The sequence below is a fragment of the Nyctereutes procyonoides genome, unplaced genomic scaffold (genome assembly GCF_905146905.1).
Source record: "Nyctereutes procyonoides isolate TBG_1078 unplaced genomic scaffold, NYPRO_anot_genome, whole genome shotgun sequence".
Taxonomy (NCBI): domain Eukaryota; kingdom Metazoa; phylum Chordata; class Mammalia; order Carnivora; family Canidae; genus Nyctereutes; species Nyctereutes procyonoides.
In genome coordinates this window covers 16,938,787-17,010,875 of record NW_026575036.1, presented here as the reverse complement: position 1 = coordinate 17,010,875, position 72,089 = coordinate 16,938,787, and the positions used below count along the sequence as shown (strand labels likewise).

Below are 72,089 nucleotides of genomic sequence, written 5' to 3'. Positions count from 1 at the left end.
CCAGGATCAGGCCCTGGGCTGAAGGCGGCCCTAAGCCTCTGAGCCACCTGGGCTTCCCTGTTTTTTCTTTTATTTTAAAAAATATTTTATGTATTTATTTGAGAGAGAGAGAGGGAGAGAAAGGATGAGAGCTATCACGAACAAGGGGGAAGGACAGAGGGAGAAGCAGACTCCCAGCTGAGTAGGGAGCCCAATGTGGGGCTCAATCCCAGGACCCTGGATCATGACCTGAGCTGAAGGCAGATGCTTAACACACTGAGCCACCCAGGTACACGTTTTTTCTTTTTTAGGTGATATACCCTAATGCCTTGCTGGTGACATTAAGAAAGATCACCGATTTGATAGTATCAACTACAAAGTTATCAATCTTTTTATGTAAATGAAATATAAAATTTTAAACACAGAATTTCATAAACTGGATTCATTTTAAAATATAAATCATTTTCCCCTTTGCTTTGAAAATAGCACATATGCATTATAAAAATTCAGATAAAAGATAAGAACCACCCATACTGTATGTATCTTTCAGATTTTTAATGGATCTTCTTGTACATAAAATCTTAAAGCCACTCTGTATTCTGTTCTGTACCCTTGTTTATCACTTAATATATCACGAATCTCCTTCCTTTTCAAAACACATAGTTCTATGACATCTTTAATGGGCATGTTGAAAGTCATTTAAATAACCATTATTTTTGAACACTTAGTTTACTTTCTTTTCTTTCCTATTGTAAATAGCATTGTGGTAATTATCTTTGCAATTGAATATTTGGGCACATACATGATGATTTCTGAGAAATGAACTTGCTGAATGAAAAGGAGAACATGTTTCAGGTCATATTTCATAGGCATTGCTATATTGTCAGTTGTTGTTTAAGAATACAATACTGCCAGATGCTATTTTTATTAGCATCTACAGCTGCATATTTTTGTATATGTTAAAGTTTTTTTTTAAGATTTTATTTATTTATTCATAAAAGACAGAGAGAGAGAGAGAGAGAGAGAGGGAGAGGCAGAGACACAGGCAGTGGGAGAAGCAGGCTCCATGCAGGGAGCCTGACGTGGGACTCAATCCCAGGTCTCCAGGATCAGGCCCTGGGCTGCAGGTGGCACTAAACCACTGCACCACTGGGCCTACCTATGTAAAGGTTTTTAATCTAAGTATTCTGATCACAGCCATGGCATTCTTCACCTGCACTGCAGTGTGGGTTGTTTTATGAACCTCTGCCTCTTTAGTTGGAAAGAATGAAATTTACTTAAAATATTACTCTCTGGGTAGAGCAAAGACCTGTTAACACTAGATGCCACAATCCAGAAAAAAATGTGCTTTTAAACACTTCATAACAATTTGTGTGGGCAAAGCTTGTACAATTCAGAGTTCAGATCATGTTCTTCATCCTTCTAAGTTCTTTAGACTCTGGAGGCGCAGGAGCTTTATGTTCTCCTGGTCATTCTAAATCTAAGTCCCCACCTGCCTGAGTCTTTCCATCTCACTCATGTGTTTCTTTTAGGGCATTCTGCTTTCTCTCTTCCACAAAGATCCAAATGTGGAACTCACCTCAGTTTTCATCTATTTAAATATTGAATCACTTATATTTCTTGAATGTGTAGCATGTGAAAACATCAGTTCTAGGGAACTAGGGATATGGCCATCCCCCCGCCTAAAGAAACCTCTGCTCCACTGGAGCTTGCATACTAGTGGAGAAAGACAGGCAATATAACAGAAAAGAAGTGAAACACATCATGAAGCAGCTGCTGATAAAGACCATGTATTAATTTTCTAGGGCTGTCATTACACATTACTATCAACTTGGTGTCTTAAAACAAAATTGTATTCTCTCATGGTTCTGGAGGCTAGAGTCCAAAATCAAGGCTCCTTCACAAGGCTTGGAGGGGATAATCCTGTGTGCTTCTTCCCAGTTTCTGTTGGCACCAGGCATTCCTTAGCTGGTGGCAGCATAGCTCCAGTGTCTGTTTCCCTATTCTCATGGCATCCTCTCCTGGCTCAGTGCCTCAATTCTCCTTTTGCCTTTCTTTCATAAGAACAACTGGTATTGGATTTAGACTCACCCTAAATACAGGATGATTTCCTCTCAACGTCCTTGATTACATCTGCAAAGTCCTTTTTTCCAAATAAGATCAAAATTCACAGGTGTTGGGGGCCCCTGAGTGGCTCAATCAGTTAAGCATCTGTCTTTTTTTTTTTTTTTTTTTTTTAGCATCTGTCTCTTGATTTCAACTCAGGTCATGATCTCAGAGTTGTGAGGTGAGTAGCTAGGCATGGAGCCTCCTTATGATTCTCTCTCCTCCTCTCTCTCTGCCCCTCCCCCCTCCTAAAAAGAAAAGAAAAGAAAATTTACAGGTTCTGGACAGACATAGCTTTTGGAGGGCCACCCTTTAATTCACTACAGGAGGGCAAAAGAGTTGTGTGTATCTGAAAGAATTAATTAAAAAAAATTAATTCCAGTACAGTTAATACCTTGTTACATTAGTTTCAGGTGTACAATGTAGTGATTCAACAGTTCTATATGTTACTCGGCGCTCAGGATAAGTGCCGTCTTAATCCTCTACACCTATTTGACCTACCTCCCCTCTGGTAACCATCAGTTTGTTCTCTATAGTTGGGTCTGGTTTGTGTTTGTTTTTCGTTTGTCTTTTTTCCCCCCTGTATGTTTCTTAAATTTATGGAGGAATCAATTTTAAATAAAGTGACAGAGGCCTCAACGAGAAGATAACGTTTGTTTAGAGATCAGAAGGAGATAAAATGCAAGTCATAGTGGGTGGATATCTTTGCATTCCTCACAGCAAAGACAACAAGAGCAAATACCCAGAAGCTAAAGTGTTTCCGGTAGGTTGAAAAGACAGAAAGCCTGTGTAATTGTATCTTCTCTCTATTGTGGACTCCCAGACATTGAGATAATGATGATGCTAACAAATACATATATACTGTTCCCCTTTTAATTGGCAGTACACTCCAATTTTCCTTACCTTTCACCTCAGAATTATCAGCATCTTCATTTGCATGCCCGGAGACTAAACAATACAGTACTTTCTCTAGATCTTACCTTTTCTCCCCAACCAGTTTTTTTCAAACAGAAGAGTACTAGAGATTTGTTTCTCGGCTGTGAGTTACGGTCTTAAAGGTCTTAAACAGCAATAATTTGGCTTTAAATAAAATTTTTCCCTTTACATATAAATATTTTAAAATATTAAGAATTATAAAAATTTATTTTTTGAGCTTCATTGTCTCTGTATTGTCATGATCCATTTCTGTATTTGCCTCCTCAGCTGCCTCAAACAGTATTGTTCTTTAAGACATGCTTTCTTGATTCCGGATCTTTTGATTCCCTTGACTGACTTTGCCTAAAGTCCAGGATGACATCGAGCCTCTGCCATCACCACTCTTTACTCCATCCTACTTATTTCTCCCCTCTTCTAATTGGTAGTCATTTGAGTCCCATTGTCACCTCACAGGTGCTCTCTAATCACTCTTGATTATAAACTTCATTCACATTTTGTTTCCCATCTTATGGGGCCATATTACTTCCATGGTGTTGTAGGACTTTAGAAGAAAACAGTATTGTTTGGTTTCTCTCCTGAAATCTCTTTAGGCTGAGCCTGTTTCCCTCCTTTCCCAAGGTCAAGTCATATTCCTAGGCTAGGAGATATATATAAACAGTAGGTCATGGCTAATCATTGAGTACTCCACTTGTAGTTCACCTATCTTTGACCATGGTATCGAGATGCCTTTGGTGAATTTGGTTCTTTTCCTGTATCCCAAATTCATAGTAACTGAAATTTTGCTTAATTTCTCTTGCTCCCACTAACAATATTTCTGCCTGCTATCTCAATTCTGCCTATCTCAACTCAACTAGCCTCGTTCTCATCCCTGACCACTTATCTCTCTGCTGTAACTCTCCGCTAATGATAAACCAGCTGCCTAGAGTAACCTCTGCTGGTTTCCTATCACCTAGACTTCCTATCCTACTTGGCCTAGACAGCTTGATTTTCATCTCAGTTCAGTCCTTCTGTATTATTATTCCCTCGAGATTTTTATGGTTTCCTTAGATTCATCCCTAGGATAACAAAACCCTATCCTTGCTGAAATTTCAGAAGAGCCCTCTCTTTGATTCTCTGGTCTGTCTTATCAGTACTCAGTCCTTGGTGCAGAAATCTATTATATTACTATATTCCATCTTTAAATTTCTTTAATATTTCTTAAATGACAACACAAATACTCCATTCTTATGACTATTAAAAGTCTATTTTTCTAAAAGTCATTTTTGTTTTTGTTTCCCTTTGAATAGTGAATCATGAACATTCCTTCCTATTCACTGACTAATCTAGCTAGACAAGTCACTTTATTATTGTCTACGAATTTCAACTGATTATTCAGGGTAATGGTATTTTTTGACTTAAATGAATAAAATGTTAACTTCAAAAGCTTTTAGGAACATTTATTTATTGTTATTTAAAAGACTGCAAGCTTGGGCTGTAAATATGCTTATAGTTTAGACGGTTATCTTTAGGGTAGTTAATTTTGTTTTACCTTGGAATATTCTTGTGACTGCAGTTAAACTGAAAGCAGTATTGTGTAATACACATCTCTCTTTTTTTTTTTGTAAACTGAGATGATAGCTCTTAATTTTACTAAATACAGCATATTATGGAAGCCACAATATTCTTTTAATTTATTTGCATTGATAGGAAAATAATTGGTGTGTAAAGGAGATATCTAGGTTTTTCATACAACTGCTATCTTTCTAAGCCCATAAATAAATGAATAGCAAGAAGTATAAGATATGATTTATGTGTCCAGTTATAAAAATTCAGTTGGATTTAATAGTCTTTAGTGATAATATCATAAAAACCCATAAGATGGTATTTTATTTAGGGTTGGATGCATGTAACAGAAACCCAAAATGACAGTGGCTCAGACACAATGAAAGGTTGTTTCTCTTTCTCATTAAAATCTGCATTTTAGATAATTCAAGGCTATTATGGTGGCATTAACAGTATCTGTGTATACAGACTACTCCCAAACTTCCTTGGTGGTATGGCCTTCATTGTAAAGTCTCAAAATGGAGACATCTCCAAAAATCATATCCTTGTTCCAAGCCCCAGCCATTTTAGAACTTGGGTTGTCAGGGACACACCCCCTCCTGTGAAGGACATAGTCCAGATACATTATATGCCACTTCTAGCTGCATTCTGTTAGTGACAAATTAGTCATGTGACTACACCTATTTGCAAAGTCTTTATCCTGGCTAGCCATGTACCTGTGAGTGACCATCAATCTATGACATAGTTGAAATATTTTTATTCATATGATCTACATGGATATAATTTTTATTGGGATAAACTAAGACAGTGGTACCCAAACCTTTATTCCAACCAAATGTGAAACCCAGCTTGTAATTAGAGAAAGCTGAGCTGTCTGATTAAAAGGGAGGGCACAGGAGGGTCACCCATGTTGCTCACATGCCCCTGCCCCCCCTCCCAAAAGACTCTCACGAAAGAGCCTGGCTCTTAGGGCTTCGTAGAAGCAGGATGTAAAGCACTATTTTAAACTTTTAAATGGGTATCAATGTGAAATAAAGAGTATACTTTTGAATGTTGTTAAAAAAAAAATCAGCAGGTATCGCTAAGAAAAGGGATGTATTGAGGGCAAGAAACAACTTTAAATAAGATTGCTTCGACTTTTGGTTGAATATTTTATTTTCCAAAAAGTATCCATGTTACAATCACCTCCTTGGAGAGTTGAGCAACATTTTTTTAAATGAGTAAAGGGCCACAATATTATTGATGAAGTTTTGGAATATAGGTGAGGTACAGAGCCGATGACCAAGAAAGACTTCTTGAGACGTCTTTGGTGCAAAATGGTGATTTTATTAAAGCACGGGGACAGGATCCACCGGAAGGTGGAGATGCTGCCCTGGGCTTGTGAGGAGTGGCTGATTATATAACCAGGAGTTGGGGGAGGTAAGCAAAAGGGAGATTTCAAAAGGATTTTCATATGCTAAGGATGATCTACAAGATACTGGAGGCCTTGCCTGTTGTCAAGTTAAAGATTGTTTCTCCCTCTAGCAAGGAATTAACATTAAGACAACTGGAAGCTTCCTGAGAAATACCACACATATTCCAACCCAGGCTGGGGTTGTTTGTGATATATCAGCTGTGCTTTGTCCTCAGCTAGCCTGGCTCCCCCATCACTATCTCTGAATTGTGAAGCAATTATTACTTCTCATTCATCAAATTCCTATTCTGAGGAATTATTTTTTGTAACTTATTTTTGAAGTAAAAAGATTTTGCAATTAAATACATGACCAGGCATTTAATTAAGGGTTCTCCCGTGCCAGTTATTGTGCCCAACTTTAGGAAATATTTCCTATTTTCTCCTTAAAACAAATCTGCAAGCATGCCAGGTAAATGAAGTGCTACTGAGCCTAACTTCGAATCTACAAATGCAGTAAAGAAAGTCTTGCTTTTCTGATTTTATAATCAATTTTATTGTAGGAAAGCAGACTGATTCTGTACATTAGCTTTGATCTACATCAACAAAGAATCATAATTATTGAATTACTTGTTTGTAAGGGACCTATGGGTCAAGTCCAATGACCCATCCAATGTTTACATATACTCTGATGCAGTCCGAACCATTAATAAATTCTTCCGTGAATGGAACTTGATTCAAAGAAAAAATACACGGGGCACCTGGGTGGCTCAGTGGTTGAGCATCTGCCTTAGCTCAGGGTATGAACTTGGGGTTCAGGGATTGAGTCCTGCATCAGGCTCCCCCAGCAAGGGGCCTGCTTCTCCCTCTGCCTGTGACTCTGCCTCTCTCTCTGTGTCTCTCATGGATAAATAAATGAAAATATTTAAAAATTAAAAAAAAAAAAGAACAAATACATTACCACTGATGATGTGATTTTTCTTTTTGTGTTTCTTCATTATTTTGTTTTTTGGAAGACCAAAATTATTATTGCTGTTTCTTTAAAAAGAGACAGGGTAAGACTCGAAGACAAAGAAAATGTTAAATTACCAAACTTGCTCGTATTTGATTATGAAGAAAGCACTGCCAACTATTCCATGATCTTAATCCTGGATGGCCTGGGGGAAGATTACTTGGGGATAAATTTAATTGTGGCTTGAAGTAGGCACAGGGAAGGTGGCCTAGTACTTGGATATTTATAGATCACTAAGAATGTCTCCAGAAAACTTAGAAAAAAAGCTTTACAAACTCATTATGCCCATTTTAGTCATGGGGCTCCTTTTTTGTCAGTCTACTAGAACATTTTCTAGCAAAAGAATCATATGAACACCCTAGCAGTGAGCGACTAGGGTGACTAGTGTCTAGGGTGGTAAAATACGGAGTTGAATTTTTGACATTAGATAAAGTTTGTGTTAGTTTTCTATTGTTGTTGTAACAAATTGTGACAAACTTGGTGCCTTAAAATAACTCACATTATTTTTCTTATAGTTCCAGAGGTCAGGAGTCTGAAATCAGTTTCTCTGGGCTAAAGCCAAGGACACAGCAGGGTTGTACTCCCTCTGGAAGTTCTAGAGGAAAATTCATTTCTAGAGACCACTCAACATTCTTTGGCTCATGGCTTCCTTCTCCCAACTTCAAAGTCAGAAGCGGGTTGAATTTTTATTATATCACATTATATTTTCACTTCCTCCCTTATCCACATGTAAGACCCTGTATTTGCATTGTGATCACAGGGATAATTCAAGGAAACCTCCCTGTCTTAAATCCATCTGATCAGCATACTTAATTACATCTGCAACTTTAATTACCTTTGAAATTTGCCATGCAATTTTATATATTCATAGATTAGGATGAGGATTAGGGTGTGGATCAGGATGTGACCTCTTTTGGAGGCCATTTTTTGGCCTCTCACAAAGGTTTTTAGGCAATATATTAGTTTGCCAGGACTGCAATATGAAAGTACAACATATTGGTGGCCTAAGCAATAGAAATGCATTGTCCCACAGTTCTAGAGGCCAGCAGTCCAAATGAAAGGGTCAGCAGGGGTGGTTCTTCTTGAGGGCTGTGAGGGAAGGGTATGTTCCAGGCCTCTGCCCTTGGCCTAGAGATGGCTGTCTTCTTTGTAAGTCATTTTATATTGTCTTTCTACACATGTCTCTGTGTTCAAATTTCCCCCTTTTCAAAAAGACATCAGTCATATTGAATTAGGATCCATCCTATTGACCTCATTTTAACTAAATTCTCTTCATAAAGACTCTTTCTCAAAATAAGGTCACACCCTGAGATAGTGAAGGTATCAACATATGAATTCTGAGGGGACATAATTCAACTTCTAACAGGCAGATCTCTAAAACCTTACCCAAGATTGATACAAAGTTCTTAATCACATTATATGTAGGAACTGAGGTTTTAAGGAAGAAATGTATTATTTTCTGATCAGATTTACTTAAATAGGGAGGGAGAAAAAGAATTGTTTTATTTTCAATACTTTTCCTTGGCCCAACATAAAACATGTTTTCTACTCACCTATCCCTCTAACTTAATAAAAAAGAACAGCAACGTGAAGCCATAAAGTCAAATTCAGATCCCACTGTGCTAGAGTATTTGCAAGGAATTGGCAATAAAAATCGAAGTGGCAAATTTACAATTACTTAAAATATATGAATTCTAAAATTTAGTAGAAATGTTGTCTACATAGTTAAATGCCTGCAGTCAGTTCTGAAATGTTAATCGCTCTCATTAGCAATGTTCTTGTTTCCCTGGAAAAATGGTAGTGTTTACGCCCTCACATAATACATTAGCATCTGTTTTCTTTTCTTTTCTTTTTCAGCCCTCAAGGAAAAGAGAGCTGTGTTAAAACTCTTTCCCCCTCTCTGAGAATCTATCAGTTGTCAACGGAGGAGGGCCTGTGCTATGCACAGTCAAGGACTATGTTTCATGAGCATGAAAATACTGTAAGATAGCAATGAAACATGTTGCTTGCCCTGGAAAATCAGTTAAAGGAGTACAGTAAGTTGGAAAAATTGAAAGGAATATAGGATCCTTCTCACCATCACAATATAGAACAGGAAAAGAAAAAGAGGCTATATGCAATATGGCACACAGATGTATAAATCCAACCTCATTGGTATATCTACTATTCCCTTATTAGATGATGTCTCCTCCATCATGCTTTTGGGAGAAGATACTGTGGATAATACCTATAATCTAGGTTTTTATTATTGTGTGAACATCTAACACATGACCTGACATGTTTTAATTAAAACAAAATTAAAATTCCTAATTAGCTAGTACAAATGAACCTTAGTCCAGTGGTATGAAAGCCAAACTTTTAAGGAGAGTTGTGCAGCCAATTTCCAAAGGTTAGGTCAACAGCTATTAATTGTAAAGACAGCTGAACATAATTAATTATAAATTAAAATTGTTCAAGTTTAGTTTTAATATCCTGAAATAGGGCATCATGAGTGAGAATCAGTAGAAATAAATGCCTGGGGTCAGAGTCCTGCTCAACTTCCACATAACATGAATTCCAACTCTTCTCACAGTAGGAGTGTAGGATTCCTCTGTATGGTACGCACATACTGACATACTTCAGCACGGAACAGACAGTATATCCTCTGTTATAGGATAATACTATTGGCTAATTATGGCTCTAAGGAAGGAATTTTACTAAAATGGGCTTACATTTTCAAGGGAGAAATAACTTGTTTTCCTGCCCTTGACTTGGCACCATCAGTACAATTCTATTTTTCTCTTTTTTCAGAAAGGATTCTTTGATCCTGGACATTGGTATTTTGTCTGCCACTTTTACCAGGCACTTAACAATTATATTTATAAACTTGACAAGAGATTTTAGAAACTGGCTGAGAGCCTATGATGGGGAAATTTACTTCATTCTTCTTGCTTCTGTTTTCTTTTCATAAGAAGACACTCGTTCCTTATAAACATCTTCCTTAACTGTGGTATAGCCCTAGGGAGTCTGTGTAGTCACTGTGACCTAGCTAGCCCGCCCTCGTGTCAGGCAATATTCAGACCAGCCAGGGCCTCGCTGTCACCTCCATTCACTGTGTCTTGCCATGCCTAGAAAACAAAGGGCAACAGTAATTACTTCTCAAAAGGTAGGCACCTGGGAAGGCATTATTTGCTGATAGTGAAAAGAAATTAAATTAATAAAGATACACCTAGAGAAAAACAGAATAGAATTGGAAAGGCCAAAAGAAAGTTTATTTTAAAGGAAATAATACCTCTGGGGAACCAAGGGTTGCAGAAGGGGGAGGTGAGGGGGAGGAAGGGATAACTAGGTGATGGGCATTAAGGAGCACACATTATGAGATGAGCACTGGGTGTTATGCTATATGTTGGCAAATTGACTTTAAAAAAATATATATATAAAAAAGAGATAATACCTCTTTTTCTTTCTTTCTTTTTTTTTTTTTTTTGAGCCTGATAAGATTTAACAGCTTTTTCTCCTGTTTTCTTAAGAGGAAACAAACTCTCACTCTTATAAAATACTGTCCCATCCGTAACTACACACATTCAGTGAGACATAAGTTATTGTAAGTACACTTGTGGCTACAACACATGATTTTCTGTAATTATTTGAGATATCATGATAGAAAGAAATACTTTCCCATTTGGGGTCATGATCATCATCTTAGGAAAATGCCTATGGATGGGTCAGACTTCTCCACCCTGGACTGGTTTCAGCCAAGAGCCTCTTCTGTTTATCAGTAAAGATTGTGCCAGTTCTCATAACTCATGTGCAACCACAAGGGCCCTCCTTGTAAGGGGTCAAGGACCCTGATCTGCCCTCCTTATTATCTGAGAGTTGAGCTCAAGGGGGAAAGAATATAATATAATTGTTCTTAATTGTGCTTGTAAAATATACAATTCTAAATGAATGCCAGGATTACAAAAGGTGTTTTTTCCCCCTAAAGATATTTATTTATTTATTTATTTATTTATTTATTTATTTATTTATGAGAGGGAATACAAGCAGGGGGGAGGAGAGAGAGAAGCAGGCTCCTTGCTCAGTAGGGCTCTTGATCTCAGGACTCTGGGATCATGACCTGTTTGACTGAGCCACCCAGGTGACCCCAAAAGGTTTTAAAAGATCCTGAGTGTACATAGCTAGCAGAACTGGCAAAATCAGGTCTGATTCTTTCCCCTGAAATAAAATGAAAGCATATTGTTTGCAACCTATAATGATAGTCACTTTTTGTTTCATTTTGTTCTTCAAACCACTCATAAGTACTGTGATAATATTATCTAAATATGGAGTTGGAAAATAGTACTCTACTGAATGCAAAACCACATCACAAATAAGTAAAATAGAGAGTCTAACCAGCTGTGTAATAAAGAAATCTTATTAGAAATATATATATTACCCTCGTGAATTGCTCATGAATATGCACATTAATTTTTTATAGGATAAATATTAACATCACCTAAATTTACATGTTTGTTTTATAGCTGCACCTGCAGTATTTATGATGTGTTGACATCTGTGAAGGCTTTAAACATGAGGTAAGCTGAAACTGTTATTAAACAAATATTCAAAATGTTAATTTGATTAATCAAAGGAAGAGGATCTAAGTAACTAAATATCATTACATTGCATCTCTCCAGCTTCAGGGGTATTTGGTCACTTGTAAGGAGTTTGCAGCCAAATCGTATGGTCTGTGGCACAGTGTTACTTGTCAGGCTATCCTTACCTTTTCTTAAATCTTGTAGTTGGACTAGTTTTCCTGGGGTGGGTAGATAGAGAGAAATGGATCTTTGAGTAGTCTTTGAAGTCACACATTTTCCTTGACCGAAGGGCTAACATCATGCCTCTGTGTGATTGCCGTACCTAATTCTGTGCCCTGATCAAAATTTTGTCAGCCATATTTTGTGATCAAATGATAGAGTTAAAAGAGCATGTTGCTCAGGCACTATGTAACCAGTCACCTTATATAATTTAGATTCTACTAGAAGATTTTATTTATATGCTTCTTTCTTTCTTTCTTCTTTCTTTCTTTCTTTCTTTCTTTCTTCTTTCTTCTTTTTCTTTTCTTTTTTTTTTTTTTTGAAAAAGGAAGAGAGAAAGCAGAGAGGGAGAGAGAGAAGCAGACTCCTCACTGAACATAGTGCACGATGCGAGGCTTGATCCCAGGAGTCTGGGATTGTGACTGAACTGAAGGCAGACACTTAACCGACTAGGCACCCCTGCTTGTTTTTTTTTTAATAGCTCACAAAATGCTATTTATAATAGGGTTAGAGAATGTTAAGGTAGTTGGCAAGTGAAAAAGGTAGGGTCTTGAAAATCATGGCCAACAAAACCCAGGGGTTACACAAACCAGAGCTGAGTTGGAAACAAAAGTAAAATGCTATTGTCGGTCCCTTTAGCTATAAAGGTGCAGTGACCATGTTGCTAGAAATTCATCTATGGCTCGTGTCTTGGGTCCATGTAAATGTACAAAAACATATATTAATAAAGATATAAATAAGCCAAAGCAAGGCTGCAGTTGCAGAGGCAGAAATGAAATCTCTTTTGCAAATGCTGTCACATAAATAATGCCATTTTATAGATAAGACATTTCTTATAAAAATCTTTTGACCCATGAAGTTTTATGCATTTGGTCTGGATGTTGGTCCATTTTGTCCATACTGCAATGGACTGCCCATGATCACTGCCCATGATCAGTTTTGGGCCATGTAATAAAACCCAAATGAACAGTGTGAGCTGGGGATGGAGGTTGGAAAAACCAGAATACAGCCTTTGTAGTAAAAGTCAGGATATGACCAGGATCGAATACCAAATTAACACATCAAGATTTATTAGCTCCAAGTAGGTCAAGTACAACTTGGACTGCAGCCATGGCACCATAATTATGAATGCCTGACTCTGGGCTCACTAAGAAGTTGGTCTCATGACTCATATTTCATTGGCACTCCAGCTCCACTCCCACTCACATCTTTGTATTTAGCCAAGAAGCTGAAAAGCATAGCTTTGATCTGATCATCTTTCTGTAGTCTTATCTAGAGTCTTAATACCATGTGGGTTTGACATAAGGTTAGGAACTTAACAATGCAGCTCAAGTACAGGATTTTATAACATTGAACCTGAGGCCTAAAACAAGAATTTATATTTCCAAAGCAATTAATTTATTATAAATCCCTTTAATGTATATTTTCTTATTTATTGTATAATAACCCTAACAGATAAATACAGTAGATGTTATTACTCTGATAATATAGATTTGCAGTTCATAGTACTAAAGGATTTTTGTTTTATATTTTATAGATGAATAAAAAAACCAGGACTCAGATTTTGGTGTTTTGATTTCAAGTTTAGTCCCTTCCTATGAGATTTTATTCTTTGATGAAATGGAACAGGCATTAGCCCAAGATTGCAGTGACTGTGTCAGACCTGTGGTTCCCAGCTCAGCTCTGTACTGCTTACTCCATGCCATACATCAGATCAGCACCCAAAGCCTTGCCTGGCCCAAGAATTGCATGAGGATGCATTTTACCAAGCTATTAATCTATACATAAATATTTATGAAATAATGATGATATTACACAGTACAGTTTTTATATTAGCATTGTTTCTCCTCAGTAAAGAATTTGTGGTAGCTCTTTGTATAGCAAAAGCCCACAGTTTAATTTTTCTTCTCTCAGTTTGCTGGTCCTCAATTGTTTATGCAGTTTCCACTGGGATATCTGCTTGTTGCTTTAGTGCCTTATTCTTCACAAAGAACATTTTTTAATCTTTGCTTAAATACCAAGTTTGCAACAATTGATTTCCACGGAGGATTTTGCTATTCCCCAAAGGACAATGCAAAATGCTGGCTATTTGCTTTTCTTAGCCAATGGAGTCTTTCTTTCTTTCCTTCTCTCTCATTTCCAGTTTCTCTCTATATGTGGCAAAAACATATGTATGTTTTTATTTTATAAAATTGGGGTAATACTACATTTACCGCTCCATAACCAACATTTTAAAACTTCACACATTATATTCAATCCCGTGTTCATAAATTTTTTTTTATAAGGAAAAACTACATTCACATATTTTAACGCATAGGTTTTTAAAAATGCTTTTATTTATTTATTTGGGGGAGTGACAGCATGAGTGAGGGGATGAGGGATAGAGGGAGAGGGAGAGGGAGAAGCAGTCTCCCATTGAGCAGGGAGTCTGATGCTTGAGCCCAGGACCCTGAGATCATGACCTGAGCCCAAGGGCGCACACTTAACCGACTGAGCCACCAGGTGTCCCCAAGCATAGATTTTAATAAGTACTAAGCAGTATTCAGATGAAGACATTTAGGTTACTCCCCAAGTTTTTGCTTATAGGCAACAGTGATGAACAACTTGGTATGGAAGTATTTGGGGATATTTCAGATTATTTCTTGGGATAAGTTCCTAAATTCATGGAATAGATCAGGAGACAAAGACATTTTTAAACACTTTTTAAAAATATGAACATTTCATTTTACATTTAAATTGAATAAACTTTAATTTCATTTTAAATTTCAATCGCATATATGCAAAAATGATCTCATTTTCTGTGAGGGATGAGAAAATTTTGGCAGTAAAAAAAACATGTATCTTGATGCCTTCTCTGGTGTCACTTCACCATGATCACAGATAAAATTTGATTTTTTTGTTTACTGCCTGAGCCAAGCTAAAGCCAAATAAAGTCATGGTGTGGCTGCTGCATTTGTAGTTGCTATGGCAGCTAACTGTCCACAAATGATTTTATCCATAAGTTTCTCCAGAACCAGCTGATTTCAAGAAGTTTCTAAGAAAATCATAGTGACACTTGATGAGGAGTAATAGGAGGGAAGCCTAACAGCTGAAATCAATTGAAAAAAGCAAGTATGCAGTACTTCCAAAGAAAGGGAGAGGAGGGGGTGGGGTGTATGGGTGGCTCCATTGGGTAAGCATCCAATTCTTATTTTCCGCTCATCATGATCTCACTGTCATGAGAGAGGGCTCCAGTCTGCTTCAGATTCTCCCTCACCCTTTGCCCCTCTACCAACTGCCCTCACCCCCACTCATGTGTCCTCTTTCTCTTTCTCAAAAAAATAAAGGAAGGGGGAAGGAAGAAAGGAAGGAAGGAAGGAAGGAAGGAAGGAAGGAAGGAAGGAGAGAAGGCATTGGAGAAATAGCAGCTGGCCAGCTGAGCAAATCTGGGAGGAGAAGGAAAGGAAGAGATGAGACTTCTGGAGCATGCCCAGAGAAAACTGGCACCGCACTTAGCTCAGGAAAAATGTTTGGGTCCAGGCTGGGTGGGACAGAACTCTGACCCTTCAAGTCTGCAGTGAGGGTTAATGATTGACTTACCGAGGTATAACCTTAAATTTGGGAAGGAGAGTGCTTTTAGTAACTTGAATGACATCTGCAAAATCCTTTGCCTTGCAACTTAATGCAATCTAGGGAGTAATACCGCATCACATTCACAGGTTCTGCTCACATTCAAGACAAGAAGATCACATGAGGGTGAGAGGCATTGGGGGTCACCTTTGAATTCTGCCTCAGAATGGTTCCTAGGGCCCTGCACCATATATATTACTCAGTTTGATACCACCTCTGAGGTAGATATTAATATGAGTCCCTCATTGCAGATGATAAAACTGTGACTCAGGAAGGTTACATAACCTGCCCAAAGTTATTCAGTTTTTCAGTGACAGACTCAACTGGACAAATTTAATTTGTCAGATTCTAGATCCTGTATTATGGAACTTCAAATACTAGCAAGTTCTCTAAAGTTCTGATGGTGAATCAAAAAGTGTTTGAGGCCCTTGACATCCTTTGAATTAAATATGACCTGCCTATTTGTAATTCTACTTTTATCTAAACATCCAATGTTATTGATTTCATAATTACTTCATCACATAAAAGTCTGACATACAGAGGAAACTGGGAGATACCTCTAGAAAAAATGTCAATATCTCAATGAATTCAACTCCTTTAAAGTGACAATCAGGAATTAGAGCTGGAAAGAAGTTTCTTGAATATTTTCACCTCTAACAATACATAGAGTTCTTTATAAATGGACCTCAATATCATCCATTGTTTTCTAGAGTTCCTTTGCTATTTATTTCCATTATAGGGAAGTCATTTAAGCTTACTGATATTAATCCTCCAGCTGTGATTTATCAATTTCCTTTGAACTTTCGCCTTGGTAGAGAATAACTATATATGAATAAAGTTTCTAAAGTGGGGCACCTGGCTGGCTCAGTTGGAAGAGCATGTGACTCTTGATCTCAGGGTCGAGAGTTTGAGCCCCATGTTGGGTGTGGAGATTACTTAAAAATAAATAAATAAATAAATGTAAATTTAAAAAGACCACTATAATATTTTTTAAAAGTTTCTAATCAACAATAAAATGGTTGTATAATACTGTTATACTGATAATACATTTATAATGAATTTATTACTGGTATGATTAAATCTTTCAAATTGCTTTCATTAATAACTAGAATGTAATTTTTTAATCTTTTAGTGTAAATTATATCTATTTTAACAGAATACTATATAATATACATTCCTGACAAAGATCCTCTTGTATACGTAAGTAGCACATTCTAATTTAAAAAAAAAAAAAGTTAAGATTACTCCCTCTCATTCTTTACTTTGGGGGGACTCCTGGCCCTGAGAAAGCTGTGTAGTCCTCATAGGTAAGTTTTGTGCTAGGCTTTAGGAAAAAAAGTTTCCTTCCAGGTCTTTCCTGAGTTTGCTATTCTTTGACTCTTTTTCCCATTCATGAGGTAAAATATTGAGGATCAAGAGCAGGGATGGTGGGCTCCTGGGTGGCTCAGTTGGTTAAGTGTCTGCCTTCAGCTCAAGTCATGATCCCGGGGTCCTGGGATTGAGCCCCAAGTTGGGCTGCCTGCTCGATGGTGAGTCTAATTCTCTCTCTGCCCCTCCTCCTGCTTGTACTTTCTTTCTCTCCCTCTCAAATAAATAAATAATTATCTTTTTTAAAAAAAAAGGGCAGGGATGTTGAGAAAAAGGAACTAGAGACAGGAGTTTCTTGCATCTTCCCTTAAGAATATTACTGCCTGGGTACCTGGGTGGTGCAGTAGGTTAAGCAGCTGACTCTTGGTTTTAGCTCAGGTTATGATCTCAGAGTCGAGATCAAGCCCTGAGTCAGGGTCCACACTCAGCCGGGAGTCTACTTGAGATTCTCTTTCCCTCTCCCTCATTAAAAACAAACAAACAAACAAACAAACAACAACAACAACAAAAACCAGGGATATTGCTGGGAGAAGGGTCCAAGGAGGACTAACTATATATGGCCCAGCTCAAGAGATTTTGTGATCATTGGGGGTGGGGGGTGGGGGAAGTCAAATGGTGACTTCATCTGGAAACTTCCCCTCTCTATCACCTCTTAACCTATGTGTTATGAATGGCTAATTAATTTATTATTATTTACTTACTCATAAGTGTTTATTTCTGTGGGTACTCTTTGCTTTTTCTATTTGGCTTAGCCAAACACACATCGATATATTTACCTGCAAAAGTATACATATTTTTCTGACAACAAATTGTAAGATCCTTATGGAAAGGAACCATATCTTTCCTCAACTTTTCCTACAAAATGCAGCTTAGTGTTTTATGTGTAATATTTATTGGTCAAAGATTTACTATCTGGTGGATTAGTGAATGATTGATTCCTCCTCTGGAATGTCACATCTATTTGCTCTTTTTCCAACAGCATTCTGATAGGCAGGTGGAGCCCATCTTCTGTCCCTGCTAGAACTGAGATGTCCTAGGAAGGTGACTTGAGCCCAGAAAATGTCCTCTACACCTACATAGAAAGGTAAGGGGAATATGAGTGGAACTGTGCTCAATAAAGCTTCAGAAGGGAAACTGCTTATCTAGATAAGGGAAACCTCAGCAGTTCCTGGGGGTTCTAAATATAACAGTCTGGCTTTACTACAGTAGTACTTGGTATGAAGAGGTAGTTCACAGAAGAGGGAAAAAGTTACTAGACGTAAGATCTATGAGACACATTTTAAGAACTCAACTGGAGAAGGAAAAACAATACTTTAAGAAAAATAGACATTTTTCATAAAACATTTAATCTTAACAATGAACTTTAGGTAAAGTAAAACAGTTTGACACACATTTAAAATTTTGGTAAATTTATTTCTTACACGTTTAAAAATGCAAGTAGTTCTGCTCGATTCCCTGGCCAGTGATCAACTTAACCCTGAGCAGTCAAGTTGAAAATTAAGCTGCAGTGTTAGGTAAGAGCCACGTTCAGAGTCTAGCTGGAACAGAGTAAATGCATGAAACCTAAGGCAAGAGCAGCTAAGAGGTAGGCTAGTAGTGATATCTTTTAGCTGATTAGACTAAATATTTGGAGAACTCTAGGAAAATTACCTTGTTTTCCAGATGCAAGGCAAACTTCTAGAGGTAAAATAGGACAGATCAAAGGAAATCACTGTAAGTAAGTAAGTAGAGCAATGCATAGAAAGCCCTAGTAACTTGACTTCTAGTTTCCACAGGAGAGTTGCCACATCCTGTGTCCCTCTTTGGGCATTTCATTCAAACAGGGGTCTCTGCTGGATAATTTACAAGTTCTTGTTTGATAAATGAGAACTCTAGATGTATAAAATAGCTAACACCTTACCACTAATCAAGACGGTGGCATCAAACTGTGTTAGTGGTCATTGCATTCTTCATAGATACACACTGACAGCTTTTTTTTTTTAATAATAACTTTTAATACCAAAGTCTTGACCAAAGAGTCTCAGAAGCATCGATGTAAAAAATAGTTATGTAAGTATAGGAAGAAAGAAATAAAGCAAAACAAAACAAAAGGGAAAAAGGGGAACAATCTAAACATCTATCAAGAGGGGTTTCATTAGAGAACCCTGGGTGGCTCGGTGGTTTAGTGCCTGCCTTCGGCCCAGGTTGTGACCCTGGAGTCCCAGGATGGTGTCCCACGTTGGGCTTCCTGCATGGAGCCTGCTTCTCCCACTGCCTGTGTCTCTGCCTCTCTGGGTCTCTCATGAATAAGTAAATAAAATCTTTAAAAAAATATATAAAGAAAAAAAAAGAGGGGTTTCATTACATAAACCAACATACTCAAATCATGGAATACTCTGGATTCACTTCAAAGGGTGAAATATTTCTATCATGTTGACATGGAAAGGTGTTCACAATATATTTTAAATTCAAAAGCATGGATTTAGGAACAACATATACGTGTTATTATAAGTAACATTATAATATATGTTATATATTTATTTATATATATACATATTAAATCATATAAATGATTGAAGATAAACTGATGGGTAGATTTAAGGAGGTAGATAATTGACTCAATATAAAATAAGTGATATTTGTAGATGTCAGAAATTAAAATGGGTCATCTTGGGATAAAAGCCATTGTTTATTGCTTAATTGTTTTTTTTAGAGAGAATAAGGATAATCAGTTATGAGGGATTTTTCAAGGCTTCACTGGATATTCATTCACTACAGCACTAATCAAACTATAACTCTGTGAAATGAAAAATTCACTATTCAAGAGGAGACTTAAGCCTGAGTACTTGGCCTTAGTAGTTGTTATCTGAAACTAATGTGCTTGGAAATTCCAAGTACTGGCCCGCTTTTTGAAATAAATGATTATTTTTAGAGTTATTATATCATTCCTACTGAAATACAGAAATATATAATAGGCATCATTTTTGTTTCCTCCTAACTGGTAAATAGAGTGCCATGAATCCCTCATATCAGTCACTCTCAATGTGATTTTTGAAACATATCTAGCACCTTTTCTTCCCCTCTAGAAACCTGAAGAAATGTACTAGTTTTTAAAGTATGGTTTCTCTGTCTTTAATAATGGAGATTAAGTACCTACACTGAGTCCCCAGATGTATTTAATAAACTTGTTGCCTTTCTTTGAAGGTGAATGTCTTCAATTTTTAAAAGTTGTTATTTTGTACAATAAACATATTTCCTATGTAGCAGAAATATTTACTATTTCCCAGTATTTATTAATATTTCATATTACTTCAATGATCAGAAAGACAATGCAATATGGCCAATGTTTGGGAGTCAGGAAACCGTTTTTAATGCTCACTCTAGACCCACCATCAAATCTCAGTTCTACCCTTTGAGATAACAATGATTTGAGCTTTTAGCATGAGATAGAGCCTATGTGACAACACTATACAGTTCATAATTCTATGGTAGTATTGCAGAAGTCAATGTTTTCTCATCAGGCAGCTATGATGTCTAGATTGACCACTGTAATTCACACTTACCTCCCTTCCCCCTAATATTGACACCCCAACCCCAAACTCATCCCTTTCTGTAAATCAAGATGTTATTACAAGATAAATGAAGATAAATGACCTTATTTTACTAAAATATTTACTAAATTTTACTTATTTACTAAAAGTATTTCTCTTACCCTTCTCTCTCTTCTCTTCAGCTCATCATCGTCTCTCTGTTCCACAAATTGATTATGTGGTTAATGCTTCTTTTTCAGAAGCATTTTTGCAGATGGGCTGGAGAACTTTCATGATCTATTAAAAGTTAATGCTGCCAGAGAGGGCAAAAACTCTAGTTAGTTTTCAGAAACTTTGGTCCCTGGGGGAGGATTTAAGTTTTGTGACTCTAATTATTTTAGAAAGTCAATTTTTCAAGTGACTAGATGGAATAGTCCCTGGGGAAGTATTTGAAAACCTGTGCTTTCACTTCAATCTATTAGCGACCTAGTCAGTACATTTTTGTCATTTCCATGACCTATAAAATGAGACTGGGAATCTTACCTTATTCTAAGAAATAAATAAAATAACAGACTTGGGAATTGCCCTGAAAGTAAAGATATTCAAATAATACAACTATTACTTTCATTTTATAACTACTCTAGGATGTATATCACTCTATACTCATATCTCACATATCTAAAGAAGCATGGTGTGAAGCACTAGTGTGATATTTTACATATATAAAATTAAGTTTGTAATACTGTTTGGATGAACAGAACATTTGTAATAAAAAATTACAGAGAACAGTTGTAATCTTATCTCAGTTTTAGTCTCCAAAATGTTCATCTATTTTGTTTGTTCACAAAATATGAAAACAAATCTTTTATCATCCAGATCAATAATCATAAATCATAATATTTAAAACTCATTTTATTATCAGGAAACCATCAATTAAACTAAGTTGACAGGAAAGATTTAAGTTGAATCAGACCCAACATGAGTTTATCCAATATTAATGGACTTCTAGTAGGTTCAATTTGCAATATCACATGTGTATGTGTGTATTTATGTGTGTATGTTGAGTTTTAAAATATCATTGGATTAACTTAAAAAAAACTTTGAATCATATTTCTACAAGATGCACATCGCATTTCTATGGAACTACCAGATTCTGGTAAACAAAATTTGAGGCTTCTCGGGAAGTTTACTGTCCAACTTTTAGACAAAAACAAGTGGAGAATTGGTTCTAGTTAGAACATCTGGGGAAACCCTATTCCTGTCATAAATACCTGTCTTAGATTAAAATATATCCCATCTATCTGTTAATCATTCAGAAAGGGAGTTAGGAGTTTTCACTTAGCTCACTATTGAGGCCATCATGCTTGGCAGTGAGGCATCTGAGATGGGGGAAGGAAGTAATTGTTCTACAGATCTGGGGGCAACAGGTCAATATTCCTTTAAGTCTCTCCTAACTTAAAGGAAAAATAAGTGATTGATTCTTGCTTAGGTAATCTATTCAAACCAAACTGTTACCCAACATTCATTAAGCAGATTCTCTCTTTCCTGGGAAAGCCTATGGTAAATAGCATAACATTTTTACCTTACTGCTGAGAGAGTCAGAGAGCTGGGAATAGGGGAAGAAGGAAATTTGCTAATCGATAAATACATTTCTGCTTCACTTCACCTGACCCAAGTTAAACTTTCAGGCAAGTTACAACCTAAGAGGGGTTCAGGAATAATAACTAACTTCATTAGGTTGAAATATCTCAATACCTGGATATGAATACTCCCTCTTTGGGGGTCCTTAACTCAAGAATTTCAAGTACCACAGAAAATAGTTTCTTATCCTGATACTGGCAATGTGTTGGAGACAACCCAAATGTGGCATTTATGGGCCTAGTATTTATATGTGTCTAGATTTATATGGGTCAGATTGAAGGAAAACCATGAAATGAAGATATGATTTTTACCCTAGAGATTTGGGTCTTGTAGGAAGGAACCTCTTCAGTTGAATAATCCTTTGGTTCACCAAAGAGAGATCTACTACATGAACCACCTATTTGTGATATTTCCCTCATATGCTGGGGTCTCTCAACATGGTGTGTTTGCCTGTAGGTTTTAATCTAGAATGGATGCCCTAGGGACACAAAAGCTCCCCACTGATACTCTAGAAATATGCAATGAGGTTTCCCTTCACTGGGATTGTGTTCATGGGGTGATAGTTTTTTTCAGAATCATGTACAATAGAGCCAGCACAGCTAATCAATGAGCCAAGTGTGGTGATGCAATGAGTCAAGTGTGGTGGTTCCTTCCAAGTGTGTAGCTTTTCCATTCTTCAAGAAAAAAAAGATGGAAAGAAAGATTTTTGTGTATGTCAATATTGACTATTTGATAACAGTTTTGTCCTTGAGAATGTAGACTATAAACTAGAAACATCAAGTTTATCATTGTAGAGATTATAAAATTGGAGCAATTTTTGGCATTGCCACAGGCAAGAAATTTCTGCATGGATTTGTACCAGCTGTCTTACATGTAACAGAAAGGAGACTTGGTTACACCTCAAATAGAAAACACTCCATCCAATCAGGCACATCTAACCCGGGAACATTATTTTCTGCTGCCATCTTTTTGTGATTATATTAAATGAATACCAATCACTCTTGCTTGAACAAATGACTGTTTAACCACTTTGAATTTTTTGAATTCTGTTGTTTTCATTTTATAAATTAATAAACATTATATTGTAGAGGACTTTTAGGTTCACTGCAAATTGAATGGAAAATGAAGAGGGTTCCCATATATCTCTAAGACCCTGTATGCCACTAGCTCCACTACTGTTGATATTCCATACCACAGTGGTACATTTATTTTAATTGATGAATCTACATTGGTACAGCACTACCCAAAGTCCAGTTTACATTAAGATTCACTCTTAGTGTTGTACATTCCATGGGAATTGAAATATGTATAATGACATGCATCCACCACTGTAGTATCATACAGATTAGTTTAGCTCCCTCAAAGTCCTCTGTGTTTTGCTTGTTCATCTCTCCCTCCTCTCTAAGCCATAGCAGCCACTAAACTTGTTAACTTTTCCAGAATGTTATATGGTTGAAATCACACCATATGTAGCCTTTTCAGATTGGCTTCTTTCACTTAATAATGAGCATCTAAGTTTCCTCCAGGTCTTTTATGATTTAGTAGCTCATCTCTCTTTAACAGTGAATAATATTTCTTTTTTCATTTTCCTTTTAGCACTAACAATTTTTCATTTTCTGGATGCTACAGCTTATTTATCCATTCATCTCCTGAAGGACATCCTGGACATATTTGTAATAGTTTCTTTTTCCTTTCCCCTGCCATTAGCACTAGAGGATTTTTCTCTGATTTTCACTATGAGGACCTGATAGAGCTCCTGGAAATAGAACTCACAAAAGTGTGAATCCTTGTCTGATTGGGCCCTCACAGGGTTTTTAATTCCCAGACTTGTCTACACTGAGCTGTCAGCAATTTGACAATTATAGTTCAGGTTTTCCTATCCCAGCATTGATTCTTGTGGAGCTTTCAGTTCATAGGTTTCTGCTTCAGTAAGCTGTGATTCTCTATACCTAACTGTCTCCCAATTTTTGAGGGAGCAGTTTGCCCTATAACCTTACTTTTCTGACACATCTAAGAGGCCTAAAGAAGGCCTGAATGTTAATTCTCTATTTAAAACCGGGGAGGCTAATCTCATCAGTTGAAGTGATTTTATGTCCTTTAACTCAGCCAAGGCAATCACAGAACCGACTCAAGAAGACATTAAATATGGCTAAATGTCAGCCAGTTCCCTATTTCACATTCTTAACTAATTTTCAGTCACTTTATCATCTCTCTGCTAAAATCACCCCCTAGTACTGTCATTGTATGAAGGCTATTCAGGTCTGTTTGAAGTATATTCCTTCCACCTTGACTTTTAGAACTCAGGACAGTGGAACAAGACAAAGGGTTCTGATCTCACCATCAGTAGTGAAATCTGCAGCTTTCCTTGATTGGCATTTCTGTTTTTTCTCTTCATTTCTGACGCTGATACTGAGGATTTGCACACTGAAGTACAAGCTTATGATCAGTCTGCCCCCAAATGGTGCCTTTTTTTCTCTTTGGTCCTGAAGTTTAAATGTCTCTTAGAAGAATATGAGACCAGGTTTTCTAGCAATCAATAAGTAAAATATCCATTACTGTCAAATTTACAAAAATATAAATCTAAGAATGCCCCATACTGGCAGGAAAAATAAAACCTGGCATTATTTCAGACTCTTTAGATCTTAGTCTAAGTCCCAAAGGAAGATTTATTCTAAAGAAATATTGTATCCTTTGGAATCCAAGAAGAGAGATAAATATAAGTGGAATTGAAGAAGGAACTAGAAAAAGAAATCAACAAGCTATTCATCAATGCTTATCGAGTCTGCGTCATCTCTTTTCCTGTAGGTTGCTTTTCTCTGCTTTTCCAGTCACCCTGCAGAGATTGCTTGGCAGTTGTTGCAGTTGGAGGGTGATAATTAATCACACGCCTTTCCCCCTATGGGTTCTGAACCAATTTTAGAGATGTAGGAATCTACATCAGACAGATGAAGACAAAAATATCAGCCTTATTCCTAGGAAGACTGTATTGGAGGATGTGGGTTGGATTTAAGGCCAAATGGGCTCCTGCAACTTTCCCTCCTAAATTAAGTCCTCTCCGAAATACAAGTCTCACCCTTGCTGGGACAAAGTCTCTCTAGGAAATGTACACCATGGAGGGATAAGACAAAGCAAACAAATTCTGGGGATAGGAGCCATTTGCGTGCAAGGTTTTACTTCTACTACAAAATCAAAAACAAAAACAAAACACCCAAAGAACTAAGGAATAATGAAGGTCAGCGCATCACTATCTATCCATTTAGATAAGTCAGTTATGAGTAGGGTGGAAGGAGAGGGCCTGAACTACTCTGGGAAAAAGCAACTGTTGAAAACAAAAGGACATTCATTTCTTCTCAAGTAAATCATTTTAAAATTCCTGGCAAAAAAAATTATAGTGACAGTATAGGTCAGGTGTCTTCAGTAGATTCCGTCAGTGGTAACCAAGATAGGTCCTGTACAGGGCAAACTGGGCAGCCAGAAATTCTCCCCATTGGACTTGGGGGCAGGACCACAGAGAAAAGCAAAAGTTGGAGCTTGGCAGATACCTTAAAAATAATCATTTAATACGTGCTTCCAGTAGCTACAAAGGAGTGAAGCCCTTCTTAAGTAGCTTATTATTTTCATGTCATTTCTAACTTGCAAGGAAGCTACAAGAATAGTACAAGGAACTCCCAGATTTGTCAATAGTTTACATATTGTCTCAGTTGCTTTATAATTTTCTTTCTTCATGTCTATCTTTCAGCATTTTTAAACTTTGAGAGCCATTTGGAGATGCCATACACTTTTATCCCTAATTATCTTAGTGTGTTTTTCCTTAAAAAATTGACATTCTCTAAAATAACTGGAGTATAGTTATCATAATCAGGAAATTTAACAGTAACACTTTACTATCATCTACTCCAGAGTCCATGTTCAGTTTTGTTCAATTGTCCCAGTAATGTTCTTTTTGGCATTTTTGTTTCTTCAAAGAATTCCAATCATAGATTACATGTAATTATCAAATCTCTTTAGTCTACTTTATCGTGGAATAGTTCTTCAGCCTTTCTTTGTCTCTATGACCTCAATATTTTTGAAATGTACAGGACACTGTGGCATGTCTCTGATCATTGTCTGATGTTTCCTTCGAATCAGATTATACTTTTTTTATTTGATCAAGGATATCACTGAAGTAAGGCTTAAAGTTCTTCTCCATGCATCATGGAAGGAGGCTTATGATGTCAGTTTCTCCCAATTTTGATTATATTAGTTTTGATTTCTTAGTGAAATGGTTATTGTCAGGCTTCTCCATTATAAATTTCCTATTTTCTCATCTTTATTAATAAATGATATGTAAGGAGATACTTTGAGATGATGCAAGTTTCCTTTGTGTAATCAAATTTTCACTCACTAGTATTATCATCCACTGATGATTTTCCAACTTTATTGGATATTAGGTATTTGTTAATATTCATTCCACTGTAAAGAAGAGATTTCTCTTCTTCCTAGTTATTTACTTATTTACCTTATTTATATATTTGGATTAATTAATTGCTTCTTATTCTATTAAAGGATTTATATTTTTGCAGCTATTATTTATCTTCATGTTCAAATTCCTCAGGATCTGGCCAGTGGGAATCCTTCTGTATCCCTTTATGATGACCTCATCATTTTTTTGTGTGTGTGCACTTCTTTACCTGCTGCTGTGACAGAATGTTCCAGACTCAATTCATATTTCTCCTGCCTCAATCCTTCAAGTAGTTTTGGTTCCTTTTAATAGAGAATGGTATTTAGAAACTAAATGGTATTTAGGTATGCTCATTGAAACTGGTATGTCATTTCTTCTAGACAGAACTAAGAAAAAGATAAATATAGGAAGTTGTTCTTTGTTGTCTGATTGCTGTGGCTAGGACTTCTAGTACTATGTTAAATAACAGTGGTGACACTGGACATCCCTGTCTTGTTCCTGACTGTAGAGGGATGGTCTCAGTTTTTCCCCATTAGCTGTGGGTTTTTCACATATGACCTTTATTATGTTAAGGTATGTTCCCTCTAAATCTACTTTGTTAGAAGTTGCGAGATATATATACACATATAATATATATATCAATATTACTCAGCCATAAAAAGAATGAAATCTTGCCATCTGCAACAACATGGATGGCGCTAGAGTGTGTTATGCTAAGTGAGAAGAGTCAGTCAGAGAAAGACAAATACCAAATGATTTCACCTGTATGTGGAATTTCAGAAACAAAACAAATGAGCAAAGGGAAAAAAAAGAGAGAGAGAGGCAAGCCAAGAAATAGACTTATCTATAGAGAACAGAGTGATGGTTACCAGAGGGGAGGTGGGTGGGGAGATGGGTTAAATAGGTAGTGGGGATGACGGAGCACGCTTATTGTGATGAGCACAGGGTGATGCAGGGAAGTGTTGACTCACTAAATTGTACACCTGAAACTAATATTATACTGTATGTTAACTAACTGGAATTTAAATTAAAACTAAGAAAAGGTGTTTTTCTACACATTTTTTATATAATTCTATATTTGATATATTAGAAATCATGACTACATACTGATACAATTCCACTCCCAAACCACAGAGTTTAGTATTTCATTATTTGCCCTTACTATATTTGTGTAGAATATCATTGTAAACACTAAAACTTAAACTGGAGTCCATATTATTGCCAGTTCATTTTTGTATCTGGAAATGTTTACATACAGTAAAATGCACAAATTTTATGTGTTCTATTTGATTGGTTTTGACAGATGAGCACACTTGTGAAATCCACATCCTATCAAGATATAGAATATTTTCTTTGCCCTAAAAAGTTTCCTCATCCTCCTTTCTGATTTTTTTTCCCACCACATATTAATTTTGCCTATTCGGGAACTTCATGCAGATGAAATTGCAGTTTGTACTCTTTGGATTTGACTTCATTTTGCTCAATCTATCCATAAAATTTAAACTTGTGCTTATGCATATTAGCGTAGTAGTTCATTATTTTTTATAGCGACTAATATTCCACTGCATGGATATACCATATTTTAAAAATTCTTCCCAATATTTGGGTAGTTTTCAGTAAGGCTGATATAAAGCATATGTTTTCGTTTGGGAGGTGCAGGTGTGTACACTTAGGAGTAGAATTGCTGAGTCATATATATTTAAGTTTATTAGAAATTGCCAAAATAAAAAAAATTGCCAAATATTTCTCCAAAATTATTTTAACATTTTACGCTCCTACTGGCAGTGCATGAGAGTTGCTTTACAATCTCATTTCTTGATATTGTCAGTATTTTTAATTTTAGCTCTTCCAGTATGTCTTATGGCATTTCATTGTGCGGTAATTTTTATTTCCCTGCTGATTGATATTAAGTATTTTTATGTACTTACTAAATTACATTCAAATATTTTCTTTTGTGAACTGGGTATTCAATGCTTTAGCTTAAAAAAAAAAACCTTCCCATTACATACGAGTTCTAAATATAAATCCTTTGTCAGATTTATGTCGTGTAAATATTTTCTCCCAATCCATGCCTTGTTTATTTACATTCTTAATGGTGTCCTTTGATAGACAGATGTTTGTAATTTTGACACTCTAATTTGTTTATTGTTTTTATTTTATGGTTACTGCTTTTTTTGTGTCCGTCCAAAAAAAAACCTTTGCTTATCTCCACATCATAAAGATAATGTCCTACATTTTATTGTGAAAGCATTAAATATTTACCTTCTAAGTTTAGACATGTAAGTCATCTAGACAATGTTTGAACACACTGTGAGGTAAGGATTGGGGGGTCTTTTTATTCTATATTGTGAAAGTGTGCCAATACCATTTGTTAAAAGACTTTAATTTCCTCCATTGAATTGCTTTGGGGATTTAGGCAGAAATCATTTGGTTACATGTAGGTGGGTCTATTTCTGGGCTCTTTATTCTGTTCCCTTTGTTCTACTATCCTATGCCAGTATTGTACTGTCTTGATTAATGAAGTTTTATAGTAATTCTTAAAATCAGGTAGTATAAAGTCTCTAATTACATTCTTTTTAAAAAATATTATTTTGGCTGTTCTAAGCTCATTAAGTTTCAATAAGAAAGTTTTAGAAATAGCTTGTTCATTTCTATGTTCTAAAATGTCGCTGGGTTTATGTTTACCGGTACAATGAATTTATAAATAAGTTTGGGGAGAAATGATATCTTAGAAATACTTATTCATTTGATAAATAGTATAACTTCATTTGTCATTTTGCTTTGTTTTTTGAGTATAGTTGACACAATGTTACATTAGTTTTGGGTGTACTATATAATATTTCTACACGTTTCTACATTATGCTATATTCACAAGTGTAGCTACCGTCTGTCACTGTACAGCACTATTGCAAAACAAATGAATAAACAAACAAACAAAAAGCAGAAGCAGATCCATAAATACAGAGAACAAACTGTTGGCTGCTAGATGGTGAGGAGTGTGTGGGGGCTGGGCAAAATGGGTGAAAGGGAGTAGGAGATACAGACTTCCACTTTTGGAATGAATAATCACAAGAATCAAAGGCACAGCCTAGGAAATATAGTCTCCATTTCTGGAGTGTTTTGTATTTTTCAATGCAGACGTCTTTCACTTTTTCTTAAATGTATTCCTGTGTATTTTATAGTTTTAGTGATATCCTTAATAGGAATTTTTACTTCATTTTTAGTTGTTTTCCTGCTATCATACTGAAATACAATGAAGTTTAATTCAATTCTTGTAATCTGTAAACTTGACAGATGTACTTAGTAGATTCAATAGCTGCTTTGTAGATTTCTTAGATCAGGAGTTGACAAAATATGGCATATATAACAAATCTGGCTCGCTGATTTTGTAAATAAAGTTTTATTGGAACATGGACATACTCATTCACTTACATACTTTCTATGTTATCTGCACAAGAGTTAAGTGCAATAGAACCCATGAGGCCTGGACAACACACAATATTTACTATCTGGCTCTTTATAGAAAATATCTATTGGGCAGCCCGGGTGGCTCAGCGGTTTAGCACTGCCTTCAACCCAGGGCCTGATCCTGGAGACCTGGGATCGAGTCCCACGTCAGGATCCCTGCATGGAGCCTGCTTCTCCCTCTGCCTGCATCTCTGCCTCTCTCTCTCTCTCATGAATAAATAAAAACCAATAAAAAATCTTTAAAAAAAAAAAAAGAAAATATCTATTAACCCATGCCTAAGATTTCCCTACATATTTAATAACAGCTTTTGTGAACAGAGAAAATTTTACTCCTTCCTTTCCAAGTTTTATGTCTTCTATTCATTTTAATTTTTTTTTCCTAGTTACATTCACTTTGACTATCCCTCTCAGGGCAGTACTGAATGTTAAGTAATGAAATGATGATCTTTGCTTTGGCGCTGTTCTAAAAACAATGTTTTGAGTATTTCATTATTAATATGACATAAGCTATAGGTTTGTCATGAATATTTTTTGTCATGAATATTTTTAATTAGACTGGGAAATTTCTCTTTTATTTTGAATTTTCTGAGAATTTTATAAAAATATTTTTTTTTTATCTTGTGGTAGCATCTGTTTTATTTTATTTTTTTTGTAAATTTATTTTTTATTGGTGTTCAATTTGCCAACATAAAGAATAACACCCAGTGCTCATCCCATCAAGTGCCCCTCTCAGCACCTGTCACCCAGTCTCAACCATCCCCCCCCCTCCCGTCCACCACCCCTAGTTCGTTTCTCAGATTTAGGAGTCTCTCATGTTCTGTCTCCCTTTCTGATATTCCCCACTCATTTTTTTCTTCTTTCCCCCTTATTCCCTGTCACTGTTTTTTATATTCCCCAGATGAATGAGACCATATATGTTTGTCCTTCTCCGATTGACTTATTTCACTCAGCATAATACCCTCCAGTTCCATCCACCTCGAAGCAAATGGTGGGTATTTGTCGTTTCTAATGGCTAATATTCCATTGTATACATGCCCGGTGGCTCAGTGGTTGAGTGCCTGCCTTTGGCTCAAGGAGCCATCCCAGGTCCAGGGATCAAGTCCCACATAGGGCTCCCTGCAAGGAGTCTGCTTTTTCCTCTGTCTACGTTTCTGCCTCTCTCTCTGTATCTCTCATGAATGAATAAATAAAATCTTTAAAAAATATATTATTTTTTGTTGCTTTTTTACCAAATTTTTTTCTTTAGCTGTTGATAATATTATATTTATTTTTCTCCTTTATTCTGGTAATACAATATATTTTTCTTAATTCAATGTTTGGAAGTTAAAACAGCTTTGAATTCCTGAATAAATCCTAGTTGATATAACATATTGCTTGACTGTTAATATTTTTTGAGAATTTTGGCATTATGCAAAAGACATACTTTTTTATTATTCTTTTCTTATCATTATTTTGTTTTTTTTGTACTTGAGTTATGCCTGTCTTATAAAACAAGGCACTAGTTGTAGATATCCATAATTCTGTGTTTTTTTTTTATTCAGATTGATAATCTTTCCCTTACAATTGGGAGTTTTAAATTCATTAACATATAATGTAATTATTGATTCATTTAGATTTAGAACTATTATTTTGTTGCTTATCTTTAATTTATTCCATCTGCTCACACAAAAAAAGGCATCTGTTCAATTTTTTAAATCATCTAGTCCTCCTTTTTTGTCATCTTATAAATCTAATGTTAATTAGTATTCCATAGTAATTTCTCTTTTGGATTTTCAAATTTACCTCTGTTTTATATTTTGTTGGTTGCTCTAAGGATTGCAATACACATTCTTAACTTTTCGTGATGAACCTAAGAGTTGATATTCACAGATATTGAGTTCACAAGAAATATAAGAATCTAGCTATTGTATAGTTTGCTTTAACCCCATACTTTGTGATATTGTCAAATATATTACTATAATATATTAGAAGCCCTGTGATGATTGTTAGAATTTTTGTCTTAGCCACTCCACTAGGCTTTTAAAGAAATTAAGAAGAAAAATATAGTTTTTATATTTACTCATAAATTAATTGTTTTTAGTATTTTTTTATTCCATCATGCACATCAAGTTTCCATAGAATGTGTATCCACTTCAGCAACAATAACAGTCTTTCATACTTTCCTCACTACAGACCTGTTAAGTAAAAAATTCTTTCAATTTTCTATCTGAAAAATGTCTTAAATTTTCCATGTTAGTTTAAGGATATTTTCACTGCATATGAAAGTCTTGTTATAATTCCCTGCTTCACATATCATTTTATTGATGACATTCCGTTATCTTCTGACCTATATTATTTCTCATAGAAGATCTGCCATTTGCATGGTTCCCCCCCGTATGCAATGTACCATTTCTGCTTTCAAAATTTTGTCTTAATCTTTGGGTTTTAGCTGTTTGACAATGGGCTTAGTAGTTAACAAATATACATAAGGGTATTTTTCTTTATATTTATACTTCTTAGATTTATAAGTTGGTATTTTTCTTAGTAAATTTGGGCAACTTTTCAGCCTACTTCAAGTATATTTTCTATCCCCTTTTTATTCTTGACTCTAATAACACATATGTCAGACTGCATAATACTATCCTACATATTAATGATACTTTGTTTTCAATGCTTTTCTTGTTTGGTTCTTCAGAGTGAGTAATGTCTATCGATCAGTCTTTAAGTTTAGTGACTCTTTCTTCTTCTGTATCTGATATTTTATTTCCTCCACATACATATACATACTCATACATGACTCAGTTTATGAAGTTGGTTTTTAGTAAACATGAATTTCTGGGAGATAGTGTAGCTTAGTACAAAGATCATCACCAAAAAAAAAAAAAAAACAAAAACCAAAAACCAAAACCAAAAAACAAAAACAAAACAAAGACCATCACCTATGAAGATTAAAACAAACAAATAATAATAACAATAACAAAGACATGTGAATCCTTAATCTCTTACTGACTACAGTAAATCTTAGGTTAGTTTTACTTAGACTTTTGAATATAAATTTCCTCATCTATGGAGTTTAGACAGTAATCTTTATTACACAGGATGGTTGTGAGAATTAATAAAGAAATATGGGCAGAACTAGAGATGTACATTACCAGGCACAATGCATTACACATAATAGATCTATAATGAATAGTTATTCTTTCTTCATTCATGGCTACAAATTGTCTAGACCAGTACTCAGCAAATTTTTTTCTATAAAGGGCCAGATACTGAATAATTTAGGCTTTGTGAGCAATACCATCTTTGTCATAGCTACTCTGCCATTATAGCCACAAAGTAGCCATAAACAGTATGTGAAGGAATGACATATCTTTGTTCATTAAACTTTATGTACAAATCTGGTAGCAAACCAAATTTGGCCTGTAGGAATTGCAGTTTTCAGACCTCGACTAGATTAAGAAATATGATGGGGTTTTTGCTTACACAGTATGTCTATGTTTTAGAATCCCCAGGCTTTAAAAAATACATGTTCCATCTCTTGTCTTCATGTTTCATATATCTGATCAAAACAAAATTCCTGGTGTGTTTAAAATCTAACTTCCTTGGTAAAAGTATGATTTCATTGTATCACCTTCAGCAATATTATAGGACAGAATTTTCTAAAGTAACATAAAGCCTGTTTTTCTTGTCTTACAAATAGTAATGTTTGGTTGGATTCTTCTCTTTCTAGACTTGGTGTTAAATTCATTGGCAAATGGAAATCTCTAAGGCTGAATGATACTCTCTGTTCTACTGTATGCCCAGTCTTTAACCTGGATCTAGTGGGATTGTCATTGATAATAACTTTTCTTCTTTGTTCTTTAAATGCAGGCTAGTATGATATAAAGGAACTATAAAGGGGAAAATGTACTGGCTTAGAAGTCAGAATTGTGCTCTAACCTAGGGTTTGTCCCCACCTTAGTGATATGTTAGTTGAAACATTGAAGAATGACTATATCAAAGTCTACTTTTTATGAGGTTGCCATCAGCTTTAACCTTTTTCTCCATACCTGTTATCCTTCTGAATTTATTATCATTCTCAAAATCATTATTTTTTGGTTATTCTTACTTCCCTCTTTTTTTTTTCTAGCCAAATGGTTATAAATTCTTATTTTTGCAGCATTTGTTGGTTGATAAAGTTTTTTCATGTGCATTATTTAATTTGATTTTCACAACCAATAGTATGAAGGACAAGGCTTTTAGTCCTCTTTTATTTTATAATTGAGTTAAGTGATAAAATAATTTAAAACTGTGAATTTAAAGTCACGTGATTAGAAAATAGAATGCGGACTAAGACTATGCCCTCTCTCTACTCATCCACTAATTCTTCTGTAGGGGTTCTCAGGAGTCAGTGTGCTATATTTCCAAGTGTTATACTTATCTTATAATATTCTGAACTTCCCTGTGGAAGCTGTCACTGTTGACATAGTGACAGAGGAAGATGAGAAGGGCTGAAACTACATCAAGGATACTGCAGGGGCTTCTGGGATAAGAAATTCCAGAAGGTGAGTTAGTTCAGTAAAAGACACTGGATGGCATGGAAAAGCTTTTTAAGGATTTCTTTGTCTGGATGTGGGGAATGTTGCTATATTTTTCTAGTTTCTAAGAGAGATAAATTTAATGGCCTTTACTTTCTCTGTCCTTAATGCCCTATTCAGCCACATTATCATAAATATTTGGTAAATGTGATAAGAAAATGCTATATTCTTTAACAATTAAATAAGAATTGAATCTAAATAATCTTTTTTCTTTATTAGACAAAGAAGTACCTACTAACTCATTAAAATTCCATATTTTGACCTTTTAGAAAAGAGAATGGAGTTTTAGGACTCTGATTAGTTATTAAAACTCTTCTTCATAAGTCTTTTTAATTACACCTTTATTTGTCTTCATTTAAGATATTTTTCTATGTATCTTATAGAATAGAACAACAGGTGAGCTTTCACAAAGCCATCATTATTGTAATAAACACCTCCCTTCTATTTCCCTCCTTAGCTTCACTACACATTATAGAACAGGGGTTTGGGTTCATTAATATTTAATCTTTCTTTACAATTTTCTGACATTATAGCCACAAAGCAGCCATAAACAGTATGTGAAGGAATGAGCATATCTTTGTTCATTAAACTTCATGTACAAAGTCTCCTGACCCATATATCTTTGGAAGTATTTTCAGAGATAAATTTTTGGATTTTAAATATTTTTAACAATAGGCTACTAGCCCTGGAAGTCATATGAAGTAAACCCTAAGATGCACTGGTCAGTATGTCTCTACCTCTAAGTAACAAATAACTAATTTTGTCCTGTTACCAAGTATTTAGTGTCCAATGAGAATTATACTCAAATAACTAATACCTCCTGCTTGGGAATCTTTCAGTCAAATATTAACCCCAAAACATTTATCAGATTTCTTCTTGGTATTGAAAAGTATTGTATTTTATATAAGTTTTATATAAAGACATAGAAATGGATAGACACTGACATATACTGCAAACCTAAAGTATGCAAAATATTCCATTTACTATTCAAATTATCTTTCTTTAATTATCTCTCCATAGAATTTTCTGGGAAAATTCAAACCCCCTATGTTGCAGCTGATGTGGGATCTAGGCTTACTTTTCTCTTGTGGGTTAATTTGACTTTTGGATTGTGTGAATTAAATAACAGGGTGAATGAATATTAACTTAGTCTCTGCTTTGTAGAGCTATTATGAAGCATAAACATGAAATCAGTCTTGACATTCTATAAAAGAGCATAAATTTTTATTTTGACTCTTTTCTACTTTCAGTCACTAATGACTGAAGAAAGTAAACTGTGGTATACTTAGGGAATAAATAAACAAAATGTTTAAAACTAAGAAATTGTGATTAGTGAAGAGAATGTACTACTAGTTGATATGAGTTGATGAATGAGAGTTAGATATAGTAAACTTAATAACATGTAAAAATGTATAAATTTGTTTAAAAAAATCACGGGGAAGCAAACGATGAAATTACACAAAAAGTATGTCAGTTGGCTCATTTAATCTGAAAGATAAAATGATCAAAAAAAATGAGATGAAGAGAAAATTTGGAAAACAAGCTAAGAATAAGAGATGAAAAATATCACCATCTGGAAGATTTTAAAAACAAATTAAAGAAAATGATATTTAAGAAACAGAATAAAACAGCAAGATAAAACATGAATAAATTCAGTTTGCTAGTCTTTTAAAAAGTTAAGTGTAATAGGTAAAATTTTTAAGGAAAACGCTTGAAAGATGAATAGTATATTAGAATAAGTTTTTAAAAGCCTAAGGTCAGCTAAATTGCCTCCTACATTTAGAGGAAGGTAATTTTAAACAGTGTCCCTCCCCCAGTACAAAACTTAACATTCTCTGGGGAAATATACAGGGTCATTGAGTTCAAGGCAGTTGAATCAACCTTCTGACCTTGTTATAGAGTTCCATTCTCTGGATTAGAGCTCATTGCAAAGAGATTTATGTTGGTTGAGGTCTCTTGTGAGTGATTCTCAATGTAGCAATCCTGAGGCAGAGATATCTCCTTCCTCAAATTCTTATCCCACAAGGAAGATCAAATAGACAAAAAACTTGAGTTCCTACTAGGTTCTAAAGTACAAAGTACAGCAACAGATGATGTTGAGATTATTTCAATGCTTTTCATGTTCCATCTTCTTTGGGAAATTGCTTTTGAGTTCTTTCTTTCTGTGGGAAAAAGAAAAATTAAGTCAGAGGTAAGGATATATCATAATTGAAGCACTAAATGGTATTCAAATATTAGAATTGATAAAATCACTATAAATTGTTCTGAAACCCAGTCCATTCTGTTCACATGCCATAGAATCTCATGCATACTAGGGAAAGAGTGCCAAGGCTCAAATCAGGTAGCTGTAAAATCATGACCTCCATTCCCTCCCAGACTGCAGGAGGACTGGGGCTTCCCACTGCAGTGCATTTTGTGACTTTACTGTGGCAGGATGAGCTGTGTCTGCACCTGACTGTGACTTGAAAATGAAGACACACTGAATCTTAGGCCACTGAAGGACTGTCTTCCCCAAGCTGCAGCATACTGAACTTGAAGTGCAGCCCACCCTACTGCACCCCTAACCCTCAGAGGTCATCACTTTTATCCCCAGGGATTCAAGGTAAACACTAATTAATTGATTACTATCTGCCAGTGAGCTATGCAGTGAGCATTTTTCCCCAGACAACTCAGATCCCTTTCTAGGGCAACTTATTTAAAATTTTTTTGCCTTACTTTCTGTAACTGTAAAGTGGAGGATAATAATATTTAGGGGTAACACTTATTAAATATTTATTATATACTATAATTGTTCCAAAGGTTTATGTGAGACTAAATCTTCTAATTCCCAGGATGATATTTAAAAGAGTGTTTTATTTTTACCTGAATGTTATAGGTGTGTATATTGAAACTAGAGAGGTCAAGAAACTGTGCCTGTCTCACAGTGAGGATATAATATGACCAAGTATGTGAAATGGCATCATAGCACAGTGCCTTGCATGTGGTATTCATTAATAAACATTAGCTTTTATTATTATTATTATTATTATTATTATTATTACTAATTTAAGAATCTCTGTCTCTGTAGTTGGAATTTCTCTCTCTTCTGTGGAAGTTCCTGTTTTAAATTCTCATGTATTTCCTGAAAGATTCATCCATGGCAAGAATAGACATAGACTCTACCAGGTCTATTTTAAACAGAGGGGCTGATATCCCTATGTTCTTTGGCCTCATGTTGGGGCTACAGAATCAACTTAGAAAAAACTTAAAATTAACTTTTTAGCTATGAATGCTTTCATTGCTTCACATATTTTCTTCACACAGAGTGTATACATTGTCGGTTTGAACTGCCTACAGAGATTAGGTTTCACCTTTTAATTAATCCTCCTTAAAGTGAATTAATGAGTGGAGAACACCAGGAAATGGCAGATCAGACACTCATATCATGGTTAAAATGAAATGCAGATTTGATTAGCTATAATTATGTCCAGTATTTAGAAACCTACTTATCATTTTGTAGACTCCTTCAACTGTTTAAAAAATTATAATATGTGGTTTTGTAATATTTAATACCATCTATATTGTTGGAAAACATGAGCCAGAAACCTGTCTCTTATAAATAGTTTACTGTTGTGAACCAGTTTCTTATCTGAGCTCTCTTTTGATTGAAAAGAAATGAAACAAATCTCTGGGAGAGATGCCCCTCAAGTTTTTTTTTTATTCTCCACATCCTTGCCCACAGCCAGCAATCCTGATTCTGTGGGGCATTATTTATGTTACCCTGTTTGTATTTTTGTTTTCATGTTGTTAGGTATGTGTTGTGTAAGTAAGTATCCTATGTGTTTGGGTTATTATAATATTGTGTTACATACCCACACATATACACACACTATATGTATGTCATTCCAGGTGTTACTAATAAGTGATTCCTTCTAAATCATTGCTTTTGTCACGATACTTTCCTATTCAAGCCGTGATTGGCTTCCCTCTACTTAAATATTGAGTCAAAGCCCCATAAACCAGGCCTTAAGACTCCCCAAAACCTAATTCCAAATGATCATTCTTTTTTGTTGTTGATTTTTTTATTTTTAATTTTTTTTTGTTTTCTTTTCTTCCAAATGATCATTCTAGTCTTACATTTTAACTGTGGTCAACACAATCATTTCACCTCATTTAATCTGCTATAATTCTTCTTCCTAAATACAACCTGAAAACTTTGGAAGCCAACTTCTACTTCTGGCCAAAATGGAATAAAAGGAATTAGATTAACCCTTCTATCTTAAATAACTAAAAGACATGAAATAGTGGTTTTCAGACATTGCACAAGCAGACAGTGCACAAAAATAATCACACGAGAGAGGAAACTTCCCCACAATTGTCCCCCCTCCTTTTTCCTTCTTGGGGCTTTTCTTCTTAGAGGTATTTCTAGCCACAGCACTGGGAGAGGACTCCAGAGAGAGCCTAAGTAGGTTTCCTAAGTTGATGTGATAGAATTGGGTATATGGGGGTGTCCAGGTGGGTGTACTACACAGAGCAGAATGCCACAGAGAGAGAATCAGCACAGAAAGAGAGCCACAGAGAACCGTAGAGGTTGCCCTTTGAATCATCAGCTGAATACTGACCAGCATGTATTTGTGAGGAATTATTCAAGGTGGGAGAAAAAGCCATTTAAAAAGAAAGCACAATAATCCCTGGAGCTTAATAGAGCCTGGAATTGTTTGTTTCTCACTAGCAAGAGTAGAAAAAACATCATAATACATGAAGTATCAGGTACTTAGAAGGTCATTGCCTCAGTAGTGGAGTGTAATTAGCCCCAGACTAACAGTTGTTCTAGTCCACATAACAGTGTTTGAAACCAAGCCTTAAAAGGTAAAGCTGTTTCCAAGTATCTTCATTGCACCCTAGTGGAAAGTTTAAAGTGTTTTTTTTTTTTTTTAACTCAAGAATATTCAGCACTTTTAAAAAATCCTCAATATGTGGCATCCAATTGAAAATTACCAGGTATCCAAAGACACATTGTTATCTGTCAATTTGGAAAAAAAAAAAAAAAAGAGTCCTGACCCAAACCATTGGATAAAACTTTTGGAACTATGTGAATCTCTTTACTTCTTTCATGCACTCCACAAAAAGCTATTATAATTAAAGTAAGTTGATCGGAGTGCAGGAGCTGAGTCATATGCATGGAAAGAAACATTGTGCACACTTGCCTTTTTCTAAGAAATAAGAGTAAGTTAATGATTACTAACTTGAATTCACAGAGGACACCATTGTTTTCAGCCATTAGTTCTCAGCTCCATGGGGGAGAGAGTGGAAACCAAGAGTGTGCACCTTGAATTGGACACCACGCATCATTTGCTGCATTGGCACCAGTGTTATCATTCCACTCCAAACCTCACCTCTCTTCTGTCTCCCCACTGAGAACTTCTGCTAATGGAAACATCCTTACCTACTCCCAGAAGAGGATGCCTCTGAACAATCTGGCTACGTAGCCCTCCACTACACCCCTCAAATCATTATTTGTTCCCTTCTCCTGCTTTAGAATTCTTCCTACATTTGTCTCTGACTGATCTGTTACACATTCATTACTTTATAGGTTTAATATCTGCCTCTATTACCAGATTCTACACTTCATGAAGCAAGGGATTTTGTTTACCTCTGAGTCTTCTCAGTCCATAATAGTCACTCATAGATATTTATTAAATGGATTAATAATTCTTATCACACAATTATTTTTGTTGATCTGAATTTTTTGTAAATTAGAGCTTTTGACACTTTTCCCACAATAGGTGCTAAGCCGAGTCAACTCAGTTCCTAAATTTAATAATAGATTAAATGAAAAGTAGATAATGAAGACTGATTAATCCACTTCTATGAGCCTTTAAATACATAGGTACTGCTGATAGGGATTCATAGCAAATACATTCCCATGTTCCCCACTATCACTTGCTATCTCTTTTATGAAATTACTTTGATCGAAATTAATTAAATATTAATTGAATGTCTATCGGGTGCCAGGCACTGTGCTGTATCATGGGAATAAAACTGTGAATAAAATATTCTCATGGTTTCCATCTTCATAGTTTACAGTCTAAATACTTGATAAGTCAATATTCTATTAACAAAATTATGTGCAATGGGAGAGAGAAATGTGAAAATCTAAGATAAATAGCTCTAAATCTGCATAGCTATTGTTCCAGTTACTTTTATGAAGAACAATAAAAACGTATGGCATACGAAATGAAAAGCATATGGCCCTAATGTCTAGAGTACTATCTGTATCCTTGCAAGAATATACTTTTGGATATATAAAGTATATAAGAAACAGAAAGGTCTTAAAAATAATGTAATTTAAGCATACCTGGATGGCTCAGTTGGTTAAGCCTCTGACTTGTTTTTGGCTCAGGTCATGATCTCAGAGTTGTGAGATGGAGCCCCATAGTTGGCCTCTGTGCTCAGTATCGAGTCTGCTTGAAATTCTCTCTTTCCATCTCCCTCTGCCCCCCCTTTGCTCTCTCTCTAAAAGAAATAAATAAATAAAATCTAATTAAAATAATGTAATTTAAACTTTTGTTTTGGAAATGAAAGATCTTGCCTCTTCCTATGTTGAAACTGCTTTAGAGTTGAGAAGACAGCTTGATTCTCACCTCTGCTGCTTACAAATGTGTGACCTAGAACAAATCACTAGATTTTTCTGTCTCCATTTCCTTTGTGAAATTATAATAATTATTTTTCCACTTTAACAAGATTGCAGCCAGAATCAAATATGATTATGTTTTAGGAAATGCTTTGAAAACTACACTGTGGCTAAAGATATTCAATAAATTATGTTTGCAAATTGCTCAGCATATTGTTATAAGCACTTAGTAAGTGGTCAGTACATACAACTATTAGAGATGAAAATTTAAAAGGTAAAGATAGCATATAGAAGAGTTTAAGAGCGAATTATATTTCCAAAGAAACACATTTTGAAATTGAGAACCAGAGGGCTTTTCTTTTCTATTCTTTTCCTGATTTTTGATGTGGCTATAATTAGAATGTAATATCAACAATCTTCATTCATCTACCAATGTATGAAGCTAATATTCACCTTCCTTCTCCTACTTCAATTCTTTCTCCAGGAATGCTTGGTGAGTCAGAGAAAGGTGAAAAGAAACCCCAAATGGTATTCACTAAATTCAGTATCAGGTTGAAATGCCTTCCATCATATTATTTTTATGAACATTGGTTTCTCTGATGCCTATTGGATCAATGCAAGAATCAGGTCAGAGATCAGACTGCCTTTATGAATATTAAAGACAGAATAGAGGGCATTTGATGTGATTGGAATATTTTTGGTTAAATATTTCTTTTTATGAACTTGGGATCAGAACACAACATGAAAATGAATATTTAGTAATTTTGGAATTCTTTCCAGGAATTATTTAGCAAAAATAAAAAGCAAAATGTGGAGCTTTTGAGCACATTATGAGCACTGAGAAGATATTCTTGTGTTACTCAGCAGAAGCAGCACACTCTTTTACTTGGATTCAGCTATAAATAATGTTCATTGTCTATTGAAACATTTCCTTTAAAATTTTCTTTTACTATTCTAGGTAAACAAACCATTCAGAGCAATGGCATTCCGTCATCATCATCACCATCATTATTATTTGAGAGAGAAAGACAGATAGCATGCACAAACTGGGGAGGGGCAGAGGAAGAGGGAGAGAAAGAATCCCAATCAGGCTCCACATGGAGCATGGAGCCCATCATGAAGCTCAATCTCTTGACTCTGAGATCATGACTTGAGCTGAAATCAAGAGTTGGATGCTTAACTGACTGAGCCACCCAGGTGCCCCTCATTCTATCATTATTATTAGCAGTGAAAATCATCCTTGTCCTTATTAAAAATTATATTACTGATAACTTTTTTCTCATCATTTCAAAAAGAGCTAATGTTATTGTTGTAACATGACCTAAGAACTATGAAAAATATTTTGTGTAATATAAAATATTTCCTGGGAAATATCATTTACACGGACTTCAATGGCAATGATAACTATAAAATCATGCAATGAAATGGCTCTGCTATTCGCCAGGAGGCAGTATAGAATAGGGGTTAAATGCACAGATGGCTAAGTTGCCGGAATTCAAATCCTGAATTGTCCTGCTGTTTCACTAGTACTGTGCTTCACTTTCCATCACTACGAATTGCCCCGTGCCTATCACTTTTTTACTAATTATATGATATTCTATTCATTGTAGCTCTAATACTTAGTATACATAGATACTCAGTTATTTCTCAAATTCATTAAAAGCAAAAACAAGCATATGTCTATTTCATAAAGTAATTGGCAAAGAAAACTAATATCAAGTATTTAGAAAAATAAATTTCAGATCTAGTTTGTAGTCTTGCTATTTAGACTATTATCTGTTGTTAGGAGATGCTAGAAAGATAAATGTTAAAGAATATTAGCATTTAAAATGCTCTGGAAAGGAAAATAAAACAATATTTTTTCTTCTGCTATATGATTATTCAGACTACGTGTTTTCCTTCACTTCAATTCCTCAGTTTTGTTGTTTACCTTTAGGCACATTTACTGGACCTATAGAATCAATGAAGAGGAGGTAGAAAGTAAAATCTAAGAATCTCACTGGAGAAATGCCCATAAAATTCAAACCTGTTTCAATTAAGAGTTGGAAGATCAGTGAAGGATTTTTCATGAAGGGAAGTTGCTTGCATTATTAAAAATCACCACAATCAATCTCTAAATATATTATTTTTTCTAAATATATTAACTAGAAATATAGAATTGATCAAATATTTAAGGAAATGAAATAGAGGGCTAAATGAAATCTTGCATGGTAAAACTTCAGTGTTTTCTTAAACACTCCTTTTAACAAAAGTTCAAGCGTGCTGGACTTATCCTCAATAATATTAATAGCATCTAACATTTACACTGCATCTACTAGTTGCCAGGTAATGTTCTAGGCCACTTAATATACTGATTCCTTTATTGCCAATATCTCTCTGTTCTGGATACCATTATTATCTTCATATTACAAATGTGGAAGCAGAAACACAAAGATGAGTGACGAGTGTTAAATGACTGTGTTGGGATTTGCCAAGGCATTCTGGCTTTGAAATCTGTGTTCTTACGTACTACATGCTACGGGGCACTGTCCCTCAGAATTTCTACTTGAACTTCCTACTCTCACTACCACCTGCTTTCCTTCTAACCTATCTGCCTGCTTTCTGGCCACTTGTCTGTCTTATTAAGACCTCCACCAACTTGACTCTTCCATTGTTTTTCCTACTCATCGCATAAATTCACTTACGTCTTTATTCAGTGTAGCATCTACAGTGTATCATAATCACCTCATTTTACACCCTCTATTCCCTCCTCTCTTTTTCTTTGATACCCTCATCCAACTAAACAGCAGTTCAAATTACACCAAACTATCTGCCTACTCTGTGTGTATATTGAGGAGCTGAGCATTGCAGAAGATACGTTCAGAACTGCTACTTATGTTTTGTTTAAATTCATGATCGTAGGGAATGCCTGGGTGGCTCAATCAGCTAAGCATGTGCATTTGGCTTAGGTCATGCTGTCGGGGTCCGGGGATGGAGCCCCACATCAGGCTCTCTGCTCAGTAGGGGGTCTGCTTCTCCCTCTCCCTGTCTTTCACTCTTACTTGTGCTTGCTCTCTCTATCTCTCAAATAAATACATAAAATATTTTTAGAATTCATGATCATAAACTTAAGTGCGTGCATTATTGAGTCAAAAAAATCCTATTACACTTCCTAGTATGTTCACTTTCCCATTATCAAAAGGATCATTGCTCTTTACCTATAAAGATGTTCACTGTTTCACTGTTTCTAACAGCAAAAGACTGGAAAGAATCTAAACACCCAGAACCGAATTGACTGAATAATGTACACCAGCACAATGGAACAGCTTTGTTAATGATAGAAGGATACTTAGAAGAATAGTGAAAGATACTTATTGGCAAGAGAAAACAGTCATTGTTACACAAGGAAGGCAGGTAACAAAAACCTTTGCACCGTTCAGTTATAATAAAATACATGGAAATAAAAATGAAAATTAGTAGTGGTTTTCTCCAGATGGCTGGATTAGAAATAATTATTTTATTCTTGTTTTTATTATCTATATATATTCTCCATTGAGGATCGGATATCTTGGAGTAAAGTTATCTTTAAGAAGGCAATGATACTATGTCATTTTCTTCTACTCTCTTCTCCCTAACACATCACTCCCCACTCCTCCTCCCTCTTCAATTATGTTCTAAATTTGTGTTGAAAAAAATTGATCCGAAATTCTTTGGTTTCTATCTACAACCCTACCTGCATTTCAGCATATTTTCTCTAGTAGCTCTTGGGTTCCTGTAAAATATGGCAACCTTGCTCACCCTACAGGGCAACCTCATGACTGATGCCCTGTATCTTTTACTTAGTCACTTCTGCAAAGATTTTAATTGATTAAACTTTCTGTCAGCAGTTTGGTATTCTCTCTTTGTTGAATGATCCACTTTCCCCCTTTTCTACAAAAGGATATAACATAGTGGCTCAGGCGTGGGCTCTAGGTAGAACCTGCCTTGATTGAGCATTGCTTCCCTTATTTCTAGCCGTGTAGACCAATTAGCTGAACTAATAGCTTTGTAGAGCATTTGCCAAATTTCTCTCTCAGTTTCATCGTCTACAAAATGTGTTATTAATATTATGTACATCATAGGATAGTAGGATATAATTAGGATGATATTAATTAATGCCTGTAAAATTCTCAGAATAGTGCCCAGGGCATAGTAAGTAGTTAATAAATGTTTCCTATCTCTTCCTCTCCCTCTACTTCCCTTTATCTTCTTCCTTATCGTTTCTTTACAAATATGTTTTTGAACCTCTTTTTGGGGGAAAATGCTCTCCCATATCATTTCTCTCTTTGGCTTCATTTTTCTCCATTCCACATTTACAGGAAATTTTTTGAACACTTTTCCAATAGGCTCTCCACTTCTTTACCTCTTTGATTAGGTCAGTTTGCACTAGTCACCACTCATACTGGCTCTTCTTCCCAGTATCACAATGTGTCCTTGCCATGGACACATTGGCAAGCAGCAGTCATTACTCTTTTTAGCACCATCTGACTCTGTTTACCGATTCCTCCTTCTGGGAACATTTTCTTCTCTTGGTTTCAAGAACATTATGTTCTCTTGATTTTCCTACTACCTTTCTGCTCTTCATGGCTCTTCCTCTGATGTTCTTCATGGCTTCACCTCTGTGTTAGCATACTCTAGGGCTCTCTATCCAGGCTACTTTTCTGTCTATGTACTCTCCTATCTTAGAAGGCAGAGATAAGTGTAAATAACAAATTATATTTTAAAAGATTTATGTTTATATGGTTTAACTCTGCCCACAAGATAAAAATATATAAATAAATCTTTATGAAAAGGGCAGTCTTCAAGTTTTAATAGCAGTTGTAGAATGTTTTATTTTATTCATGACCTATTAAAGTGAACAACATTGGCTTTATAAAGAAGTGGAACAGACACCTCACAAAATGACTACTCATGTACACGTGAACTCATGCTCCTCCCTTACATAATCCTCATCCCTAGCAACCACCATGGAACCAGCAAATGATAACCATAGTATGCAAAGAAAAATCTTTCCTGTAAAAATGTACCATAATGGAAAAATTCCATCACTGATTTATTTTTCAAAAAGATTTTACCAATGAAAGGTATGAAAGATGGATCAATATTACTCTTTCTTCACTCTCTCCCATATCAGTTACTTATTTTGTCAAGATAGTCACATTATTTTTCAATAAGTTTTGTACATGTCTAAGTCTTTCAGTAACCTAAGACCTTTTTTCCCAAGCAGAACCTTATAGTCATTTCCTTAGTGATTTTCTGCATAATGCTTGCTACATAGTAATATGAAAAATATTTCTTGATTGAAGAAATAAAATAAATTCAGTATTATGTATACTTTTATAGTTGTGTTCCAAATAGCCCATGGTATTGATATAATGAATAGAACATAGAAAATTGTATTAGAATGAATTTAAATTTCTTGTTCTAATTGTTATTAATTAAGTTAATAATTGCTAGTATAGCCTACTCACTGGTCACCCTACTTTGATTTTTACTCTCCTCTTAAACCTTTACTGACACTGACACATTGGCCACAGTGAGCTTCTTGAAAAGCAAACTTTACCTGTCACTTTCCTGCTTGAGGGCATTGTTGATACCTTGATAGAATCCTATTGTCTTTTGATTACAGTCCAAAAGCCTCAATAGGGCCAAGTAGATCTTATGATTCCCTTCCCATCTCTAGAGTTTTATCTCAAAGTCCTCTCTTCCCTTCTGACTTGTCTCTTTGGTTTTCTTTACATTCATTGTCACGGTGTTGGCTGCCTGCCTAAGATCTCAGAGTTCTCCTCCTTTAGTCCACTTGCCTTATTAACTCCATGCTTAGATCAAATGCCACTTCCTCAGAGACTCTCCCTTCATCTCAGGCTAAGTAGGTACCACTATTGTATGTCTCCTAACACCTGATCCTGTTGATAGACCTCATTTTAATTGTATTTGCTGATGCATTAATTTATTTAACTTCCATCTTCCTTAAGCATTTAACCTCTAACTTAGATGACTATATGGACTGTACTGCCCTTTATAAGATGACAAATTCAGGTTAGGGAAAATGTGGTAAAATACTAAGTGTCCATGGTAATACTGAGATATCAACACAGGGTTTCTTATGTTCCCCCTTGACTTTGAGTCCATTTGATTGAGGGTCATAAGCATAATTAATCTAAGGAGGCAAAAGAAAAAAAGGTGCTACATGCTATTTCAAATGTCCCTTGCTAGCATGCCCACTGCAAAATTACAAAACCTATATGGAAACATTTTCTTTAATCATGTCTTCCCTGCTCTCTAAAGATGGGTTATCAGCAGGGCCAGAGGAAATCTTTGTCTTCCTGGAGAGAGATTTTTTTAACGTGGGAATGATCTCTTTCCTGCTTTCCTCACCAGGAGTGAGAAAGAATGGCATTTGACTTCTTTCCTCTTCCAAGGAATTAGGGCTCTCTTACCTGTGCTAAGTGAGAAAATTTAGGTGCAACTCAATCAGAAAATTGTGGGGTCACAATGCTGGTGGACACTTTTGATACTGCTGAAGTCTGTACAATAGGAGAGATTTTAGTTAAGAGAAGTAGTGTCTGGGAATGACCTGCATTCCTACCACATAGACTTGCAAAGACAGTGGATCTTCGGTAACTGGAGTATGTATCAGTTTAGGTGGTGAGGGTTATGCCATCTTCAATATCCCTTGAAGTCTGCTTATTTGAACATGAAGAGCCTAGAGGAAAGAGACAATGAGCTGGAGGTGGAGGGATGGATGACACACTGGGGGAAGTATAGGGTAAGGCTATGCCTGGGCAAGAGATTATACCTCCCTCCTCATTCCACAATCCCAAAGAACATCAAGAGCTTCTCACAACAGAGCCAGGCACTTGAAGGTAGTCACGAGGATAGCTGGTGGCAGCCATGGCCAGCTTATTTGTGGAATACAAGAAATAGTGAAAGAGGGATCCCTGGGTGGCGCAGTGGTTTGGCGCCTGCCTTTGGCCCGGGGCGCGATCCTGGAGACCCGGGGTCGAATCCCACGTCAGGCTCTCTGCATGGAGCCTGCTTCTCCCTCTGCCTGTGTCTCTGCCTCTCTGTCTCTCTCTGTGTGACTATCATGAATAAATAAATAAAATCTTTAAAAAAAAAAAGAAATAGTGAAAGAGATTATAAGGGAAAGGAGGGAAACTGAGTGGGGAAAAATTAGAAAGACACACCATGAGAGACTCCTAACTCTGGGAAACAATCAAAGGGTTGCAGAAGGGGAGGTGGGTGGGGGGATAGAGTAGCTGGGTGATAGGCACTAAGGAGGGCACTTGATGGGATAACCCTCAGAATATTATACTATATGTTCGAAAATTGAATTTAAATAAAATATTAAAAAACAAAACAAAAAGAATTTTTAGAAAACCAAATTAAAACAAAAGAAAGGAAAACTTTTCCAGAGATATCTATTATCATCTCTCCTTTTCTAAAAGGAAGCTGCATTTCATTACCTCTGCTCCTGTCAATTTATTCAATGGAAAGCAAAGATTTCTTTCTGACATTTTTCTTGGGAGAAAGGTGAAGCATGTGAAAGCTGTAGCATAGAAAGATAATATACTCTTCCTTTCTTGCATCATGAAATAAAGGAGAGAACCTGTCTGCAAACTATGAGAAACTCAGAAAGAGTGCCCATATCTACCAGCCGGAGAACTATCTTAATGGAAAAGTTGTGTTCACATGATCATTTGTCAGTCTTTTCAGCAAGACTCATATATGACTTTTTTTTCTTTTTTTTTTTGGACTTGATATGATTAAAAACTATAATTTTGGAATGTGCAGAACGAAATACACATTGAGTTAATTACTCAGGAGGGGAGGAGTGAGAAGAAGGAAAGCATATATTATTATTATTGCTATGCATCTTAGTAAAATATGTCTGAAAAAGAATACACTGAAGAAATAAAAGAAATTAAATTGTTTTAGGTCTTTCACCACCAAACCATAGACTAACAGTGTCTTAAAGGACCTTATAGGGTAAAGCTAATGATAAAATAATACTTGTGAAGTGTCTGACACATCAGCTAATGTTCTAGGTATGTTCATTTTTTCTGATAACCCTTGACAGGTTAGGTCTATTATTCCATTTCTGCAGATGGAGAATCTGAAATTCAGAAGTATTAAATAACATGTCCAAATTGCATAGCAATAAATGACAGAACTGAAGTATGAACCGATTAAGTGATGATTCAGTCAATGCTTGAACACTGTCAACTTAGAACCATATAATTCCTGGTTACCCAAGCAATTAAAAAAAGGAACATGATTTGTATTGTGTTCTTAATAAGCAAAGTTAGAAACTCAGAGTGAAGGTTTAGGTTTTTTTCTGATTGCTTCTTTATAGAAAAATCATATCCTTAGTTAATTCTACAAGGATATGAGAATGCATTTGACAAGTTTGACTTCAAACTTGCCATTTCAGATCACAAGTAACACTTTTTCTTAAAGGTTACATTTCTGTGGCAGAGATTGCTAGCTGTTCACTAAAATCCATTCACCTCTTCTTTCAGGATCCACAGTCTACACTTCTAGCTACCCTTGCATTTAAGTATGACTGAAATTCTAGCCAACAGAATGTGAGGAGATAAAGTGTGTCTTCCAAGGAAAAGTCTTTTTTTAAAAAAACCCTCCATGCCGGGATCCCTGGGTGGCACAGTGGTTTGGCGCCTGCCTTTGGCCCAGGGCGCGATCCTGGAGACCCGGGATCGAATCCCACGTCGGGCTCCCGGTGCATGGAGCCTGCTTCTCCCTCTGCCTGTGTCTCTGCCTCTCTCTCTCTCTCTGTGACTATCATAAATAAATAAAAATTAAAAAAAAATTCATGGTATTTAAAAAAAAAAAAAAACCCTCCATGCCCTCTTTCCTCTGTTGCCAGTAAATGAGATGATGATGAAGTCCTAGAAAATGGTTGAGCCACAAAATGAAAGGAGTCTGGATCTCCTAATTCCTGACTAGGGATGCTTGCTTTGAAATCTCTCATGGGGAAGAAATAAACTTCTGTTGCATTTGAGCCCTTGAACATACTTGAGACAATCTGTGGTGCAACAACTTCACTAACAAAGTAGTGGATTATTTGGAATTAAAAAAACAAACATTGCATTTGGATTTGTTGTTCCCCATCTACTGTAAAATCATGGTGGATAAATGGACTTCTCTGAGTCAGTTTCTTCTGTGAAACAGAAATAAAAATTTCCACTTTATGAAATTGTAAAGATTAATTTAAATCCTAAATATGACATTGCTTTATAATCACTTAGCAAATGTGAAACATGTAGGATATATATATTTTTTTAAACTTTTATTTTTTTTTAATTTATTTATTTATGATAGTCACAGAGAGAGAGAGAGAGAGGCAGAGACATAGGCAGAGGGGGAAGCAGGCTCCATGCACCGGGAGCCTGATATGGGATTTGATCCCGGGTCTCCAGGATCGCGCCCTGAGCCAAAGGCAGGCGCCAAACCGCTGCGCCACCCAGGGATCCCTGTAGGATATATTTTTTAAGAGAATGTTTCACTCTTAGTCCAGAAAAAAAATGTTCTTTTATTTTTTGGAACAGCTTGAGTAAGACACAACTTATATACCATAAAGTTCATACATTTTAACTGCACAATTCAATGAATTTTATTGTATGTAAAGAGTTTTACAAACACTACCATATTCTGGAATATTTTCATCACTCCACAAAGAGATTTTATACTCCAATCATTCCCCATTCCTACTCACAGTCCTATAAAAATACTAATCTACCTTCTCTCTCTCTCTCTCTCTCTCTCTCTCTCTATATATATATATATATATATATATGCCTTTTTTGGACATTTTATATAAATGGAATAATACAATTTGTGTTCTTTTGTGTCTGACTTCTTTCAATAAGCATACTGTTTTTGAGGTTCATCCATGTTTTAGCATGCACAAATACTTTGTTCTTTTTTATTACCAAATATCATTCCATCCTATAGATATTCAAATATTGTTTATCTAGTTGATGAACAAATATTCTTTATCTAGTTGATGAACATTTGGATTGTTTCTAGGTTTTATTTATTTTAAATAATATTGCTGCAAATATTCCCATATGTTTATTTGTATGGACCAACATTTTGCTGGGTCATACAGTAACTCAATATTTAACGTTTTAAGAAACTACTAAATTGTTTTCCAAAGTGGCTGAACCCTTTCCTTTCTCACAGCAATGTATGAGAGTTCCATTTCTTCCATATTCTTGTTAGATAACAAGCACACTTTTTGATTATAGCTATCCTAGTTGGTAAGAAATGGCATCTTATTATGGGTTTTAAGACAATATTTTATTTATTTATTTGAGAGAGAGAAAGAGAGAATGAGCAGGGGCATCTGGGCAGAGGAAGAGGGAGAAGAAGACGCCTTGCTAAGTGAGGAGCCTGACACAGGGCTGGATACCAGGGCCTTGAGATCGAGACCTGAGCTGAGGGAGACCTTTATTCTGGTGCCCCTTATTCAGGTTTCAATTCGCATTTCCTGGATAATGATGCAGCATCTTTTCAAGTGCTTATTGGCCACTTGTATATCTTCTTTGGAGAGATATCTATTCAAATTTTTTACCCATATTTAATTGGGTTATTTGTCTTGTCCAAATTCATCTTTTCACATGTGGATAGCAAATTGTTCCAGAACTGGTTTCTGAAAAGGCTACTTCTTTCCTGTTAAATCTTCTTAATAACTTTGTTGAAAAATAATTGACCACAATGTAAGGGCTTACTTTTGGGCTTTCAGTTCTATTCCATTGATCTCTTTGTCTACCCTTATGCCAGAACATACTGTCTTTGTTATTGTAGCTTTATAATAAGCTTCAAAATTTAGCATTATGAGTCCTTCCAATTTGATCATCTTTTTAAATATTGTTTTGGCTATTCTGGGTTCCTTAATTTCCATGTGAATCTTGGGTTTAGCTGTTCAATTTCTGTTAAAAAAAAACTAGGATTTTGATAATTATGTTTGACCTATAGACAATTTGGTGAGTATTGCCATCTTAAAAAAAAAATCAATGTTTCAATCCATAGCCATAAGGTATCTTTCCATTTAGTTAGCTCTTCTTTAATTTCTTCTGATATTTTATAATTTTCCATGAGCATGACTTGCACTCCTTTTATTCAATTTTTCCTAAGTGTTTTGTTCTTCTGGATGCTATTGTAAATGGAATTGTTATCCTAACTTATTTTTAGATTTTCATTGCTAGTGAATGTCCCTTTCTTTTGATCTACATTGTCATGTTTCAGATGTTCCATACTGGTTTTACTATTTCTCTCTCAAAGTGAACTCTATCCATGGCATTTGTTAACACAGTGAGTGCAAAGCCTTTTTCCCAACAGCCTGAACTCCTATTTATGACCACATCCCTATTTCAGCAGCGCAGAAGGCAAATTGTTTGCCTGACATAAGAAAGACAGTAACCATATGTGAAATAATTATTTTTAAATGATGCCATAAAACCCCCAATCCAGTTTCTGCTGGCAAGCATACATGATAAAAAGGGATTTGACACATGGCTAAGGGACAGAAACATTTAAACTCCATAGTTTTTAATTAATACACATGGATATCAAAAAGAAAAAAAATATTTAGAGGAAGAGGTAAGAGCCCTGTTCTGGATGCCTCTAAAAAGAGCACATCCTTGGTGCTAGGGGTGGTAGATGATGATGGGAATGTTATTTGGGAAAACTTCCTCCTCTGGTTTCCTGCCTGCGAATGGAGCTGAAGCATTCCAACTGAGGGTTTCTCCTTCCCTTTTTCCATATTCTGCCTCTGGGGAGAGTAACTGGGCTGTCTTTCTTCAGCTGCACTCTCTTCTTTCTCTCGAAAGTGCTTTGGCTACTGAGAGCATAAATCCTTCCATGTCTTCTGGGGCTGCCTCACATGGAAGCTGCTATGGGGCAAGGCGAGGGGGAATGTAAATCAGCATAATTCTACAGTTCAAGCCAAAAGCCAGTAAGAAAGATAATATTTTGCCCTCTATGTTTACTCTGTTTCATTTTGAATCTTTTTAATAAGTTATGGATAAATAACTCTGTTTTTTGGCAGTCCCCTCAGAAATTCCAACAAAAATAACAATAATGATAATAATAGCTAATATTTATCAAATACTCCTGGTATGTTTAACATTTACAGATTAATGAAATATTTGAAATATTTCTATTTCATAAAGATCGCTATGATCTATCATACACATGGGGAAAAAATTTTAAAGCACCCAGAGGTTAAGCAACTTATTCACAGTAACTGAACTAGTAAATACCAGAGCCAGGATATAAACTCAAGCAGTTTAGCTCAGCACCTGTACTGTTAACCACTGCTTATATACCTATATGTGCAATTCTTAGTTTGCCAATAAGGAAACTGAGACACAGAGAAGTTAAGTAATTTGCCCAGGTTTGCCCAGGAAAGAAATGCTGGAGCTAATGATGAAACTAACAGCTCCCACTCAACCTCTGAGTTCTGGTAAGTTTAGATCTTGAGGTTCTGAGCCCCAGAATAGATGGTGGGAGAGGCAAACCATTAAAAGGGTGATGTAGAGAAAGAAAGGCTCACACCCAAAGGAAGGTTACTGAGTGAGGATTCTCTCACCCAAGGCTCTGATGCACTGATCCTATTTATGTGGCCTCAATGCGACATACTTTCACATTCTTAGTGTATCACCTGTGATGAAAGACCAGTTTAAGTGACGTTTTGTTGTTGCATTTGTGAGTAACCAAGGATAACATTTGGAAATGATTTAGTTTTACGTCAATGTTTGCTTCTGACCTTGAGATAGAATGACCGGACAACTGCCTTGGTTGCACCAGAGTATTTAAGGATCCTCAAAGGTAAGAGGTGCATTGGGGTTATTGGCAGACGTGTACCTCCAAGCCCAAGGAGATTAAGCAAAACAATACTTGCTAACGAACCCTGCTTACTATTGAAAAGTAGTTAGGTGGTCTTTACTTTAACTATTTGTGTCTCTTGGCAGAGCCAAATAAACATTTTCTGCTTTGGAAATCACCCAGAAATTGAAATGTCAAAGCAAAAGGATGAGAAGGGAGGCCTTATTCAGAGTGAATTCCCTCCTTTTAAAATGTGTATGTGTTGGGTATGTGAAAATATATGACAGCAAATGTGCAATTCTAAATGAAGCGCAATTCTAACAAAATTCTGTGGAATGGTTGCTGTAGAATTTGATCAAAGATCTATGGCTATTTTTGAGGAACTAAATGTTATTTTTGTTTCCAAACTTTTATCTGTTGTTTGACATATACTGTGAAATGTTTCTTTTATAAGTAGAAAATGTTTAAGAAGATGCTATGTCATCCATTTCTTTCAGTCAGGACATTCTGTGGCTTCTCCTTTTCTTCCTCTGTAGTGATAAGTTACTGACTAACTTGCCCTCTCCCAAATCATTTTGAAGAATACAGCTAAGGCAAAGAAACATTTCATTTTTGGAAAAAGCTGGCTTGGCACTGAGATCATAGGGGCTACTCAAGTTTCATTAAGATAATGAAAGGACAGTATTTTTCCTGAAATTCGATTTTAGAAATACCTTTTCTGGTGTTTTTGTGTTCTTCATCATGCCTTATGGTCATGCAATCCTTATTTTCAAGTAACTCAGTGTGCTTTGCAAACATTTCATTACTCTTACCTGGGTTTTGGTATTGAATTACATGTGCCATGGAAAAATTTTAAGTTATAAGAATAGTCATTTCTTTCTACAAATCAACCTCATCATATTCCATTTTCATTTTCTTGTTTATAAGGAGAGTCATTCACAGTCTCAATGTAGTTTCAACCTTTGTGCTAAATCAACCATCAAACAATCCACTAGCATGGAAATGAGAACCACCCAGATGTCCACTCCTCCATATTAAATCACTTTGTGGTTGGCTGTTTTCTTCTTTAAATTAGGAGATCCTTGTGGGAAAAGATGGCATTTTGTATGTCCTATTTTGGGTCTGTGTGGGGCTTTGGGAAATCACCTGGTAGATTAGAAGGGGCTGCATATAGTAGGTATATGCAGAAGAAGTATAAACTTCTGCTGTTTTATGGAACTTTACATTTAATTTTGTAAATTAAACTTTAACAGCAATTGGTCAAATTTGGAAGAAAAGTAAGCTTTTGTTAAGTTATAGTAATCATCACAGTTATATGTGATTATTGTATATAGTATTTTACTAAGTATGATATGTATATAAAAATATGTAACAAGGCACAATAGATAAATTGATTCACCCCAAAAGTTTCTAATATATTTAGAAGAACAAACTCTGAATACAAAGTGACACAGAAATAATTGATAAAATTGTACTAACAAATGAAAAGTTCAGATCCAATTACATATATGTTTTAATACATGGAAAATATTTTATACATACACACACACGCACACATATACTAAAGAGCCTAAATGATGTAGAAGGGGTTCAGCAGACTTTTCTGTAAAGATCTTCTGATCAGTAGGACTGATTGTATATGGAATATATAAAGTCTTTTTATTTATTCATTTATTTAATTCATGAGCACCTACTCTATATTAGCCTGTCCTAGGTGCTAGGTAAAGAAAATTAAGGAAAACAAAGTCCTTCACCTGAATTATGGTGTATTGCTGATGATAGATGTGCAAACAAGAAATTATGTTATTATGAGCACAGTTCTGAGAATAAAAAGGAAGGTCACTTAGGCCAGGATGCTCAGCTAGCACTATGCAAAGATCCTTTGGTCTGTTGTGGTTAAAAGTGGTTTGTAGGGCAGTCCCTGTGGCGCAGCGGTTTGACGCCGCCTGTAGCCCAGGGCATGATCCTGGAGACCCAGGATCGAGTCCCACGTCGGGCTCTCTGCATGGAGCCTGCTTCTCCCTCTGCCTGTGTCTCTGCCTCTCTCTCTCTCTGCATCTCTATGAATAAATAAATAAATAATCTTAAAAAAATAAAAAAAAGGATTAAAAAAAAGTGGTTTGTAGAGCTTATGAGGAGTCGCGGAATTGGGGATAAACCAGATACAGAGAAACTAATTAGAAGGTCCTTGCTGTTCTTCAGGCAGTTGATGAAGCTTGTCTGATGTTAGACAGTAACAGTAAAACCAAAAATTGCACAGATCCACTACAGACAAAGAAATAGCCTATTGACTCCTACCCTGGTACAATGAAAATGTTGATAACCAAGGTAAAGCTCGGTTCTTCCTCACCATAGATCCCAGAGGGTGGACTCATAACCTTGAAGACCCTTTCTGTGAGCTTCTGAAAGTGTGAGAGGAAATTACTCCTTTAAATACATACGCACAGGTCCTGTTACGTGCAGGCATTCTTTGTTTCTGGTAATAAAAATGCCACATCGGACAAAATTCTAGACCTCCATAAATCTTTTGAGGGAGGAAGCACTATGACAAAAATTATCTCACATAAAATACTTAGCCTGTCAAATTTAAGAAAAATCACTACAAGAACACAGAGTTTGAAGTAACCAATTCTAATAGGGAAGAGGTTTGGGGATGGAGGTATAGCTACCAAGAGGTCTACATCTATATTGGTACATAACAGGTCATCAGAGAGAAATGAATCCAAGCATGAGGCAGAGGTGAACAGGAGTCTTGGTGCATGGATGATGAGAACAACTTTCCAGAATTCCTGTGAATTCCAGAGTGTAGTTCTGAAGTAATAATTAGATACTTCTCTATCTCATTTACCATTCACAGTAAATAATAATTTATTGCCCATATTTAGGTCCACTGAAACTAGAATGAGGTTTTATACCAATATTATGGTTATAGTTTAAACATTTTTGGGTTTCTCATGTTTCAGTTAAGGTATAAAATGTATACAATGAGGTGCATATAGGGCACAGATCATTAGTCTATTGCCTAATGATTTTTTACATATGTATACACCCTTAATGCAGTCAGTCCCATTCAGATAGAGAAAATCTCCAACACCCTGCAAGTTTTCTCATACTTGTTGGGATCAATACTACTCCAGCCTGACGGCAAGGGGGAGAAGGTTTATCACCATACATTAGCTTTGCCAATTTTTGAACTCTCTAGAAGTGGAACCAGAGAAGTAGTGTTTACTCTCTTACGTCTGGTTTATTTCACTCAACATAACATTTGTGGAATTCATCAATGTTTTTATGTATATTTCTTGTTTTTGTAGTATTCTATTATTGGAATATTGCATAATTTTATTTACCCACTCTCCTTTGGGCATATAGGTATTTTTGAATAATGTTGTCATGAACACTTAAACATTTCCCCTGGGCAATTTGTTTTAAATACTGCGGCATAGTCACTGTGGTGTTTTATATGTATTAATTAGTGTCAGGCCATCTACATATTAGGTGCTGTCAATTGCTGTAATCAAGGATTCACATCTTTGGCATTGTCACTTATCCTTTTTAATCAGAACAGCTCCATTTTAGAAGCAGCTACTTCTGAAGTACATGTACTGCATTATTTAAGGCACTCAACAATTGAATTTTTGATACAGGGATTTACAGCTGAAATTAGTTAGTGGTTTGCTAATTCGCATAATGAATGTTAGAAATGGGATCTCACTGATGAAAACAGTGAAAATAAAGATTAGAAGATTAGCTCAAACATTTTAGACACACTCTCCACATTAATTGAGCAGGATATATGCACCTAGCAAACCTGGTAGCTTATGTGCTTGAGAAGGGTGCTAGAGACTTTGATTCTGAAAGAATTCTTTCTCCATCTATTGGCATGGAGGATTTTGGTTGGCTCACGATAATTATAAGCTGCCTTTCAGTGCATAGAATTTTGCATCTAGAATATAGTTATATTTGCCTCAACTATTCGTGCAAGATCAGATCAGTATCCAAAAAGAGAGAGAGAAAAATGGGCTTTTATCAAACTGACAGAACAGGTTATGTAAGCATTTTGTTCCTTCTTCTAAAGAATATTCATTCCATAAATGTTGGTATGTGGTAAATTTTTTTCTGAAATTTGCTTTCATTATAACCTGCTGAGGTGTTTGTAGGAAGTAGCTAATGTCAGCTTCCTCTAATTTTCCATAACCCTGATTCACCAAAAGCTCCTTAAAATTGTGCATGACCAACCTGTTTTGAGTAGTACAGTATTTTTGAATTGGATTTAATTCTCTACTCTTTCAGGGATAGGAAGATACAGGGCAGAGTGGAGTTTCAGTAGTTTGATCTCTTCTTGATTTTGGGCTCTCCAAGTGTTTTATTTAGTCAGTGAGATGTTGGAAAACCTTATGAATGCACAAGAAGAATCATGCCCCAGACAGCCCAATGGTCCCGAGAGAGAGCAATAAGGAGCAGAACCCTCTAAGTAATATCAACCTGAGGCAAAATCTCCCCGATGACCTACAGATTTATGAGAGTAAATGATTTTAAGTAACTGAGTTTTGTTCTTGTCATTTTATGGAGTCAGAAGTCAGAATTATTAAGGTATAATATCGTTGCAGTAAGTAAATTCATCCTTTTGAAGTGTAGTGTTTATGGATTTTGAAAAAATACACAGTCACATAATCACCATCACAATCAACATATAGAACACTTCTATCACCACTGAAAGCTCTCTCATCCCCCTTTTAGGCAATCACTTCCCTTCACTCTCAGTACCTGGCAACTATTGATTGGTTTTCTGTCTCTTGCGGTTTTGACTTTTCCAAACTGCCACTGCCATGAAGTATATAATATGAGGATTTTTTTTTGGGGGGGTCTTTTTTACATTTGGTACAATGCATTGGAGATTCATCTGTATTGTTGCAAATATTGATGATGTGTTCTTTTGAGTTTCTGAGTAGGATTCTGTTGTATGCATTTATGAGTTTGTTTTTCCACGTAGCAGTTGATAGATATTTGAAGTATTTCCATTTTTTGGAATGTTAAGAATAAAACCAGTTAGAAATATTTACATGCATGTTCTTGGGAGGACATACAATTTTATTTCCTTTGAGTAATATCTGGGAGCAGAATTACTGAGTTGTTTGTTAAGTGTATGTTTAACTTTATAGGAAAACTCCCAAACTGGTTTCCCTAGTGATGGTACCATTTTACATTCTACCAAAATGTATGAAATTTACAGTTACTCTATACCTTCAGCAATTTTTGATACTTTCAGGTTTGGAGTTTTTTGACTGTTTTGTTTTGGTTTATTTAGCCATTGCTATAGATGTGAAGAGGTATGTCACTATGGTTTCAGTTTGGATTTCTCTAATTATTGATGTTGCACTTCTTTTCATATATTTATTTGCCATCTACTTTTAAAGTTTTAATCTTCTTCGGTGAAATATTTATTAAAATCTTTTGCCTATTTTTAAATTGGGTTGTTGTTCCTTCTTCAGTTCTGGGGGTTCTTTATATATTCCAAATACCAGTTCTTTATCAGATACATGTTTTTCAAATATGGGCCAAAAGAAGAAACAGGAAGAGGCGACATTGGGGGGAGAAACCAATAATATGATTACTGATTGGCAACTTACATCTCAGAATACATCAACATGTGGGAATCATTGATCGGCTGTCCTCTTGGAGCTACCTACAGCATGATGGAAGGGTCCACATTTCATCCTCTTGATTACCTTTCATTCAACTTTAAAAACGTTAGCAGTGCAGAGCAGCTTGACACACTGAACTGCAGATGATCACAAGGTTCAATTTTCATGTATGTTAAATGACACTCAGCAACCGCTCTCTTGTCAGCTATTGCTTTAAAGAGATGGCTTTCTCTAACATCATTTTTTTCACCTGTTGCTTAGCAACACTGCTTATTTCACTAGCAAGGTACCTATGATGCATATTGACCTGAACAGAAACACATCCTCAAACAATAGAAGACACAAAGGGGGAGACTGGTTTCCTAGTTTGGTTTCAGGGCTAGCACATGGCCCTTACTGTTAATGATATTAATGTACAAGTTAACCATTTTGTTTCACTTTTGATAACATGTTCTGTTTGTATTGATGCTGACTATTTTGCTCAAGCAGCTATATGCCAGCATTTAAATTTCTTATGAAGAGCCTTTCTTCAAGCCGATTTTCAAACAGGAAAATAATCTATTATTTAAAGTATGTTGAAATAGTTTGGCTTTACTTGAAAACTCCTCTAATTGCAATCAAAATATTAGGAAAGAGTGTCATAGAATTGTGTCTGTGCACTTGAAAAATTGAACATACTAACTTGAAATGATATGACATATTCAATAACATTTTGGAAAAATGTGGTGCTGTGCACTTCTGGCTACATACCTTACAGCCATTCCTCCCATCCTCAGGATTTCTTTCTTGTTTACTTACCTCCCAACAGAGCAGCTAAAAATATTGAATAGTCACCTTGCTAGCTTCCATTGAAGTAGGACTTTAGAATGTGATTCAGTCTTGGCCACTGAGATCTGAGGGAGAAGTATGACTCAGTCTCTCAGATAAAGTTTCTTCCTTAAAATAAACACAAGAGGAAAACATCCTCTGTCCTTAGACATTGTTACTTCATGCCCTTCCAGAAAATGTGGCAACCATCTTGCAGCTATAAAGTGATAAGCCTAAACAGTATCAGTGAAAAAAAAAGTTTAAGTGACTCAAATAGAGTTCAGACACTTTATTCATCTAATGAGCATGAGGGAGCATCTGAAGAGTGGCTGACTTCACAAGTCAAAGTGGGATTATAGTTTTATGGGCTGAGAAGAAGAGGCATGGGTCTGGTGGATTTGGTCAGGTAGCAGTATTCACTGGACTGATTGGAGATTCTCATTCTCCCTCTCACCTTCTTCTTTAATGCCTCTTGCTTGAGATCATTGGTGAATTCCAAGAAGGATGCTTTTGAGAGCTGCTTTTATAAGTTATTATAATTATTGTTACATATTATTATTAGTTAACCTTCAGGAGAGGGAGGGAAGTAACTAAATATATAAAGACTGAAAGAAGAAAAGAGGTAGGAGACAAGGAGAAAAGAGAGGAGAGGGAAACTGAGTTTGCTCTACTATGTCTTCTACTTTAATCCTCTTACAAGATCAAGCCAATATACCAAAAATGGTGAAGCAGAACAATGAGTCCTCATTATACTGCATAACAACTGGACCAATCAATACTGGAGCCAGAAAGAGCCTGAAAAGGGACTAGTCTCACTGAGGATAATTTCCCTATCTGAAACTTACCTGATTTGAGATGCTAATTACATCTACAACGTCCCTTCTCAAAGCAACTAGATTCCTGTTTGATTGAATAAATGGAAGAAGATGAGGGTATGTCAGGGGCTAGGAATCTTGAGGGTGATCTTATAATTCTGCCTAAAGCAGTAAAGTCTTATAAGAAATTTTAGTATACTATATAGCAACTTAGGTGTTCAGGATATATTTTTATTATATATATTTATTATGAAAGTTTTTTTTTTTTTAAATTCTTTTTTTTTTTTTTAATTTTTTTTTTTTTTAATTTATTTATGATAGTCACAGAGAGAGAGAGAGAGAGAAGCGGAGACACAGGCAGAGAGAGAAGCAAGCTCCATGCACCGGGAGCCCGATGTGGGATTCGATCCCGGGTCTCCAGGATCGCGCCCCAGGCCAAAGGCAGGCGCCAAACCGCTGCGCCACCCAGGGATCCCTATTATGAAAGTTTTTGCAAAACAGTCATATACTCCTACTTAGACCTACAATTAGCAATTATTATATCAACATCTATCATTTATATAAATGATAAAACATTTGTTTTGTCATATCTATCTTTCCCTTTATCTATCCATTAATTCATTTTATATTTTTAATGCATTTCAAAAGAACTTGAAGGCAACATATCCCCTAAATATTTCAGTATGTAAATTGTTAATTAGAATTCAATATTAGCTAGGGTTTTCTTCTGATGTATAAAATTTGCATACAATGAAATACACAAACCTTAATTGTTCTATGTGTTAAGGATTCTTTTCTAATTCCCCTCCCCCAACTTTATGGAGGTATCATTTATATATAATTTAGCCAGTTTAAGTGTATAGTTTGAAGAGTTTTGACAAATATACAAACTCATGTAAGCCTCACCACAACTAAGATATAGTACATTACACCATCCCAAAAGGTTCCTCTTGTTCTTTTGCAGTTAATCCTTTCCCCTCAACCTGGCTCCAGGCAATCAGTAAAAAAAAAAAAAAAAAAGTTTTAACCAGGGCAGCCCAGGTGGCTCAGTGGTTTAGCACCGACCTTCAGCCCAGGGCATGATCCTGGAGACCTGGGATTGAGTCCCATGTTGGGCTCCCTACATGGAGCCTGCTTCTCCCTCTGCCTGTGTCTCTTCCTCTCTCTCTCTCTCTCTCTCCCTGTGTATGTGTCTTTCATGAATAAATAGAGCAAATCTTTAAAAAAATGTTTTAACCAAAATGAATAACAAATAAGTAGTAAAGATAATAAAAGTCCATAAACAAATAAGGTTAAAAATATTAACAATGAAAATAAAAAGACAGGCCAACCAAAATGAAAACAAAATGGAAAGATATGAAATTTACAAGAAGCATCTAATTAAATGGCTAAAAGATATTTAGCCTTTTTAGTAGTCAGGGAAATAAAAGTACAAACAAAAATAAAATGTTCCTTTTTTTTACCAATCACAATGTAAGGACATAAAATTAATTGTATTTCTAATGTTGAGAAGATGGGGAAATGGTAAAATGTGAATTGTTATAGACCTTTGATAAAAATAATCAATCTGGTGATAGCCAATACAATCAAATCTACTGGCTAAAATGGCCTAATGTTTCCCTCAGCTTGATTGAACTTTTGACAGATTTCTTCCTGTCTCCTGGCCCCTGATCTCCTTTTCACTGTGGCTCTTATAGAATCCAGATGTCCTAACCACTGAGGGCCCTATTCTCTTAGAGTATTTACTTTGGAAAGCTTGTAACTGTAAATCTTTCTCTGCCCCTTTGAGGTGTAATTTTTTTTCAAAAGTCATTTGTCAGTTTTACAACCCAGGGCTATCTTTCTCAAGGATCTAGGAGCCATCCTTTTAAAATGTACTCATCTGGGAAGATAGTACCCTTTCCCCCTAATCTCTGTGGATGGTAGGAACGTAATTTCAGTGGCTGCCTTCCTTCAAGTTGTAAAGTTATCTCCTGTCATGAAGATATGAGGACTGTGTACTTTTCCTTTGGGTAAAGCTAATGAGCAAACATAGATGGCTTGTGATTTCTGTAGTCCCATCCCAGCTCTTAAACACTCCTTTTGTTTCAGCAGAATTGAGTGGACTTAAGTTGTGTTCTCTCTCCCCTATTGCAATAGCTTTGAATAAAGTTTTCAGTGTCTGATTAGCTTTGTCTGGTGCAATTTTTGTTTTAACACCACAGATACCCTTCAATCTGGCAATCCCACTGCTGGAAATCTATCCCTTAAAAACAAAAGCATGGAATTTAATTAACACTGGTTATCTTGGAATGACTGTAAGAGGATGATAGAAAATAAAGAAAAAGTTATTTATAGAATCATGTCTCTACTGAAAGAGCATATATAATATGGTCCTCTTTATATAAACTTGTATATATATGTATATATACACATTCATAAAGAGATACTGAAAAAAATGTTAAAAATAAATTAAATAAGCATTAAAATTAAACAAAATAATGAAATATACCTTGACATCCTCCCATGGGTTTAAATGATTGTTCCCTGCTTTTGTTTTTAAAGTGCTGTTTACTATAATTTGTCATAGGGAATTTCTTATTGAATAATATTAATTAATGTGTCTGTTTCCCTCACTAGCACACAACACCCATCTAAACAGAGTGTGTCATTTATTTAAATATCTCAAGCACTTAAAACAGTATATACAATCTGTTAAATAGTCAAAAGATGATTGGATTTGAATAAAGTTGATACCAAAATAATTTTAGGAAGACATATGAGGACACGAACAGAATAAGGAAATAAAATGGATCTTTAGAAAGTTGTGGAATTGGAGAATTTTTCAGCATATTAAAGTTGCCTGTACTATAAGGCATAATAATACATCTTAGTCAGTTTAACAAACTTCACATTTGGTTGTGTGTGCCCTACTGTTCATTGTTCAAGAGATATCCAGGTGAATAAATTCAGGCCCCTACTCTTGGGGACTTAATGGTCTCATGGGTATGCAAACATTGATGAAGTAGTATACAGCTTAATGAGCACAACATTAGAAGTAGCGATTGAGATATTACAAGGTTAAAATGGAATATCTCATGTCAAAACACTTTACAGGATTTACAGAATTCTATGTGTTCTAGACTTTTAACAGTATTAAATTGATTTTTATAGATTTCTAACCTCCTCTGTTAAAATATAAACCGGACTAGCCAGTCACAATGTCTTAATTCTGATTTCTCTTCAATGACATGCAGTTCCTTGCTGCAGTGGGCATTCCAAAATTCTGTTAACTGAAGGCACAGATGAATGCATTAGCAAATGAATGAATGATTGTTGTTCAATCAGCAGTGGCTTTCAAACACTAATGTATACCAGGTAGGCCTGCAGAGATTTTGATTTAGTTTATTGGGTAGTAAGGGCCAGGAAATTTATGGTTGGCACTTAAGTTAATTCTAATGTATCTGGTGTGCAGGTCATCTACTGAGAAATTCTAGCAAAGGCTGTAAGGTTTTGTTGCACTTAATTATCTTGTCTGATTTTGAAAAGCAAAGATAATCAGGACTTAACATTGTGCTCTAGCTCTTCCACTCCTTTTCTCCAATTGTAGTTCCTCAATTGGGCACATCTACAAGATATGCTGGTAGGCTCTATAAATCATATGTAGCACATATTCTGAACATTAGTAAAAAAATTGATTCAATAACCTTCTAGATTATCAAAGACCTCAAAGGCTCAAACCATATTATAATGTAGGTTCTGGCACCACAGGTAAAAATTACCTTATGTTTTACTGAGAGGAATGTAGGTTTTGATAGTTTGTATTAGCTAGCTACCATTTCTGGACTTCAGCTTTTCTGGTTCTTGTTAAATAAAGGCTACCTAGCTTGGTTTTGCCATCTCACCATTCAATATGGAGATTTGAGCTTCTTTTTTACCTACTTACTTAGGCTGTATACTACAAAGTTAATGGGAGCAGTCTGCCAGCTTCACACTGGGGTCCTTTGAAGAAACAAGCTAATTTGAACTTCACTTAACTTCACTTTTTTTTTCAAGTGTTTGTTTAAATTCCAGATAGTTAATATACAGTGTAATATTAGTTTCAGGTGTAGAAACTTCCATACACTTCATACTACCCTGTATGCTCCTCACAAGTGCCTTTCTTAATCCCCATTACCCATTTAACCTGTCTCTTTTCCCACCTCCCCTCCAGCAACCCTCACTTTGCTCTCTATAGCTAAGAGTCTGTTTCCTGGTTTGCCTTTCTTCCCCCCCACACACTATGTTTGTTTGTTTTCTTTCTTGAATTATACATATGTGTAAAATCATATCATATTTTTCTCTGACTTATTTGCTCAACTTTATACTCTCTAGATCTATTCACATTGTTACAAAAGACATGATTTCATTCTTTTTCATGCCTGAGTAATATTCCATCTTCTTTATCCATTCTTCAGTCAATAGACATTTGGGCTCTTTCCATAATTTGGCTATTGTTGTTAATGCTTCTATATTCATCAGGAGGCACGTATCACTTTGAATTAATATTTTTGATTCCTTTGGGTAAATACCTAGTAGTGCAATTGCTGGGTCATAGGGTAGTTCTATTTTTAATTTTTTGAGTTACTCTTTTCCAGAGTGGCTTTACCAGTTTGCATTCCCACCAACAGTGTAAGAGATTTCCCCTTTCTCCACATCCTGCTCAACATCTGTTGTTTCCTGCATTGTTAATTTCAGACATTCTGACATGTATGAGGTTATATCTTATTGTAGTTTTGATTTTTATTTCCCTACTGGGAGTGATATTGAGCATTTTTGAATGTGTTTGTTGCCATCTGTATATCTCCTTTAGAAAAATGTCTGTTCATGTCTTTTGCCCATTTCTAACTGGATTGGTTTTTGGGTGCTGAGTTTGGTAAGTTCTTTATAGATCTTAGATACTGGCCCTTTATCAGATGTATCATTTGCAAATATCTTCTCCATTCTGTAGTATATCCTTTCGTTTTTGTTGATTGTTTCCTTCACTGTGAAAAAAATTTATTTGGGTGAAGTCCCAATAGTTTATTTTTGCTTTTGTTGCCCTTGCCTCAGGCGATATATCTAGTAAGAAGTTGATCTGGCTAATGTCAAAGAAGTTATTGCCTGTGTTCTCCTCTAGAATTTTTATGGTTTCAGGTCTCACATTTAGGTCATTAACCCATTTTGAATTTATTTTTGTGTTGTAGAAAAATAGCCCAGCTTCATTCTTCTGTATGTTACTGTTCAGTTTTTCCAGCACCATTTATTGAGGAGATTGTTTTTTTCCCCCCATTGGATATTCTTTCCTGCTTTGTCAAAGATTAATTGACCATTTAGTTTTGGGTGTATTTCCAAGTTTTCTATTCTGTTCCATTGATCTATGTGTCTATTTTTGTGCCAGTACCATACTGTTTTTATACTACAGCTTTGTAATATAACTTGAGGTCTATAATAGTGATGCCTTCACCTTTCCTTTTTTTCTTCCCCCCAAAGGCTGCTTTGGCTATTCAGAGTCATTTGTGATTCCTTACAAATTTTAAGATTGCTTGTTCTAGCTCTGTAAAAAATACTGGTGGCATTTTGATAGAGATTGCATTAAATGTGTAGATTGCTTTGGGTAATATAGACATTTTAACGATATTTGTTCTAATCTATGAGCATGGAATATTTTTACATTTCTTTGTGTCATCTTCAATTTTCATCTGTATTTTATGGTTTTTCAGAGTACAGATCTTTTATGTATTTTTTTATTATAAAGATTTTATTTATTTACTCATGAGAGATACAGAGAGAGAGAGGCAGAGACATAGGGAGAGGAAGAAGCAGACTTTCTGTGGGGAGCCCAATGCGGGACTGAATTCCAGGACCCTGGGATCACGACCTGAGCCGAGGGCATGTATTCAACCACTGAGCCACCTACGTGCCCTGATCTTTTATGTCTTTGGCTAGGTTTATTCTTATGTATCTCATTGTTTTTGGTGTAATTGTAAATGAGGTTGATTATTTAATTTATCTTTCTGCAGCTTCATTATTGGTGTATAGAAATGCAAAGGATTTCCGTACATTGATTTTGTATCCTGAGACTTTGTTAAATTCGTGTGCCAGTTCTAGCAATTTTTTGGTGAAGTCTTTTGTGTTTACTATCTGTAGTATCATGTCATCTACAAATAGTGAAAGTTTGACTTCTTCTTTGCCAATTTGGGTGCCTTTTATTTCTTTGTGTTGTCTGATTGCTGTGGCTAGGACTTCTAGCACTATGCTAAAAAAACAGTGGTGAAAGTGGACATCTCTGTCTTGTTCTTGACCACAGAGGAAAAACTCTGTTTTTCCCCCATTGAAGATGATATCAGCTGTGGGGTTTTCAAATATGGTCTTTATTATGTTGAGGTATGTTCCCTCTAACCCTATCTTCTTGAAGGTTTTTACTATTTTTTTTAATCATGCTGCATTTTGTCAAATGCTTTTTCTGCATCTATTGCAAGGATCATATGGTTCTTATCTTTTCTTTTATTAATGTGGTGTATTGCATTGATTGATTTGCAAATACTGAACCACCTCTGCAGCCCAGGAATAAATCCTACCTGATCATGGTGAATAATTCTTTTATTGTACTGTTGGATTTAAGGTGCTAGGACCTTGTTGAGAATTTTTACATCCATGTTCATCAGGGATATTAGCCTGTAGTTCTTAGTGTAGGCTTCGTTCAGTTTTGGTATTAGCGTAATTCTGGCCTCATAGAATGAATTTGGAAGTTTTCCTTCCTTTCCTTTTTTTTTTTTTTTTGGAAATAGTTTGAGAAGAATACATATTAACTGTTGTTTAAATGTTTGGTATATTCACCTGTGAAGCCATCTGGCCATAGACATTTGTTTGTTAGGAGATTTTTGATTACTGATTCCATTGATTCCATTTCATTGCCGGTTATCGGTCTGTTCAAGTTTTCTATTTCTTCTCATTTCAGTTTTGGTAGTTTATGTCTCTAGGAATTTATCCATTTCTTCCAGATTGTTCCATTTGTTGGAAATATAGTTTTTCATAAGATTTTTTTTATAATTGTATTTCTGTGGCATTGGTTGTTATTTCTCCTCTCTCATTTGTGATTTTATTTATTTGGCTCTTTTTCTTTTATTTTTTAAAAAAAAGATTTTATTTTTAAGTAATCTCTGTACTCAACATGGGGCTCGAACCCTGAGATTAAAAGTCCTATGCTCCACCAACTGAGCCAACCAGACACTCCTCTCTTTTCTTTTTGATAAGTCTGGCTAGGGGTTTATCAATTTTTATTAATTTTTTTTTAAAAACCAGCTCCCAGTTTCATTGATCTTTTCTTTGCTTTATTTTGTTTTAGTGCCTATATCATTTATTCCTGCCCTAATCTTTAGTATTTTCCTTCTACTGGCTTTAGGCTTTATTTGTTGTTCTTTTTCTAGCTCCTTCAGGTGTAATATTAAGTTATTTACTTGACATTTCTCTTGCTTCTTAAGATAGGCCTGTATTGTTATGTACTTCCTTCTTATATCCAATTTTGCTGCATACAGAAGGTTTTGGACCACTATGTTTTCATTTTTTCCTATGTATTTTTAAAATTTCTTCTTTGATTTTCTAGTTGACCTATTCATTGTTTAGTAGCATTCTGTGTAACCTCCATGAATTTGTGGTCTTTCTCAATTATTTCTTATGGTTGACTTCACGTTTTATAGGAGTGTGACCAGAAAAGTTGCATGGTATGATTTCATTCTTTTTGTACTTGTGTGAAGTCTAATTTGTGACCTAGTATGTGATCTATTCTGGAGAATGTCCCATGTGCCCTTGAAAAGAATGTGTATTCTGCTTCTTTATGATGAATGTTCTGAATATATGTGTTAAGTCCATCTGGTCCAGTGTGTCATTCGAAACCATTGTTTTCTTGTTGATTTTCTGCTTAGGTGATCTGTCCATTGCTGTAAACAGGGTGTTATAGTCCTCTCCTATTATTGTATTATTATCAGTGAGTATCTTTATGTGGTTATTAATTACTTTATATATTGGGTGCTCTCAAGTCAGGGGCATAAATATTCATAATTGTGAGATCTTCATGTTGGATAGTCCCCTTTATTATGATATAGTGCCCTACTTCATCTCTTATTACACTCTGGTTTAAATTCTAGTTTGTTTAATAAAAGTATTGCTACTCTGGCTTTCTTTTGACATCAATTTAGATGATTACATAAATGTTTCTCCATCCTCTCACTTTCATTCTGCAAGTGTCTTTAAATTTAAGACTCAAATGAATCTATCATAGGTTGAACTCTACTTTTTATATCCTCCTGGAAACAGGAGAAAAATCTCAGCCTAAAGTCCAAAAGAAGAAGCTCTCACTAAATATCTGGAATCCCAAAGACCCCATTATGTCAGGGAAAATTAATAATGAATATTCCCCACCCACACCCCCACTTCTAAGAGACTGCTAGGTAAATCAGCCATCTTTCTAAAATATTTTTTAAATTTTTTAATTAAAAACATTTTTTGGGGGATGCCTGGGGCTCAACGATTGAGCCTCTGCCTATGGCTCAGGGTGTGATCCTGGGGTCCAGGATCCTGGACTCCTGGTGGGAAGCCTGCTTCCCCCTCTACCTCTACCTCTGTCTCTTGACTCTTTCTCTGTGTGTCTCTCATGAATGGATAAATAAAATCTTAAAAGAAAACTTTTTTTTTTTTTGGTATATCAACTCTCTTGAACCTTACATATATGCTTAGCAAAGGTGAAACAAAAACTATTGAGAATATGAAACATAAATCAATCCTCACATTAATTTGCAGTACAGATTCTCTCCTTAATGTTTTTCAGAATCCCAGGTTAAAAATTTAGAGTAGGCTGGAAGTTACTTTGACCATGGTCTTGGTAGAAGAAAAATCAATTGTTCTCCAAAGGAATCAACCTTAATTTCAGAACATCAGATTTTTCCCATGGACCAATATAAGAGGCATATTGAGTTATTTTTGTTCACTTTGGATAAATCAAGCATCAAATGGCTTGAAGTTCAATCTTATGAGAAACATTTTTCTTCCACTTGAATAAATGATGATGATTATGTGTAATCTCAGTTCACTTCACATCATGACACCCAAAGTAACCATTAACTAAATGAAAAAAAAAAAGAGCTTCCCTAGCAATGGATATTACAAATAAATAGGAAAAGATATCATGGACTTAACTCTCATGTAACCACACATATTAGGCAAACATTACATATTAAGGACTTCACATCTACAAATTAAAATATCTGCTGGAAAACCACGAAATAATTTGATGATCCAAGTTAAATTACTGATAACTGGGATCCCTGGGTGGCGCAGAAGTTTGGCACCTGCCTTTGGCCCAGGGCACGGTCCTGGAGACCCGGGATCGAATCCCACGTCAGGCTCCCGGTGCATGGAGCCTGCTTCTCCCTCTGCCTGTGTCTCTGCCTCTCTCTCTGTCTCTCTCTCTTTCTCTGTGCGACTATCATAAATAAAAAAAATTACTGATAACAATGAGATGCCATTTTATTATATAATAGAGATATTTTGTATGTGGTTTGTTTTGCTTTGCCACTGGCTATTGTTACTTATTATTTACTCTTTAGTTTTTAGGCTTCACTCTATGAGTATAATTGGCTCATAAAATAAAATTTTGAATGATGCTTCTAGTTTGTGTTGCTTCACGCAAACTCATCCAATTTATACTAAATATTGATAATTTGAATTTTTCCTTAAAAAGTTAATTGTTTATCAAAAGTGACTATTTTTATTTTTCATTGATAGGAAGCCTTCAATTCTTCTAATTATTGTAGACAAAACTTCATATTTTTCAGCTTTTTAGACTAGAGCAAAAGAATCATTGATCAAATACAATCTAGGTTTAAGATATTGTCATCTTTACTACATTCAACTTTTACTTTTCCAGCTGTTTGTAAAAAAAAGAAAAGCCCTCACAATCTCAGATTTATTTGCGCTTATACAAATTCATATTTTTTATTTGTAATAAGGCTGTTTGATATTGCTTCTGAAATTCTTTTTTTTAAGGATTTTTATTTATTTATTTGAGAGAGTGAGCGAGAGAGAGAGAGAGAGAGAGAGAGAGAAGGAGCAGGGGGTGGGGCAAAAGGAAAAGGAGAAGCAGACTCCCTGCAGAGCAGGAAGCCTAATGTGGGGTGGGGCTCAATCCTGGGTTAGGAACTAGCATAATTTGAAGACCACACTTTGAAAAACACTGGTCTATGACTTCTTTTTAAGCAAGCTCCATCCCCAGGATGGAGCCCAACATGGGGCTTGAACTCACAATCCTGAGACCAAGACCCAAGCTGAGATCAAGAGTCAGATGCCAAACTGATTGAGCCACCTAGGCACCCCTGGTCTGTGATTTTTATGTTAGATTTCCATTTGTGAATTTCTAATTTTTTTAAATTTTTATTTATTTATGATAGTCACAGAGAGAGAGGCAGAGACACAGGCAGAGGGAGAAGCAGGCTCCATGCACCGGGAGCCCGATGTGGGATTCGATCCCGGATCTCCAGGATCGTGCCCTGGGCCAAAGGCAGGCGCCAAACTGCTGCGCCACCCAGGGATCCCCATTTGTGAATTTCTACTGCATAATCCATTTACTTTATTCATACTTAGATAATGTATGATTATCAAATGTTTGTGGCATTTATGACATTTAAAAGCAAATTGAGGGGATCCCTGGGTGGCTCAGCAGTTTGGCACCTGTCTTTGGCCTAGGGCGTGATCCTGGAGTCCTGGGATCAAGTCCCACATCAGGCTTCCTGCATGGAGTCTGCTTCTCCCTCTGCCTGTGTCTATGCCTCTCTCTCTCTCTGTGTCTCTCATGAATAAATAAATAAAATCTTTAAAAAAAAAAAAGGAAATTGAGCAAGTACATATCTAATAAAGAAGAGATTCATTGGAATTTTTATAATTTTCCATATTTACTGAGGCTGCAAACGGACATCTGACAGCAATCTGACAACCCAAATAGACAGGGTAGGGATT

General features: G+C 35.7%; 1 long non-coding RNA gene across 1 annotated transcript; it reads right to left on the bottom strand.

Moving 5' to 3' along the window:
• Positions 1–18,787: 18,787 nt before the first annotated feature.
• LOC129505462 (uncharacterized) lies at positions 18,788–47,610 on the bottom strand. The gene is made up of 4 exons (XR_008663542.1): positions 47,541–47,610; positions 36,222–36,494; positions 20,409–20,539; positions 18,788–19,017 (listed from the first exon to the last, which is right to left on the bottom strand). It is a non-coding gene; the product is annotated as an uncharacterized LOC129505462 (long non-coding RNA).
• Positions 47,611–72,089: the final 24,479 nt, after the last annotated feature.